The sequence below is a fragment of the Dermacentor variabilis genome, chromosome 5 (assembly GCF_050947875.1).
Source record: "Dermacentor variabilis isolate Ectoservices chromosome 5, ASM5094787v1, whole genome shotgun sequence".
Lineage (NCBI taxonomy): Eukaryota > Metazoa > Arthropoda > Arachnida > Ixodida > Ixodidae > Dermacentor > Dermacentor variabilis.
The window spans coordinates 150,217,177-150,289,265 of record NC_134572.1 but is presented as its reverse complement, the minus strand read 5'-3'; the positions used below and the strand labels follow the sequence as shown (position 1 = coordinate 150,289,265).

Below are 72,089 nucleotides of genomic sequence, written 5' to 3'. Positions count from 1 at the left end.
GTAGTATTAAGAGAAGGCAGTGAAGCATCTAAGCACAATGAAACAGGGGGCAATCAATATAACCTTACCGCTGCACTTTATACTTTCCCTTGTAAATTGTCTTTTCATATGTGATTAGTCATACCTAGGATGGCGATAAAAATGAGTCAAGGGTATGGCATGCACTCTCTTTTGAGGGAAGCACTGGTACGTTTCCTATAAAACGTTTAAAACGCCTAAATACCCCTGTTGGTTGTCTTCGTAGCATAAATTTGCTTACAGTCTAAACAGCGTGCTCCAGCAAAACCCAGAAATATAGCCTCGATGAACGGAAAAATAATTTTAACCATTATGGTTCATTATAACGATTCATTATAGCTAATCTATATATGATCTTGACCATTCCGCTGACACTTCATCAACAAATTCTACTCTTAAGCCTGTTAGAAATACATGAAGCTTCGGTATAATTCTAATAAGAAGGAAAATATTTGTATTCCTGATTTTAGCGCCAGCCGAATCGCAGACGTCCTTAACGCGTTTGCAGAACCATTTTGTTTAGTTTATGACTGGTCCTGGTGATCCGCGTATTGCATTACGATGTCATCTTACCGAAGAGATGGCTCCATCCTCGGTCATCGCTTGTTCGACCAATACTGGTCACTTTTTTGAAAGTGTGTCAGATGAGCTTATCGTTAAAAGGCGAATTAAGGCATCGTCAATATTAGCTTAAAGAAATGCGGCGGATTTAGCTGTTGCAGACGGAAAATATTTGATCTCTGTTCCATGGCTCTATCAGCATCATTATTTCGCAGCTTCCTTAAAAGACGGACATTGCGTATTGTAGGCGAGAATATTTAGTGGTGCTATCTATCGAAAGCACCCAGTAGACGATGACATAATACGTCGCGCTCCGCTTCGCTTGTCTGCCGACGCTCAATCGAAAAATTGCGCAGGCGCCCTCCTGGTCTTGAAAGTACTTTCAAAGTGAGGGGAGTTGTTCACTACCAAATTGCTGGTCCTGCGCAAACTGAAAGCACCAACCGCTTTGCAGACTATGTTTTTCATAAAGTACAACGAGCAGTCACTTTATCCGTATGTCGCGGCGTGGTCCACCATACCGGCTTCTTGCGCAAAAGAAGCATTCGTTGGGAGAATAATATATAAAATATGTTTGTGTTGGGACGCTGTCTGTAAAACCGAAGCCCATGATGAATTTACGCAGTGATCGCGTGTTCTCGCAGCTAATGATTGCGCATGTGTTTATGCACGTCAGTGTGTGATGTTTCTCTTTCACTGTGCTCGGTACTGTGTTTGTGTCTGTTTGCTCCTTACCTTTTGCTTATTTTTCTTGTTTCGAGAGAATTTTCTTTTAATCGTAGGTGCGAAAGATAAAGTAGGTCGGCCTGCACAGGGGCAGTAGATGAAGTGGTACAGATTACTTTCACGACGACTTGTAATTTCTGTGTCGCTAAATAAAAAAATGTTCACTACTAAACTTTTAAAAGTATTCATTTCTTGAAATTAAGAAGTTTTAGCCGCATAGTGTTGCAGTAATATTTGCTTAACAGAAATCGTCAAGCTTGCATAACTTTCGACATATTCATTACCAAAATGGGCTAAAATATGTGTTAGCGTTTGAGTACTTAAGATTATGTGCTAGAGCTTGAGTAAACGCCTTTCGTACATTTTGGAGATAGATATGACAGAAGTGGCGCTAGTTTTGTGATTTGTGCTAAGCAAGCGTGATTTAACTGCTGAATTTAACGATTACAGCGGGTAACATATGTTGAATAATTTAGAAGTGAATTAGAAAATATGTTTAATTAACTACCAATACATTGTCATTGATGGTGGAAGTAATGTCCACGTCTTCAGATAATCAGCTTGCAGACGGTCAATTGCACTTCCACAGCCAATGCCTATAGGAAAAAGAAAGAAAAAGATGTGCTCTCTTCAAGAAGATACATCAAACATGGTCTATATCAAAGACATGTGAATTGGATATCATTGGTACAAGATAATTGGAAAATAAGCGAGAAAAGCCACAAAATAAAGAGGTTACGGGACAAAGCTCACTTCTTTCCCCTCGCGTCCCGTAATGTGCGCAGATTTTTTTCTCTCTCTCTTCGTCTTATACACGTTGTATTATGTGCGCATTTAGGCGACAGCATATGAGCGCTTTACAGGACAGAAATCATAGTTAATCGATAGCTTCCTGGAGCTGTTGGGACGTACTTTCAGTGTGCATCTATAGAAGATTAGTCATGCTCGGGGACATGTCGTTGGACTGGATTGGATTATGGGGTTTAACGTGCCAAAACCACGATTTGATTGGGAGGCACGCCGTGGTTGGGGACTCCGGATTACTTTTGACTACGGGGGTATCTTTAACGTGCCCCCATTGCACGGGACACGGGCGTTCTTGCTTTTCGTCCCCATCGAAATGCGGCGGTCGCGGCCGGGATTCGCTCCCGCGACCTTGTAGCAGCGCAACACCACAGCAGCTAAGCCACCGCGGCGGGTACGTGTCATAGCCCTTCGCAGCAACCCAACGTTTCTGCAAATCCTTCAATGTCTCATTATTTATCATAGCTGGGCTACGAACCGCAGCGCGGCAGAGACTCACATGGCGTGGTTCAAATCGGAGGACATCTAAGCACTTCTTATCAGCAGTGAACGCGAAAGCATTACTGTCCAATCGAACGCCGCTCAGCGGTCATTCGAGCTTTGCGCTGCGTGTAATATACCACAGGGGTACGTGCTGCCCGAGCCAGCAAGCAGCAGCAAGCAGTACGTCCCCCTTACGTGCGCGGCCTCCCATTACTCGGATGCGGCGTTGCGAAGGCGACAGCCTTCGCCGATGACATCACATTGTATCTCAGGAATAAAGATACCTAATCCCGTAGCCTTGGAATTTTCACTGATGACGGAAATAATTTAGGTGCTGCGTAGAATTTTTTGAAAATGGCGTTATTTGTTCATTGGTTCCCCCACATACACGCCTAAATCCTCTGTTCCGTCTTCAAAAGAGCGATTCTATTCGCCTTTTAGGCCTCGATTACACCTATGCTGGCATATCAAACTCTGTGTGGCTCTTAATTCTTTATTGGATTGGAAAAAACTTTAATAAAAGTCCTGCAGGACGCACGTCAGCGCGCAATGGGCTTCTCCCACGCAGGGACCGACAGGGACTACGTGGCGGCCGCTGCTCGAGCCTGCTGGACGGCCCATTGCTGGTCCTGTAGGAGCGGGCTTCGTATGGTCTTGTCCCACTTGTCGGAGGTAGAGTCGGGCGGAGCGTTTCTGCACTCCCAGAGCACGTGTGCGAGTGTCGCCGTGACCCCGCACGGGGGGCACGCATTGCCTGGGTAGACGTTCGGGTAGATGATGTGTAAGGTGGCGGGGTTTGGATAGGTATCTGTCTGTAATAAGCGTAGCGTTAGCGCCTGCGGCCTGTTTAGTTTGGGATGCGGGGGCGGAAAGAGACGTCGTCCCAAGTAAAAGTGTTTGCTTATTTCACTGTAGGTTACTGGGGCGTCCCTGTTCGCCTCCAACTCATCGAGACGTGGTTGCCCAGGGGTGACGGCGCGGTCGGTAAGCGCGAGCGCAGCGTCGTGGGCTGTCTCGTTGAGGTTGGGCGCGGCGCCCGGGATCCGACCCAGGTGGGCGGGAAACCAGATGACGGCGTGGTGTTTGAGGGTGCTTGGATCAGCGCCGCGGAGGACGCGTAACGCCTTGACGGAGACTACTCCTCTCTCGAACGCTTTGATGGCCGGTCTCGAGTCGCTGAATATTGTCGTTCGCTTATCGTCGAGCATTGCCAGGGCTATGGCCACTTGCTCGGCCACCTCGGGATCACGTGTGCGTACCGTGGCGGCATTTAAGGTTCGTTGCGAGGACGAGACCGCTACCGCGGTGAAGGCTCGGTTGCGGTCTCGGTTGCGGAAGGCTCGGTTGCGAAAGCGACGTCGTCCGCTTTCTTGTTTATTCGTTTGAGGAACGCGGTGGCCCGGGCTAGGCGCCTGCCTCGACCGGAGCTCGCGGGGAACTGGCGTAAGCTCCGGTGGATCCTGGGTGTTCGGTGGGAAGTACCCGAGCTCGCGCAAGATGTGACGGCCGGTCTTCGTCATCGTCAGTCGTATCATCTGCGCTCTCTTCTGAGCCTCAGCGATCTCTTCGAGGGTATTGTGCAGCCCGAGCTCGAGGAGTCGATACGTCGGCGTCGTGATCGGGAGTCCAAGGGCCCGCTTCACTACCTTTCGGATTAGTGTATTGAGCTTGTCACGCTCCGATTGTTTCCACTTATGCATTGCTGCGACGTAGATGAAGTGACATAGGACGAACGCATGTACGAGACGCAGCAGATTGTCTTCTTTGAGGCTGTGGTGACGGTTGGCCACCCTGCGTACAAGTCGTATTGCGTTTTCCGTCTTTGTCGTCAGCTTGTGGACCGTTTGGATGTTTGATCCGCCCGCCTCGATAATCATTTCCAGTACTCGGATGGAGTCGACCCTGGGGATTGGGCGACCGTCTCTGGTGCGGACAGTGATGTTGCGCTCGGTCGGTGGTTTCCATCCCTTAGGCCTTTTGCCTTGTCGTTTTGGGCTGTACAACAGCAGCTCCGATTTGGCGGAGGAGCTTTTGAGGCCCGTGTGGTCGAGGTAGGATTCGGCAGTTTCGACTGCCTCCTGCAGAGCGGATTCGATAAAGCCGTCCGACCCCGCGGTGCACCAGATGGTGATGTCGTCCGCGTATACCGTATGGTTGAGGCCTTGTATCTTCGACAGGCGTTTGGAGAGCCCAATCATCACCAGGTTGAACAGCGTCGGCGAGAGGACGGAGCCTTGGGGGGTGCCATGCTGTCCGAGCTCGACTTCTTCCGACGTGAGGTCTCCGGCACGGAGCACGGCCTTGCGACGGGTTAGGAAGGAGCGGACGAACTCGTAGAACCTGCGCCCGAGCCCTAAGGCCATGATGGCCTTTAGTATTGCCGAGTGCTGGATGTTATCGAAAGCCTTCTCCAGGTCAAGGCCGAGTATGGCGCGGGTGCCCCAAGTAGCCCCGGCGTCTATGATCTGGTGTTTCAGGAGAAGCATCGTATCCTGAGTCGAGAGCCCGGGTCGGAAGCCGATCATGTGGTGTGTGTAACAGCCCTGGTCTTCGAGATACTGGCCGACTCTGTTGAGTACGACATGCTCCACCACCTTACCCACGCACGACGTGAGCGAAATGGGGCGAAGATTATCGACGCCAGGCGCCTTGCCCGGTTTCGGAATGGGGATCGTCTGGGCGAGTTTCCAGGCATCAGGTAACTCGCCCCACCCCCACACGTCATTGATGGCGCCCGTGACGTACACGACCGAGGGGTCGTCTAAGTTCCGCAGGAGCTTGTTGGTTATGCCATCGGAGCCCAGGGCGGAACGGTCGTTTAGTTCGTGGAGAGCCCGGCGTACCTCTTCGACGGGAAATTCGGCGTCTAGGAGGCTGTTGTCGGTACCTGTGTAATCGGGATGTAGGGTCGGCGGGCCTGTGGGTACCGGCAGGTACTTATGCGCAAGCGTCTTGACGATGTCATTCGGCGAAGCGGTGCCTTTGGCCTGGTGAAGGACTTTGGTGAGCGAGTGGCGCTGGTTCGTGCGGATGTTGGTCTCGTCGAGCAGGTGTTTGAGGAGGTTCCACGTCTTCCCGTTGCGCACCTGTACGTCGACGGAGTTACACACCTCGTCCCATTGCTGTTTGGATAGGGTGCTGCAGTGTTCCATTATGGTCTGATTCAGTTCTGCAATGCGTTTGCGGAGCCTTCGGTTGAGACGCTGGCTCTTCCATCGTGTCAGTAAAGACTGTTTGGCTTCGAGCAAGTGGGCGAGGCGGCTGTCCATCTTCTCGGTTGGCATATCCGTGCTAAATGTTTTCGTGGCTTTAACGACGAAATATTGAGGATGTTCAAGGGTATGATGCACCCTTATTAAAAAGGCGGTCCTTAGCACAGTCTGTATTTTGCGGCCGTGTGTGGTACGTTTGTCACGTTGTACAGTCACCATTACAGGTTACTAGGTCATTGCAGTCACTTCTTGGTTCCTTCTTCTGGTCGGGCAGTACAGAATTGGTCAGTCGGGCGGCGCTTGGGCAACCACACTCTCGCGGTGGGTTCGTGTAGCTATTGTCGCTTCTGTCAGAGTAGTTGTTCTTTCTTGGGGAAGACGAGTTCTTTCGACAGCGGTCATGCCGTTTCCTGTCAGCGGATGATGGACGCGTATGGCTTATATTTCGACAAGCCTGGTTCTTGTAGCCAGGCCATCAAAAGCATTCACTGAATATACATGTAGGCAGGTGCCTGTGATTTTTGTGTGCTCTCGTATGCATGATCTTTGTATATACAGCTCTCATAGCATCGCTACAAAACTATATAAAGTCACATGATCATTGTACATAGCCATTCTGTGCACTGTATATATTGAACATCATTTTGTGTAATGTGATAATTAGTTTATGTGTAACTGTGCGTTTCCTTGGGTCTATGTAGGTATATGTTAGTGAGTGCAGACTCGGACACTTCTTTCAAAACGTGCCATGTATAGAGTGCTTCGTACTTTGTATATGCTATCGTCCTTGTGGAATTGTACCGTGATTGTGACTCAGTGGTCGTATCTTCTCTTGTTGAAATAAACTTTTACTAAACACATTTAAATAACATAGAAAGGAATCGTGCAGTTGCCGCAACTTCTTCGTTGGTGTCAGTCAAGGAGGTTTAAAAGGTTTTGCAGCTTCCTTCGTCAGTACTCTGGTGAGAGCAGGAATTTAATTATAAAAACTGCGTTCTCATCAGAGACATCACAGAGGACACGTAGTGGTGCGTTCAACGTCCTCAGACGGTGTTAAAACTATACCCGGTAGGGACACGTTGGCATGACGTAGCACGCTCTGTTTGGTGAAATGATCAGTGCCCGTGGCAGCTACGAAGGACACGATAAGAAGCGCCGGCGGTGGCACTGTAGCCATCGCATCTCGATAGTGTACGAGATGAGACCAACGCAACTTAACTGTCGGTATTCCCAGCGAAATTTTAGATAACACTTGCTTGACGTTCACTGTGCGTTCCGCTCAGGACAGCGTACATTCGCAGCAGCTCACTGAGGCTGCTACAGTGTGGCCATAGGGCGTCTGTGGCGCACCACGGGCGGACCAGCAGCGGAAGGCAGAACGCTGCTCTGGCTCGACCATTTTCCCGCGGTCGACGGCGTATGCGCCGGTTAGAGAGTCTCCCATAGACGCGGTACGCGTTTGGCAGTTAAGACTACGAAGCGAAGTGGACGCACCATCCGTTGATGGTGCTCGAGCTCTTATTTTTCTTCGAGGTGCTTACGCTCTTCCTCCTTATCCACAATGCTCGGGGGCCAAGTTCGGGGGCCAAAGAAGAGCCGACGTCTCGGATGCATGTTCAGCCACCAGAAGAAGGGGGGCGGTGTCACGCTTAAGATGAACGACCTTGTTTCGGCGACTGTAAACCGAGGCACGCGCAGGCGACAGCGAGACAGCACGATGACGGCGACGGCGAGAGTGCGCCTCAGGCCTCCATATAATTGATGTAGCAATAAAAGAAGGCAAAAAAAAAATCGCAGCCATTCCAGTATATGAATCTGGGCTACCAGCGGAGCTGTAAAATAGCCAAAGCACACCCCTGAGTGTAAAAGTTTGATTATTCTGAAGCTTTTTCCTTCCGCCTTTGTAGAATATGCTCTGCGAACACGCACAATCGCTACTAATAGAGGCTCAACCTGTCGAGGTGTCGAAATTGAATCGCGCCAAGCGTCTCAAGACGCTGGCTTGCCCTCAAGAAATTCGTAAGGGCGTTATGCCGCTTGTTGGTTTACCTCGGTTTTTTTTTTCTTAATAATTGGCTTTACTTCAAATTACATTTTGGGTTTCTACCCCTCTTCATTTATTTTTGATTGGCTTAAAGCTGCTATACCTTGGTGGTGCGGCTTTCCCTCATTTTTATTTAGGTTATTTTTGTTTTACGAGGGGCTCAAAGATACGCCGCTTGTCGATGCACGCTTCCTTGGCGTAATGGTTTCAATGTCGGGCTTCTGTGCTTGAGCTCCTGTGTTCCAATCCTGCCAGCGGATGATTTCAATAGTTACTCAAATGATATTGCGCAAAAAAAAAAAAAAACGACACGGACGTAAGACAAGACGACACACCAAGCCCTTGGTGTGTGGTCTTCTCTTACGTCCGTGTCGTGTTTTGTTGCGCAATATCATTTTAGTAATGGATTACCAACTTGCCCGGAATGCTGCTCTCATTTTAACAGTGTTTCTTTAGTTAGTTATTGCACAGTACTTTGTTGAAAGTGAAGAATTCATAAAGTCGAAGAGACGTTTAAAGCCAGAAGGACGAAGTTTGGGCAAATCCATATACTTAGCATAATTCCCTTGCTGGATGTACCACCCCGATCGCAGCCCCCGTAGATACTAGCGCCAGAGTTCCCTCTAGTAATTATTAAGGCGAAAGCTTTACATGTCGATGTTTCAAGGTCGCGTTGTAAGATACATAAAATGTCACGTGACCCAAGGAAGGCAAGAAGCGAACCAAAGCATGTCCAGCCGTGTATAGAGGTTGATTAATCATTAGCAAAGTTAATTATTGATTGATTAATGCTTGTATTAGGGTGGATTAAAGCAAATGAAGGTGCATTAGGGCGAATAAACATGCAATAAGGCGGAATAACCTCGATTAAGGTGGATTATAGCATGCTTTACAAGGCCTTCGCCTTTGCGTCATTTAGGCGATAGCTAAGGACGCTTCTGAATTTTTCTATGAAGCTATGCATTGTGTAGTTCTTTAGCTGTCCTCTTGTTACGCCAGCTGTCCGCACATGCCTTACTGGTTTGCTTTGCCTCCTCATAGAGGGCGCGGGAGCCTTGAGGCACGGACATTGAAGAATGTGTGGGAGGGTAGACAGTTCCGATGCAAGAGGTTGGTCTCCAATCCACGCTGCGAAGGTACGTAGTTGGACAGCGAAGCTGTAAACGACAACTAGAACGATTACCCATTGCGACGTAGCTTGAAATTATTCACATGGTGACATTCACATGCGCTTTACCTAATTATTAGCCTAAGACATTGCAACGGCCTGCGACTTCGCTTGCACCGCCATTTCGTGCACCTACAAGTAGTGTCCCAGAGTAAAGAGAAATGCCGTCAACCACGCTCTCTCTGCGTCTATTACGCACGCTACTCTTCAGGGGGCGAGGGGGGGGGGCTATTCTGTAAGAGTTCACCCAGTGGACTGTCCATTTCAACCACCGCTGATTGGCTGCGGCCGCTCATCTCCTCGCTCGCACAGCTCTGTCCAATCAGCACATCAAAAGCTGCCGAAATGAACAGTCCACTGGGTGGACTTTTACAGAACACCCCTACAGGAGTCCGCACTACACGTGACCTTCCCATAGGACTGCCACAGCCCAACTCAGTTGCTAGGCAGGTTCTTCTTTTACATTTACGTACGAAAGTGTAGTTACGTCACTCCTTGCTTCGTATGCTACAGTTGCCGCTTCCCGGCAACTGACGGTTATGCAACCGTAATCTCTACCTGGAAACGCTTGCGGCGAACGCTATGCGCCAAGGCGAGCTTTCTGGTTCTTTTTTTTTTCTGTCTGCCGCATGGACGGCGCCACCGCTGCCGCATATTTGCGGAGGTGAGCGCCATCTGCTGGTCACGACCGGGATACAGGAGTAGAGGCCTGACTGACTGCCCTCACACCCCATATTGCACGTGCTTGATCACGTGAGCTCCAAGATTCAATGCGGTAGAAGACGGCAGGCATCAAGCGACTATTCTCGGCTCACCCTCGCACAGCTTCCGTCGCACCCTCAGGATATAGCGTTGAGGGCACGATCTTATTGCACTTGGACTTTATCCAGTATATCACGGCTACATCATCGCCGACGACAAAAATTCGCCTGTTGTGTCAATGTACTTGCTCTAGCAATAAAAGTATAGGCGCACTCCGGTGAATGTTATCGCGCGGCGCTTTCAATGTGCTCGCTTCTGCAATGCACCGCCACAGTGGGGAGCTTTCGAATTGTCAACTTTGAACTTAATTTTCACACTTCGAGTTGGATTATAAGGTTAGAGCGTACTTCTTCCCTGAACAAAAGTATGTAGGGTACGTATACCGCGTTAAAGACGACTTTAATGCGTAAGCATTCTTCGGCGAGTGCCTGAGCAAAATCTACCTGTCACGCGAAAAGTTCAGTGCCTTGTATCTGCGAAATATAAAGCATTTAATCGTCATAATAGGGCAAATGTAGATGATTGGCAGCTTTATAAGCGATAAGTAACGATTTAAAGAATACTGTTCAGATAGAATACCCATATCATATTATCAGATATATATATATATATATATATATATATATATATATATATACCAGAAGAAAAGCAATTCTTGGTCCGGGTAAATATTCACAGTGAAGTAGACGCACGTATGAAGCGGCTTATTGACGTTTCGGCCGGGGTCCGGCCTTCATCAGCATGATCTGGTGAAGGCCGGACCCCGGCCGAAACGCCAATAAACCGCTTCGTACGCGCGTCTACTTCACCATATATATATATATATATATATATATATATATATATATATATATATATATATATATATCTATATATATATATAGAAAATGCATGGGGAAGCCTGTAGTAGGGGTGGACCAAATGAAATTGGGGGGTGGGCTAAAGGAATTTTGGGGTGGGCCAACTTGAAATTTGGGGTGGGCCAACTTCTAATTTCGCGGTGGGCCGAATTGAAATTTGGGGGTATGCTTACGAATACTTAGACAACTGCAGTAGAGTCCCTGCACACTTTCTTTTTCTCCACTGATGAAGTCACTTATGTGTAACAAATAAGTTTGTTCGATGGCTTGTATCAAGTTTTGTGCCTCTGCGCGCTTATAGCGAGTGAATTAAATCCGCCTTAAATTTGCGTAGCAGCTCTTTCGAGCTAAATCAGGTTATTTGATCTTGGAACACCGCAGCTAGTGCCTTGGACGCAACGAGGGTGCTATCAGCCTTCCTCCGAGACACTGGCTTAAACCAGACGTTTGTTGCCGGTTAAGGTTTGTGCTTGTTGCTTATGTATGTTGTGATCGCGTGTATTTTTTTAGAGGGCGTACTTTCATGCATCGCCTTTGGCGTCCAGGGTGGCATGGGGGGCGTATGTCCAGGCAATGGTCTCCAGCACACATTAAATCATATCTCACTTTCTCTCTCCTGTGTCTTTAAACAAGCCCATAAATGATAAGCTCATTGTGTACCTTATTCTTCTCTTAATCGTGATTCTCTGATTAAGTCATACACTTATTAAATGATGTACTTTGTAAGAAAAGTACGGATCATCTAGTGACGAGGAGCTCTTCTCTCCTAATAATAAAGGAAACTTATTTGTGTATACTTACTACACGTTATTGTTCTCCAAAGACATAACTGTAGGCAAGTTGTCGGTAGTGGCTGACGAGTCGACTTAGTGACTGTGGTCAAAATGTGCCTGATCTGACTGAAACAAGCAATTACAATTTTTCTTCTTGTTGCTTTTTTTTCAGTGCTATGAGAGGATGACAGAAGTGGCCAGGTATGGATAGACGTCGCAAATGTCGTGAGTATACCTTACCATCTCATTTGCGGAAAGCGTAGAGACCAAGGCGTTGTTTCATTTACCAGCGCCGTATTGAGTATTGCGCTGCAGAAACTCCTCTCCTACGAGCCACTCCATTTAAGCTAGTCAAAGAAAGGAAAAGAAAATATGTAGCGGTCGAGTCCCTTTCGCGAGACGGTACTTTCTGCCTTTCTTGCTGTTTCTTGCCGTGTAATCACCTACTGTATTCAGGCAAAATTTTCACTGGCGTCATGACTGAATATCCCTTTCCCTCACTGAACCAGGGCGACTTTGTTAGCTCGTGTACTGGTCAACCTAAAGAGCCACTGCTTTCTTCACCACATAAAAACGAGATATGTTCCAGAAAAAAAAAAAGAGAAAACTATGAAGCGCGTAACGCACGGATCTAGAGCAGCGAACGCAGCGTCTCGAAGGCGCCCCTTCCAGGCATTTCTACGCGGCAGCATGCGGTTAGCTCACGCGATCACCGAAATAGAAGCCACGCGAAGCCACAGTAGGCAAATGGCAAGAACAAATCGCCATGAGGTAACAATGCGCGCGCTTAAGCGGCGAAGAGCCGGGAAAGGAAAGCCAACGTGTGCCGGTGCCGTGCTTTTCCGAGGTCCCGCGCCGGCCAGCCGGTCGGTCGGGCCGGAGAAAACAGAGCGAATGTTACGCGCTGTTATGAAGCATGTCTTCTCGTTCCGACCGCCCGCCCACGTGCGAGCGCGCGCGCGTGTAGTTCGGGGGCCAAAGAAGAGCCGACGTTTCGGATGCATGTTCAGCCACCAGAAGAAGGGGGGCGGTGTCACGCTTGAGATGAACGACCTTGTTTCGGCGACAGAAGGAGCACGCCCCCTCCCCCCTCCCTTCCCTTCCCGTGCTCGCAGATGCACGTTTCCGTCTTTCTGCATCACAGACCACAATGGCTTGCTTAACGTCGCGTGCGCACCAGAACGCAAGAATAGCAAAACGAGAGCCAAGTTTTCGGGAGCGCTCCTTTACAGAACGTCCTTTACAAGCTCTCCTAACGCTGCGCACGCGCAGCGCGCACGGGCATACGAAGGAACCATCTGTGGTTACGAAGCGTACACATTGCGGTTGGTGGTTTGCGCGAGGCTCTAATTTTTTCGCAGCGGTTTAGATTGGCGATATGCGCCATAAACAGGAGCAGCAGTGGCCTTGATCTGATCGGTGCGAGGCCCGAAATGACTTGTGCGTATCTGCTCTGGTTACTCGGGTGATCAGATCAGTTCGAGAAAAAGAACAAAGGCGGGTATCGCATATAGCCCGGACTGGATCGTACGAGCATGTGCTCTTCGTAGGAGATGAGTTACCAACAAGCCGAGATCTTATCGCTTTAAGACAATCATATCATTCACGAATCTGTAGCTACAGTCAGACAATACCCCGAATCCAGTTTTCTTTCATCAATTCTAAAAATTTCCCCAGTCCTGTTCCCTTTGCTTTCTGACGCGAAGATAGCCGCGTAACCACTGCTTAACCGAAGTTTCCATCAACCGACTTGCAGGATAATTAACCTGCTAAAATTGCTTCTACTTGCTCATATGTGTATTCGGTCATGCTGGATCATATAATGAAGTGTCGCACACTGTGTGTCGCTGTAAGAGTGAAAAACGGGACAGGGTGCTCGGGAATTGTAGGCTCATTTTATTAATCAACGGACACTCTCAAAGCTGCACTAGCTACACCGTAGTCAATCGACGTATATTAACCCCACAACTGTTAAAAACCTAAGTGGCTCAACTAAACGCATTGCATTCATTGGCACAGACAGCTTTATTAGAGCTTTTGTCAACCTACATACCACCGATAAACGAACAGCGCTCGTTTTACTCAGCGCCGGATTTATAACGAGTCGCTGCTAAGAAAAAAATTATGGAGTTTTACGTGCCAAAACCACTTTCTCATGATGAGGCACGCCGTAGTGGAGGGCTCCGAAAATTTCGGCCACCTGGGGTTCTTTAACGTGCACCCAAATCTAAGTACAGGGGTATTTTCGCATTTCGCCCCCATCGAAATGCGGCCGCCGTGGCCGGGATTCCATCCCGCGACCTTGTGCTCAGCAGCCCAACACCATAGCCACTGCGCAACCACGGCGGATACGAATCGCTGCTAACCACCTCTAATTTACCAGACGGTTGCTTCAGCACCACCTTTCATGCCCCCCTCCCTTCAAACCTGAACCTGGGGGTCAAGTGAATCTTTAACTAGAAAGAACTACGGCCACACATTTCCTTATTTCATCCCCCCACCTAATCTTCTGCCATCTTTGAGTGCACTTCCATCCCTTGGCAACCTTTCTGTAACTCTACTGGCCCACCGGTTATCTGCCCTACGCATTACATGGCCTGACCAGGTCCATTTCTTTCTCCTAATGTCAACTAGAATATCGGCTATCCCCATTTGCCCTCCGATCCACACCGCTCTCTTCCGGTCTCTTAACGTTACGCCTAACATTTTTCGTTCCATCGCTCTTTTCGTCACCCATAAATTATTCTCGAGCTTTTTTCTTAACCTCCAAGTTTCTGCCTTATATGTTAGCACCGGTAGGATGTAATGATGATACATTCTTCTTTTCAACGACAGTGGTAAACTCCCAGTCAGATTTTTGTAATGCCTGCCGTATGCACTCCAACGCATTTTTGTTCTTTAGTAAATTTCGTTCACATGATCGGGGTCCCTTGTGAGTAATTGACCTAGATAAATGGATTCCTCTACAAATTGTAGAGGCTCGCTGGCGAACCTGATTTCTTCTTCTCTTGCCAGGCGATAGAAAATTGTCTTTGTCTTCCGCATATAATCTTCAACCCCACTTTTACACTTTCTCGATTAATGTCATTCATCATTTTGAGCAATTCATTCCCAGTGTCGCTGAACAGGGCAATGTCATCTGCTAACCGAAAGTTGCTGAGAGATTCGCAGTTTATCCTCACTCCTTAACCTTCCCAGTCTCATAGTTTGAATATTTCTTCTAAGCATGCAGTGAATAGCATTGGAGACAGATCGTGACTCCTTTCCTGATCACTTTCTTGAGAATTAACTTTATGCTTTTCTTGTGGAGAACCAAAGTTGATGTAGAATTTATAGATATTTCCCAAGATATGCATGTATTCCTCCTGTTCTTCATTACTCAAAGTCTCTATGACTGCTGGTATCTCTACTGAATGACCTCTTCACAATTTATGAAAGCCATATAGAGAGGTGTGTACTCCGCAGATTTCTCAATTTTCTGATTGATTACATGGCTGGGATCCATCGCATACAGAGTATTCCTTCCTTAAGCCTGAATATCCCTTCCTGAAGAACTTAGGACATTTGCAGGCGCAACAATAAGCTAGCGCAATACAGAGCTAATTGGTGATCGGAGAGAGAGAGAGGCCTTCGTCCTGCAGCAGAAATAAAAATAGGCTGCAGCAGCTGCTGCTACTTATGATTTTGCTGATGATGAGGATCATGACGACGGGCACACATTGAACGGCGTGGACTGACGAATGACAATACGAGCAAAACTGCACGCGCGAGTGATGTTGTGCTTGCACTCCAGTCCTGTATTTAGTCTGTTTGCACTGTTGAGCATTCACCATAATTTATAACTAAACAAACCCACCAACAAGCTACTGGCTACACGCTAAGCAATAAGAATCGTGCCCTAGCTGTATGAAGACTTCATTTGTATCGGGCCGGTCGCGTTCCATTTCCTTTAGGCTGTCAGCAACGTTTTGACCGTCCATTGTAAACTGAAACAAAACAGAGCAGCTTATCATGCAAAGGCCCATTAGTTTCCTGCAGTTAAATTCCAAATTACTGTATCGTGAAAATGAGACAATGAAAAGCTCACGAAGCACAGAGTGCAACAAATCTAAAACTTTGTGGCAAGCATGAAAACGGAAGCCCGACCGTGAGCTCGCGAAGTCTCTATCTGACCAGTAGACCGTAAAAGAGCGCTTTTCGAAGCTGCGCGTAGAATAAATATACAGAAACGAATACAGAATTCTCAGTGCAACAAAGATGCAGAGTGAAACGCAGGGTACAGATGGGAGTGAAATGTGTTTTTTTTTTCTTTCTTTTTTTTTTGGATGGCCAGAGCGAAAAGAAACGATCGCAAAGTTCTCGCAAATAAAGTCGAGAAATGGTGTCTAACGAGTTCCTCTCGTCTGTAGTCAGGCGTCGAAACAGGCGACAAAAACGCAAAGGACAAAAAAAAAGTGTAACTTTGTTCAAACACAAGGTGCGAAGTGAAGGAGAGTCGTTCGTTCCGCTTGGAAGAAGGCCTGGCGCAGGCGCGTGTGCCGGACAGAGGGAGCTTCGAAGGGATAATACTACGCAGCGTGCACCGTTAGCGGAGCCAGAAACTTGCAAGTGGTGTTCGTTGTGCCACAAATGATCACGTGCTTTGATAGTCAGCGGTGACAGTGACCGGCTGTGGTTGTGCGTCTGTACCTCCCTGTGTGTAAATATATATATATATATATATATATATATATATATATATATATATATATATATATATATATATATATATATATATATCCTTTCTTGTCTCTCTACCTCGCCCTCACTTGTTACCCAGCGTCGGGTAGAAAACCGGATCTTCACTTCTGGTTAACCTCCTTGCCCTCCACCTTTCTTCTACCTTTCTCTCTTGCTCCAATATAGAAACTCACCGAAATTTCTGATTGTGCCCGTAGTATACCGTAACCCCGTTCAGCCATTTCTCAATTGCATGCAACTTCAGAGAGAAGGAAAATTTCCCTTGTCATTGTTGCCAGTCGTAAAAATATTCTACTGTGATTCGGTAGTTTTGGCTTGCTGCTGCAAAACGCGAGGTCGCAGGATCGATACCTGGTCGAGGCAGCCGTATTACAATTAATCGGGATGCAAAAAAAAAAACTTTAGTGTGCCAGGTTTTGGGCGTGCACTTAAAGGAGTTATGCAGTCAAAATTATTAAGGAAGTCTCCACTATGGCGCCTTCCAATAACCCTCTGTCGCTCCTCAATGTTAAACTCTACAAATCAAGCCAACAGCGTTACACAGAGAGTCGTCCGTTCACATACGGCCGTATTCAAATCACCTTAATTTGGCAGCCATCCCGCCTGCCTGATATGCAGATAATGAACACGGATTATCTGTAAGCCAGAAGTGGACTATCAAGAATTATCATAGACTGGTTTTTATGATTATAGAAATAATACAGACGGTGTGTATATGGAAGTCGTGAGCAAGTCTATTCAGTGCGGTCTTTTATGGTTCACGTGCCTGCAAGTTGAATTTCGCTGGAAGTATTCTTGCCGTAGTCGTAAGAAAGTGCAACTCAATATGCCCGTAGGCAGTTTAAAGCATTGCATAAGATTCAGAGTAAATCCGTTATAAAAGTTTAGCAGACAGTAGAAACTTCACTCCTATTGACAGGAATACTCTTGAGTGCATTGGCATGGCTGCGCTCGCTCTAAGATTACGTATATTGTTTGAAGAGGCATAGGATGCTGAACATACAAAGCGAGCAAGCGCGCTCAGCGTTTCTTTCTAGTTTACTAAGGTAGTGTAGTTGTATATAAATGGTGGACTTCGGTGAATTCGACCTATCGCTTGATTCTAATGCCCTCGAAAGTCCCGAGGCGAAACCATATATTACTATAGAGGCAAAACTCGCTAAGTTGGATTCCGAAAGTGCGTCGCTTTGCGTGATCTTCCCCCCCTTCCGCCTCCCCCCCCCCCACCGGCGCCCCGTCATGCGCACAGTAGTTACTAAAAGCTTAATCAAGAAATTCAGCAGACAGTTTTACTTGATCTACAGTTATGGCTGCAACCTGTCATGTACTGAAGATAACGACATTCGCTGTGCCCTAGGCGATGTCTCTTTTGAAGGTTTTGTCCCTGCCAACGACATATGAGGTACGTGGGCCAGTTACGAACGACGACGTGCTTTTGATACTGTATTTTAAAGAAGTGTGTTGGTAACGACAGACTACTTCAAGCAACGAAAAAGATTGCTTGAATTCGTTCCTTTTGCTGCTGTCTTGTTAATTCGACATTTCGGATAATTCGACCAAAACTTCAGTTCCCGCAAAAGTTGAATTAACGGGAGTCGACCGTACTCTGCATGGCTATATTTGGTAAACATACGAATGTAGCAAATCATCTATAGGGTCAACGTATTCCACTTTATCACAGGTAAAATAAGAAATATATAATCGATTGTGCTCGCACTCACCGACGCCTTCATAAACCCACCTTCATAAGCGGCCAACCTTCCGCAAACTAAAGCAGTTCATAGCATTAGAGATTTTTTTTTTTTTTTTGAAAAGGAAAGGTGGATATATAGGTCTGCCGAACGGGCTTGTCTCTGGTCTGCTACTCAACGACTGGGAAATAGGTTCTTGGATAGAGAGAAAGAGAGGGTGGGGAAATGGCGTGAGCACGCAAAATTGCAGTGAGTGCTAGTAGTCAGCCTAGCACACGTTATAAACACGGTGTAGAGTTTTTACACCTGCACGCCACGCACTGTCGTCAGCTTATTAGGATCTGCTACAAAAGACATAGGCGCCCTTTTGTCGATACACTAATATGTCCTACATTCAAAGTACACTGATCTCGTACATGAGCACATTACAGATGTTATACCGCGTACCACAATCGAGTAAGCGCGAGAGAAATAGAGACACTGAGACAAAAATAGAAATGGTGTAATGAAAAACGAAGGAGTCAGCCCACCTGTGTGCAGGGCTTGCTACTTCAGATGGAGTTATTCAAGCAATACGAATAGCAAAAAAAAAAAAAAAAAGGGATGCACAAAGAAATAAATCAATAGGGATTACAGATGACACAACATCCAAGAATGTCTGTAAGTCTTGAGTGACGCAAGCATTACAGCCGTGCTTTCGTGGCTTGTATTGCATCCCCACTTCTAGGGCTGTAGCAAATCACTGGTATTAGCCCTCGTGTATCAAGGTAAGTCCCTGCTGCTAACGCTCGTGGTGCACGAGTGAGTTACAAATAAGCAATAGGCATGTGTTGCACACGTAACATGAAAGTCACGTTTGCTCGCTTTTAAGTAGCGGCGAGTGCTTGAATGACAGCCGACCCTATTAACCATGTTTACTATCATATTGATTGCTAAAAAAGACTAGGACAGGGGAAGCGAACACAAAACGACGACAGTAACTTTCCCTTGATTTATTCACGGCAACGCGTGGCAATATATGGACAAATATAATATGCGCAGAACGCACAAACAAGACCACTCACCAGCCTAGCGGGGCAACCCCTTATCAAAAAAAAAAAAATCTATGATGCGCAGTAAGCAGTTCTGAAACGCTTACTGACACCTGCGCGCGTCGTAGCAGTTACAAGTTCGCGCAGGCAAGCGCGCAAAATCAAGATTACTGGACACGTGATGTCGGACGAGCTGGTCGAGAAATTGACGCATTCACGCACTTCCATTCAGTAGACTGGCGGTAGCCTGTATAGGTGCAACGATGTCGGTGCGGTGAGGAGGCTAACGAGGCTTCTTTCTTTTTTGGGGGGCGGTGCAACGTGGGAACGAATGCCCGGCACGATTTCATTTACCAGCGCTCAAGGTAAGGCCATTTAATGCTTTGGTGGGCAGCCCAACAGTGCGCTAAGACGTTATGGTGCTTGCTTTATAATTGCCGGCAGCGAAGTGTGTCAAGCGCAGGCGAGTAAAGGGCTTCGGGCTCGAGCAGTTTGGGCGCTATATGGAGAGAATCATATACGTGATCTTCGTGTTTTTCCGTTTCGTACCTTCCCCGAGCGCATTCTTCGTATACTTTTGCGTGAAGTGCTTCGAACGCGGACAGCGTCGCATCTAGCACGGAGAGGCTTGCGCGTTTTTTTTTTTTGCAACGTACGCCCGTCTGTGGACATTACAGCATGTAGATAAGTGGAACACTCGTTTCCGCGTATTAGAACGCACTGTGAAACTTTTTATATGAACGGAGCCCGCTTCGTAACGTCGAATTCCAAGCGTCGAGGCGCAAGCATTCCAAGGGAGCGCGCAACTACCGTATTCACTCTAATTCTGGCACTTACGCCTGCATCCCCCCACCCACCCCCTTTTTTTTGTATTCGTAGAACCTTGAATTATAAGGTTCGCACTCGAACGCTGCTTTCTAATTATTGGTAGGCAACTCAGTTTGTGTGACATGTTACTTATAAGAGCAGCGGCCTGTAGTCATGACGCGCTTAAAATATTTGCGCGAATGCCGCACATCAGTCGAACTTTGCTTCTGACCGCATATGCTAATCTGGCAAGCTACGTAACGAAACCTTTATTCACATGAAAGGAAAAAAAAGGAAGAGGAGCGAGGGTGTCCATGCTTTCATTTACATACGTTCTGCTACATGCAGCTACTTAAGCTGGATGTCGCATTACGAACCGAATCGGTGATTCATTCGGTGAAATGGACGCGGGTGCTTCTGCGGGCCCGAATAAGCGCTCAGGGAACCTGGTCATAGGAGTCACGTGTTGACTCGGGTGGTGTGGCGTTATGCTACAGAGTACGAAGTCGCGGGTCCAACTCTCCGGCTGTGGCGGCCGCGTCACGTTGGGGGTGGAATGCGGAGCACTTCTGTACGCCCTTGCAATTGTTTAACCAGACCACAGGGCATGTCACAGCGCCTTTCCACGGCAAGTTGGTCATCTTTTACCCGAAGTGAATTATGCGCTGCCGGAGAGCTATTATACTGCTGCATGCACGGATTGAATCGGCAATTTACTACGCGGTGCGAATTATTCCACTCTATTGTGTGCTATAAAAAAAATTGGTTCGCCTATCACCTAGCCGTGTTAAGCACTTTCCCTGCCTTATACATATTACCTCTATCGATGTTGTAAGCGTTATCCGTTCTTTATTCATTCTACCCGCAATTAGCACCACGTCCGGCTGAGTCCAGTATCAGCCTTAATTAGAATTCTAGGGGGGGGGGGCACTTCGGGAACACCTGTAATTTTTCAGCGCCGAGACTAATAAGCGACTCTGCGACGGTGGTGAAAGTAATGAGCCGGTCCCGGTCCCCACGCCGGCCTTTGTTCTGCACCGGCATGATGGAAGAGGCGCCCGTAGCCCATCCGACGGCGGGACCGTTTCATTTGTCTCGCCGTCTCTTTAATCGCGGGCCGCTCGGTGCGGCTTTCTCGATAAAGGAACGGCGCCGAGCACGCGTCAGGACGTCCACTTCCTCATCTGCATGAGCGGCGCGTGCGGCCGCGTCCGCGTTGATCTCTACGACAAAAATACGCGCGCAGATGTAATGGGAGGGAGGGAGGGAGAAGGTGAGGTGTAGCTCAAATATTTATCGCGCCCTGCCAAGCATAGCGCACGCCTGTCGAACACGCACGCAACACTGTCGAACGCGGTGGAGAAGGAAGTGTAGTACCACCAGCGCTCGCGGGGTCCGAGAACAGCGTTTCGGAGGAGCCTTCCGAGTTCGGGACTCAACCGCGCTCTTCAGGAAGACCGACGTGCCGGTGGCTCGGAAGTTAACCTTGTCTAAAAACGGCATCATGAGCGCAACCTTCGCGACCTTCTTTCCAGGCAGCGCGATAGGAAAGCCCTCTGCGATGAGTTAAAGCAGGCTTTCCCGACCGATGACGCCGCGTTCCCGATCCGATGCCTCGATCGGGTGGGAGGGGGTTCATGTCCGCCTGTACAGAGAAAAACTACCTCTTATTTCCTCACTTTTCTTTATTTTCGTTTTTTTTTAACCGCGCGCAGTCAAACGCATAGGAAATCCTCTTTTCACAACTGCGGAAGACATTGCCAACTTCCATTTCTACTTTTTTTTCGTCTATGCTCACGGGGCCAGAAGAGGCGCGTCACCGCGCATGATGGGACCGATTCGCGAGTGCGGAACCGATTCCGCCTGTCGTTTCGCGAACATCGCTGCGGTTGTCCCCGCTCGGCTCGGTCAAAACCGGGTTGCGTCGCGTTGGCACTGCCTGCGAGCGGCTGCGCCGCGCTGCCGTATGTGTTCCGCGTACCCGCCTGAAAGTGACAGTCAACGACCCGGCGTCCGACGCGCGTGCAAAGAAGCACCCGCCCCTCAACGAGCGTACCCCCCTCCCGCCGCTGCCGGCGCGTCCTTAGGCAACGCAAAACAACCGTTCAACGGTTCACCGGCTATGTGGATCGCGTGCAGCCCCACGGATATGTCTCTATTGAAAGCGACTGCCTTTCAAATTTGCCCCTTTCCTATAGGAGTAATTGGTTGCGTTTAGAGGTTGTCTGGGTGGTTGGGATGGAGGACAGCGGCATGAGCTTGCTGCCTGCCTCGCCACGTGCGAGGCGAGAACGATGAAAAACGAAATGGGAGGAAGCTGAGCGCACGCTTGGGTGGAGCGCGCGGGCGGTGGGGTGGTCGCATCGCGGGTTGCATGGATGTCCGCGTGCGGGGGCGCGTACTGTCGCGTGTCGTCGCTGCTGCACGTGACGGTGTGGATTGATACGCGATGACAGCGGAGTCGCCGTGTCCGCCGCGAGCGTGTCGCTGCTGTTGTCCCCACCCCTCATGACGATCGTCGCAGGACTGCTGTCGCCCGGCAACTGGTTGCACGATGAACCTCCGAGCATTATGCCTGACCACGATTGTCCACGCTGCCTCCCTAGCCCGGGGTTACACCATCAACATCACCATCAACGCAGTTGACAGCACGCCACGTGAGTAAAAGTTGCTTTGACAAGTTGCTGAGTGGCTAAAGAGTCTCATTTGTATAGTATTGGCACCACATTGTCTATAGAAAGCAAGAGCCACTCACGTTGCTCTCCTCAATGCCCTGTCGTGTTAATACTAACCGTCGTAACCAACTCATTTTTCTTGATTGTACCTATTCGCAGGGCTGTGCTTCCTTCGAATGACGTTATCATAAGCTTTCGTCTGATAACTAGGGTCAAAGTCACTGCCAGCAATAATCGGGAAACTTGGGCGAAGTCGTGGCATTTAATATTTGACAAGTAGCTAGGCTTGAAAGATGAGGACGAATAACAGAATCACACGGCAAGCACTGTGTCGCGATTCTCTTCGTCCTAGTCTTTTTAGCGCTGCTGCCTGTCAAATATGCTCTTCCACTACTAGCATCTAGCAATCTTTCAATGGCCGGACATGCTCGGGAGTGCACAATAATGCTCTGATCACTCCACTATGTACTACGGTATTCCTTACCAAATCTTAGACATAAACACCACCTCGATCTCCATCAACAAGCCCCCTACCAGAGATCAAATCCGCCAGCTTCCCAATAAATCTGTTATCACAGTACTCTACCGTGTAGTCCATACCCACAGGTCATGTTGGCTGTTTTAATATCGTACCGAAGTGGTCCTCGATAGTCACTTTTCTGAAGTTGGGTATCATGCGCTCCGGCGGCAGTTTTAGTTGGTTTTGGCGAATCTTACCCACGGATAGTTCGTCGTCATCAGCTGCAGCTTATTTCATGTCCAGTACGGGACGAACGCTTCTCCCTGCGGTCTCCAATTACCCCCGTCCTGCGCCAACTGATTCCAACTTGCCTCGGCGAATTTCCTAATCCTATCGGCACACCTAGTTTTCTGCCGTCCTCGACTGCGCTTACTTTCTCTTGGTACCCATTCTGTAACTCTAATGGTCCACCGGTTATCTATCCTACGCTTTACATGGCCTGCCCAGCTCCATTTCTTTCTGCTGATGTGAATTGGAAAATCTGCTATTCCCGTTTGCTCTCTGATACAAACCGCTCTTTCCCCGTCTCAACTTCACGCCTAACATTCTTCGTTCCATCGTTCTTTGCGCGGTCCTTAACTTGTTCTCAAGCTGCTCGCCAATCTTCAAGTTTCAGCCCAATATGTTAGCACCGGTAGAATGCATCGATTTTACGCCTTTCATTTCAATGATAATTGTAAGCTTCCAGTTAGGATCTGAAAATGTCTGCCGTATGCACTTCAACCAATTTTTATTATGTGAATTTCCTTCTCGTGGTCAGGGTCCCCTGTGAGTAATTGACCTATGTAAACGTACTCCTTCAGACTCTAGAGGCTGTCTGGCGATCCTTAACTCTTGTTCCCTTGCCCGGCTATTGATCATTATCTTTGTCTTCTGCATATTAATCTTCAGCCCCACTCTTACAATCTCTCTATTTAGGCCCTCAATCATGTTGTAACTCGTCCCCAGTATTGCTGAATAGGATAATGTCATCTGCGAATCAAAGGTTCTTGAGATATTCGCCGTTGATCCTCACTTCTAAGCCTTCCCAGCTTAATAGATGGAATACTTCCAAGTACGCAATATATAGCATTGCAAATATTGTCTCCTTGTCTGACCCCTTTCTTTATAGGTATGTTCCTACTTTTCTTTTGTATAATTCAGGTAGCTGTGGAATTCAGATATTTTCCAAGACATTTACGTAAGCCCCCTGTACTCCTTGATTACGTAATGCCTCTGACTGCTCGTATTTATACTGAATCACATGGCTTTTGGTAATCTATGAAAGCCACATAGATAGGCTGATTGTACTCCGCTGATTTCTCGATTACCTGATTGATAACATGGATGTGATACATTGTAGAGTGTCCTTCCTGAAGCCAGCCGATTCTTTTGGTTGACGGAAGTCAAGCGTTGTCCTTATCATATTAGAAATTATCTTGCTTAATATTTTTACAATACTGAAAGTAAGCTAATCAGCCTATAATTTTTCATTTCTTTAACATCTCCCGTCTTTTTGATTACTATGCTGGCGCTCTTCTAGTCCTCTGAAACCTTTGCAGTCGTGAGACATTGCGTATAAAGGGCTGCAAGCTTTTTAAGCATGATATCTCCTCAATCTATTATTAAATCGACTATTATTTAATCTGCTCTCGACGCTTTTCCCCGGTTTATGTCCTGCGAGGCCCTTCTAACGTCACCGCTAGTTATAGGAGCCTCTGTATCCTGTACATTACTACTTCGAATGGCAGTAACGTGGCTGCCATGGCTACTGTACAGGTCAGTATAGAAATCTATCCCTTATTTTACTATATCTTGGAAATAACTATTACCCTGCTTATCTTTCAGTGCATACATCTTCGCTTGTCCCATTAGCTTTCTGCTCACTTATTTCATACTGCGTCCATTTTTCACTGGTTCCTCATTCTTTCTCACGTTATCTTAATAAGAACGAGTACAATGCAGTTGAGGACAAAAAGCAAGCTTCAAAAATTTGCGTGCTCTCCTGCGCAGAAAGCTCCTAGATACCTTAAAATAGAGAAACAAGTTGCGTCAAGATGACTACTATCGGCAGCGCGGTTTGGAAGCGAAATTAAAAAGGGAACGTGCGGCTTTCATTTTGCTAATAAGTGTACATTATTGACCCAAAAAATACGAAGGTCAAATGTGGTTGAAATCTATGGCCGTAGATTGGTTCACTGTTTCGCTATATGGGGCCACACGTATATTTCTGACGCACAAAGCTGACGCTCGTCCTACGCCGCCGTTTTTGTTTCTCTCCCTTTCCAGGGTACGTAAACTCTTATTACTCAGCGCCATTCGCCTATCGCCCCATGCACCCCATCTGGCGGCCAAAGCCTCCAACGCGGCCATACTACCACCATCGATCGTACCATCGGCCCCGAGCCCCTTACTATTACAATTCGTACCGGCCTCGGCCAAAGACTCGTTACTACTACAAGCCTCGTTACCCTCAGCCACCTCTTCGGACGATACCTCGGCCCCCTCTGAGACCGTATGGACCACCAGCGTACAGGTAAGGTTACTAAGCGCGCTGCAGGAGGAGTTCGTGCATTTTTGTTATCCAAAAATGAAAACGTACTAACGGGTATGAGCAAAGTGTAGGTATTCTCGCAGTATATCGTTTCTGAGATTACGGTCGGCCACAAAAATTCGTGAGACACTGAATTTGCGAAAAGATGTAGCTTCGGGAAGCCTCAAGACACGGTCTCCAATGAACACTTTCAATCAACAGTACTCCTTGCGACCCACCCAGTGATCCATTAAATTAGAAGCGCCACGCCTCAACCAAGCAGCTCAGATTTGTCGTGGAACCAGTGTCCCGTGCACGTTTGTGGCCGAATGTGCATATACTACGTTGTCTTGGATCGGAGCGAAGGCGTGTCAGACAATCAGTTACGAGAACGGGCTACATGTTCAATCAGAAGGCAATTCACCCATTTTGTGCTACTAATCTTTCCGTGAAGCTTTCGTTGATTTCTCATTTTGCAGTTACCTGTTTTCTTCAATGTATCGTTTTTTTTCGCTTGAACAGTTGTGCGCTCATCGCACCAAATGTATTGTCTTGCGCACTGCTTTTTGCACGCATTTAAGCAACGATAAGTTCTCAGCATAGTGCCTATGCATGCTCTTGTCATGTCTGTGCATTCACTACGTAATGAAATGTGCAAAAGCCGATGAAGAAAGTTGCCAACCATCCCAATATAAACCTATGCATCAGTCAATAATGGGGACGACGTCACTCGGTGTCCAGAGGACAGTCAAGCAGCCCTTATACTTCTCCTTTTCCGTTGGCTGATGCTTCCCGCGTACCTTACGCTGTAGTGCGCGTACTTATTGTGCTAAGAGCCTAGGGAGCCCCTGTATAGTGTGTACTGCCTCGAAACCGCGAATTTGTTATCGATTTAACTTTCATGTTTGTTCAGATTGGCGTCGTAAAGCGAGAGGATCCCTTGAGCTTGGGAGTTCAAAATAGAAATTCAGAAGAGAGGCCACGAATGTCTTGGGGGGGCCCCTATGGTGATACAGTCTTCACCAATGCGCATGCGTCATGCGCGTAAGGCGCTTGCGGTTAGCGTTGAACGCACTATTTCTCAGATGTAGCGCGCCACCCCAAACGTGCCCCAAAAGCTTTGTGTCAACGAACATGGCGGCACCCGTCGAAGCGACGGCTACCCCCTTATAACAACTTCAATTCGATTCTTTGCAACTCGTGAAGCTTCTATGCTACAAGTTGGGATTTAGGCTAGCTATCGGTTTGTCTTAACTGTCAATCTCATCTGTCAATGTCTCGTCAATGACAGATGGATCGATGAAACACAGCAACTAGTACTAGTACTATCATGCTTTGCAATTTAAGGTTTTTCTAACGTTGTATAAATTGGAATATTCGCGGAATCTCCTTTGATTAGGCCCTGAAAACTATGCTAAAAGAAGCACGTAATTTGCAGTAGTGATACTCCTGGAATATATTGCGAGACATTTAAACCGTAAACAGAGACATTAAATGGTCGACATCATTTAAATTACGCAGTCACCGGTCTTTAGCCAGCATTCGTAGTGAAATAGCACTATTGCACATGCTGTAGCTGTGCAATTGATTTTTTTCGCTGTTTGTTTTCTATTCTTTTCTCACTTGTGTACTCTGACGTGCGCCAGTTGGCCAAGGTACGGTGGTCAACGTCCCGAGCACGAAAGTAACAGCACCTTGTTTTTGTCGTAGACTTCTTTTTACGGCCTTAGATTATTTACGCTGTTCAGCTAGCCCCAACTTACCCGGTTCTATTCCATCAAATGTTCACCGCGGCAGCTTAGTAGATATGGCATTGCACTGCAGAGCTTGAGGTCGTGGTGCAATTTCGGACACAGCGGCCGCATTTCGTTCGGCGCGACTCGTTATTACACACCAGTAGGGACGGGTCTCCCCACTTCGAGTTTCGTTTAACACACTAGAGGACAGAGTTTATCAAGCGGGCAACATGCAGTAAACGCTCGTTTACTAAGATTTACGTTGCACGTTGAAGAGCCACAGGTGGTGAAAGTTAACCTCGAGTCCCCTGCTACGGCGTGCCCCATAACCAGATCGTGATTAAGCACGCAAACTCCTAAAGTCTCGTATTTTGCTGTTGGTTGAAATGCCAAAGCACGATAGCATCGTTACACACACGCGAAGATAAGCAAATAAACGTAAGCCAATGTCCCGGAATTCCATCGTTATATCAAGGTTCTCCCTTGGAATGCGTTTGGAATCTACAGACTACTCAGTAGGGCTGCAATGCATTCCTCGGCAACGCGCGAAACACCCACGACGCGCCTTCGCACAACCCACATGGCCGCTTCCGCGCGCCACCACTTCCGCGAAGTCTGTCCCGTGCGCGCGTGATTGAGGGCTGCCGGAGTGCGAAGTCCAGCGCTGCGTGCCGTGTTTGGCGAGCGCGCACTCACGACTCGCCTTCCGCAGGCCACCGTACGAGACGGCGCCCTTCGTGGCGAAGCCCGTTCAGCACCTGGAAGCGGCTGCGCAGCTGAGGCCCCCCGCGGCGCCAGCGCCGTCTTCCGCGAGGCCCCTGGTGGAGACCGGCGACGTGACCGAGGTGAGCGGCGCGGAGGCGGCCCCGAAGCCCTCCTCGTCGGCCTACCAGCCGGCGGCGTCGTCGGGCGGCCTCACCAAGTTCCTTCGGCGGCCTCCCTTCGCACGCCCGGGAAGGACGGGCAGCGGCTCGGACGCCTGCTTCGGCGGCTCCCGGTGCACGTTCTTCCTGCACTGCTGGATGGCCGGCGGGTCGCTGGGCTCCTCGTGCGGGCCGCTCCTCTCGTGCTGCATAACGCCCTCGGACGCGGTGATCAAGCCGCGCTACTACGGACCCGTCAAGAACGACCCCTGTAAGCAGCTCGGGATTTGTCGACTTCCACAGTCTGTGTGGCTAACTTGAGCTCAGTACAAAGACCTCTGAGAGTTCGATAGTTACACTTGTCCTTGCGTGAATCCTACCCTACACCATCCACAGCAACTCAGCGGCTGTTGCTTTAACCTGCTGAGCAAAAGGTCGCGGATTCAATGCACCGATTCAAGCTGAGCGGTCGCCTTCCGAAGGAGGCGGATCTGGAAAGCTCTCGCATACTGCGCCTTAAGTGTACAGGAACTGACAAAACACGGGATCCGCGAGCGCGTGCCAAGCTGCATTCTTGAGCCCTTTAACAAAGCAAGGGCCTTCTGTCAAGACATGACACTGCCCATGTGCGCCCTTTTATGCTCGTACGCCTGTCTCTACGCTCATTTCTTGCCAGCGTGCTGTGGTAATTGCGAATGTTGCGCAATATTACGCTAGGAGAGCGGGGTCTGAATCTGCCGTTGTGACGTGCAACAATGCACTGCACACTCCCCTTACAAAAATTTTTATAGAAAGTCCATAGACAGTCTATAGACATTTGTCTATGAAGTCTATAGACTGTCTATAGACATTTCTTTAGACTAGTCTATAGACAGTCTATAGACTTATGGCCATACACTTTTTATAGACTAGTCTATAAAAAGTCTGAGTCTATAGACTGTCTATACACTGTCTATAGACAGTCTATAGACTTATGGCCATACTTTTTATAGACTAGTCTATAAGAAGTCTGAGTCTATAGACTGTCTATAGACTTATGGCCATACACTTTTTATAGACTAGTCTATAAGAAGTCTGAGTCTATAGACTGTCTATAGACGGTCTATAGACTTATGGCCATACACTTTTTATAGACTAGTCTATAAAAAGTCTGAGTCTATAGACTGTCTATACACTGCCTATAGACAGTCTAGAGACTTATGGCCATACTTTTTATAGACTAGTCTATAAGAAGTCTGAGTCTATAGACTGTCTATAGACTGTCTATGGACAAGTGTATAGGCTTACAGTTCTACTTTTGTAGACTGAAGTCTATAGAATGTCTACAGATGAGATTTGTCCGTAGACATTTTATACACTTCAGTCTACAAAAGTAGAACTATATATACAGTTCTACTTTTGTAGACTGAAGTCTATGGAATGTCTATATACAAATGTATATATAGTCTACTGACATTCTATAGACTTCAGTCTACAAAAACAGAACTTTATAGTCCGATACACTTTTTTTCTATGACATTCTGCAGACATTTGTTAACAAATATGATTTTTTTTTTTAATCTATAGGCACTCTATATACACAGACATCTTATAGACAAGTCTACAAAGAGTGTATAAGGCCATAACTCCATAGCGGCTATCTACAAGTTAGTTTACATTTTTGTTTACATGCGGTAGCAAAAAGTTTTGAATGTATTTATGCATGTGCACCTGTTCCTTTTCATCTGCACTTATGCATTACCGTTAGTAGATTAATAATGCTTCTGAACCAGCTGTACTTTCATGTATGTTGCACAAACAGAAAGAATTTATATAGTGCTGAATCATGCAGTGCGAAAAATAAAACAAATGCGCCAGCAATGCATTCACCGTTTTTATTGCTCGATATAATAGATGAATTCCTTAAATTCATGTCGTATGCTATTATGGAAACAGATTAAATATTTACACTACTCCTTGGCAAGCATGGTCGCCAGGCTGGCCTTGACCTTTGTGTCATTAGTCCCAAAGGTGCTGCAGGTGTATGCTGCAAATAAGTAGATGCAGCAATATGAGGCAAAAATAACAAGTGTATATTCTTTGTGTGTTCATTAAGCAGCTTAATATATTTGCTCAAACCATCGAAGTCAATACTTAATGCGGTTTAACTATGACTAATGGCTGCTTGTCAATACAAATCAGCACCTTTATAGAATGTTTTATTGCATGGTATGGTGAACAATTAAACAGTCACAACTGCTGCTCGTGCCAGCAACAGTATGTTCCCTTTTATGACACGTTCATATATGATGCATTATTGTACTTATCCCAAATGGTCTCTATATTCATTGCTGAAACGTTACCCAGTTGGGCTGTCTGTACATGTTTTTTGGCTGGTAGTTAAGTATGCCCGTGCAGAGGGATATTTTCAGAAGACGTGACTGGAATATTCACAGTATCATGCCTAAGATTGTAATTTATTTTGCTTAATGCACATTTAAATGTCTTTCTCATACTTTTAAATGAATGGGTGATTGGCCATAACTTCAACGGAAGGCAGATGGGCTGATTGTATCGATATGGTCACTTAATTTGTTACAGGTAATGAGGCCTCTTGGGCTTGCTAACACGTTTCCAAGTTAGGTATACCACATGAGCACCCGAAATACCACACGAGCACTTTGTGTCATGGCACGACAGATATGCACCTCCTAGGAAACAGAACTGATAGTATAGTTCGAATGAATTCTATTACAGTAAATTATTTAAGGTGCTTTGAAAGATGAAAATTTTTTCTAGGCTATCGAGGTTCAGGACGTTTAGTTAACGCAAAAAAAAAACACATATTGAGTAAGAAATGCCTTGTCAGTAAGCTTGACTTTCTTTTATTTTTCAATAAATGGAACCAACTTCCTTCAATTTTTATCAGGTGAAACGTTTTAAAAATATATTTAACTCAGAGATTCTCTGGAATTTTTGTATGACATATAACAAGACAGCATACCTATGTGGCCATTTTAAAATTTCCCGATCTTTTTCCAAGCCTTCCCTGGCTGTTCTCATGAAAATTTTCTGGCAATCTATGACGCCTGCAGCTTAAGTGCAATAAAAAAAATATTGTGGTTTAATGCTTGCCAAGTACTGCCAGCCCATAATATTTAGATAAAACGAATAACACGTCAGTCACTTGACATGCAGTGTTAGATTCAACTGACTTGAATCCCTTGATTAATAAAGCTGACAAGGGCTTCGGCAAGTTCGTAATTGATGGCCACACGAGTACAGCACGGAAGACAGAGACACACGTAAAGCAAATGCAACAATGTGAGGAAAAACTATACAATGAGTTATACAATTAGTTATTTTTACGCTTCAGTAGTAGTTTTCAATATAATTTGCTCTCATCACTTATGCCTCTAGTTAACTTTGTTTACCTCTGACTAAAGACTACATGGGAATATTAATCAGTACCATTATGATGTTTCGTTATACTACAGTATGATAAGCAGTTAGACAACCGTAATGGTCGCCGGTGCCAGCAACGGTACGTTTCGTTTTAGGACAGGTTCATGTGACACACAGTGTACTTATAAAAATAAAAGAAATGCGAGAATCTCAAACGATTCCTATAATAATACTTGTTGAAACAAAGATACCCGGCTGGACTGTGCACATTTTTCAGGTGTTAATACAATATGCCCGTGCCGAACGAACATGCTCAGCATACTGACTGCAGTTTTGAACGATCACGTTAAGATTTGCAATTTACTTCCGCTTAGAACAGTCTGCAATGTCTCTTTTCTCATACTTCGAGATGAATACATTTGCCACACTTTCAGTAGAATGCACATGAATGGGGGCGTACTGATCAGGTTACTTATCAACTAAAACATGTTACGATCTCTTAGGTGTGTTGATAAGGGTAGAACAAATGCAATGCCCACTGAATTATTTGAATAATCTGTGCGTTATCTACTTAGAAAAGACCACCAAATTGATAATCTGGCTCTTTTTTTCTTTTGTACAGCGCATATCGTATGCAGTCTGTCCAAGACGACGGCGCTACATGCAACAGTAATGAAAACCGGAACACTTATTACGCACGACAATGGCTTCATACCATGCACGATTAGCACAATGCGAATCTGCGCCAGCAGCTGCCTTGTGATTAAGAGCACGTAAACTACAGAACGCCGAAGCATCGGAAACCGCTTAACGCTTTTCATATAGCTCGAAAGATAACTTCTGCTGCTAAATTGTTTAAAAAAGAGACAAAAAACAAATCTTCCAACTACCGTCAAACGCAATGCCTTCAGTTTGAAACGTGTAAAGGTGTTCCCGGAGCGACTAATTTATTGTTCTCTAATTTTTTCGGCTAAGTTGCGGAGCTGCAAGTGACTAAGCTTATCGCAGGTTTCATGCTCCAAAAGCGTTTGTGGTTGCATATAAATAGATTGGGTGAATCTAGAGATTTCTACTAGATATTTCTTCAAGTCTCGTGTTTTGCTTGCTGTAACTTCCCAAAATTATTTAGATTGGTTGCCAGGAACCATAAAGATACTGCTACTTTTAAACTATGCGAAAACGGCAGCGCACACACTGCTGATGCAAGCCCATCAAACACGGCCTTTCATCCTAGTACGCTAGCAGTTATTCAACTATGCCTGTCTGTTTGAAAATTCTTGATGCTAACACAATTTCGAGATATATGCGTAAAGCGTGTCACGAGAATTTCGCTACACATACGGTGCAGCATTCATCGCGGCCGGATCAAGCGCCACTAAATGAGATCTACCACACTGGCTGCCCAACACACACAATCCGCTTAGTGGTAGCTCAGTATCAAGTTAAAACATGGTGTACTTCCTTTTTTACGCACCTAAGCTATAATGATAAAATCAACAAGCACGAGCGATCGCTCGCCGTAAAACATTCCGTATAGTAGAAGCGAGAACAGGAGCGCGTTATCAAACCATGTCAACGACAAACCGACACTATACCCGAGTCGCCTGCGCTACGTGCAGCCGGTTCGCGCCACGAAATGCGCTCACATAATCATGAGGTATTGACGCAAAACGTCTTTGATAAAGCTTACCATTCAATGTAGTTGACTTGTGATGCCACAAAGAAGACACGCATACACAGACACCAACGTTCAGGGAGACACCGCACACCGGCACAACCGTTTACGTGCCTGGCGCGCTCGTTGAGACGGCGCACCGCCGCGCATGCGCAAGAACTCCGAGCATGCGCAGGAGCTCCGCGCGGAGGGCGTGCGCGCTCGGAGGAGTGTGAGCGCCTTTTCCTCCTTCATTTTTTTCTTTGTCTCTTTCTCTCTCTCTGCGCGCCATGCGCGCCGGAACGGGTGGCTTTTCTTTTCCGTTATGCATTTTTTCCGTGGACGAAGGATATGCGCTGGCAGGTTCTATAACAAACGCTGTGGGCTGTCGTATGAGACTGGAACGCTAACATGAATGCGCTGTTTGTAAAAGCCGTTACGGTGCCCTTCAGCCGTTTTAGACGCATTATTGCCAGCGTCGATGAGTAATACAGCGTATTTGTAGCATATCTTCCAGCGTACCGCCAAATGTGATGCCCGCACGTATGTTAGTGCTAATTTTCTGTTCCGATGATAGGTCAAAGCAATCAGTACAGCATTGAGGTACTCATATGCGTGGCTGCGCAGGCATACCGCCGGCGAAATACTGGGTGGGCTCAGAGAATTTGGCACCTATTTTAAGTGAATGAGAAACGTTGATGAGTTTATAGTGCAGGATATTAGGCAACAAAAGTCGCCCGATGTTAGTGACGCAGCCGAGATATGAAGACAATGTGAAAAGTATCCGAGAATCGGACGACACACAACGCGAACACCACATGCGCGACATCGGTTCATGGCACATTCACAAAGTCCGCGTTGTCAGCTACAAACATTACGAGTGTCTTTGCTGTTAGCTTGATGCCTGTTTCGAATCCACTTGTATCTGAAGCTGGCGTTCATAACATATATTTTAACAATTGGATCGGCGTTTTGCTTCCGTTATTCTACTGCCGCAAAAGTGATGCGACAACTGTGAAGACTGTCTTGGGATTGCCGAGAGTGACTACGTAGATCATATGTGGTCAACAAATGCGGAGGTATACACTATGTGTATACTAAAGTCTACAAATAGGCTCTATAGCAATCTCAGCAGTATACAACTTTAGTGGCTTATATCAAATGCAGCTATGTATTATCCACCGGTACCTGCGCTTGGTTACAGCGTACACGGGTTGGGCCCAGATTAACGATGTTTGTCTATTGTTAATCTATAGACATGCAAGACCACGACAACTCAGAGGTGGTGAATTCAAAACCTGGTCTGCGGGCTTTCGCCACTTATTCACCCCCTTTGCCACATCTTCACCATCTGATCTTCACCACCTGGTCTTCGCGAAGTGTACGTCCGGGAAGCAGCCAGGTTTAGGACCTTCGGGTGCCTGGAAGACCTTGGTGACTCGGACGGTGCCTGCTCCGCCGCGATCCTCGTTCGCTGCAGCTGCACCGAACGCAGACTAGCAGTCTGCACGGTTTGCCCGCCGCGCCAGGGTTGCGGTGCCGTCGTGCATGAACCAGTGCCATATCATCGCGTTCGCAGAGGGCGGGGGGTTGGGAACTCGGAATTACATATTATCGACTTTCTTCTATAGACATTCAATACACCAGGAGTAGAGAAAAAAATAGAAACCTTGTCGACTATTGTCCATAATATAGAGAGTCAACAGACAAAGTATGGACAAAAATAAATAGAAACTGTATCGGCTTTCGTCTACAGGTAGCCCATATAGAGGGGAAGTAGACAAAGAAGAAACAAACTCCCTATCGAATTTTTTCTATAGACCGTCTATAGACGGCGAGTAGACAAAAAGAAATAGAAATCTTATCGACTATCGTCTACAGAAAGTCTATATACAAAGTATATGGACAAAAATAAATAGACACTGTATCGACGTTCGTCTAAAAGTAGTCCATAGAGGGGAAATAGACAAAAAGAAACAAACACCTTATCGACTTTTTCTATAGACCGTCTATAGACAGCGAGTAGACAAAAAGAAATAGAAACCTTATCGACTTTCGTCTATAGAAAGTCTATAGACAAAGTATGGACAAAAATAGATAGAGACTGTATCCACTTTCGTCTATAGGTAGTCCATAAAGGGGAAGTAGGCAAAAAAGACACAAACACCTTATCGACTTTTTTCTATAGACCGTCTATAGACTGAGAGTAGACAAAAAGAAATAGAAACCCTATCGACTTTCGTCTATAGAAAGTCTATAGACAAAGTATGGACAAAAATAGATAGAGACTGTATCCACTTTCGTCTGCAGGTATTCTATAGAGGGGAAGCAGATAAAAAGGAAACAAACACCTTATCGACTTTTTTCTATAGACCGTCTATAGACTGCGAATAGACAAAAATAAATAGAAACCCTATCGACTTTCTTCTATAGAAAGTCTATAGACAAAGTATGGACAAAGATAGATAGAGACTGTGTCTACTTTCGTCTGTAGGTATTCTATAGAGGGGAAGCAGACAAAAAAGAAACAAACACCTTATCGACTTTTTTCTATAGACCATCTATAGATTGCGATTAGACAAAAAGAAATAGAAACCCTATCGACTTTCGTCTATAGAAAGTCTATAGACAAAGTATGGACAAACATAGATAGAGACTGTATCCACTTTCGTCTGTAGGTATTCTATAGAGGGGAAGCAGATAAAAAGGAAACAAACACCTTATCGACTTTTTTCTATAGACCGTCTATAGACTGGGAATAGACAAAAAGAAATAGAAACCCTATCGACTTTCGTCTATAGAAAGTCTAAAGACAAAGTATGGACAAAAATAGAGACTGTGTCGACTTTCGTCTGTAGGCATTCTATAGAGGGGAAGCAGACAAAAAGGAAACAAACACCTTATCGACTTTTTTCTATAGACCGTCTATAGACTGCGAATAGACAAAAAGAAATAGAAACCCTATCGACTTTCGTCTATAGAAAGTCTAAAGACAAAGTATGGACAAAAATAGATAGAGACTGTGTCGACTTTCGTCTGTAGGCATTCTATAGAGGGGAAGCAGACAAAAAGGAAACAAACACCTTATCGACTTTTTTCTATAGACCGTCTATAGACTGCGAATAGACAAAAAGAAATAGAAACTTTATCGACTTTCGTCTATAGACAGTCTATAGACTTTATATCAACAAAAGTCCAAATCTATAGAAAGGAAAGGTCGTCTATGAAAAGTCTATAGACTTTCTATAGACAGTCTAAAGTCATTTTTGTAAGGGTCCCCCGGCTGAAAAGGAGGGCAGGCTCTTCAAGCGTGATGTTTCTGCAATCACGATTCCTACGGCACGCTAGCAAGAAATGGGCGTAGGGACATGCGCACGTGCATTGCAGGGCGCGCATGCGCATTGTCATGTCTTGACAGAAGGCACTTCGTTAAAAGGCGCAAGAATGCAGTTTGGCACGCGCTTGCAGATCCTGCTGTTTTGGCCCAGTTGCCTGTACGTTACTCAGCGGCCCAACTGCGGCAGCTCTCCGGGATAGTCGTACTTAGACGTAAATTCAGGTAATTTAATTTTTGCTGAATCCGAACTGCACATTTTCTGACCTGACGTGATCTAATTATCTACCTCCCGCGCTTTCCTTTATTTTTTTACATTGGCACCCACTATATTACCCCCCCCAATACATGCGGCCAGTCAAGATAGGCTTCCATTAATCTAATCTTCCTTCAGATTTCGACCCATAATTCATAGTGTTGTATTTCCATTTCGTAATCCTCATGGACTCGCTCTCCACTGCTCGCTTTGCAGTCCTTAGGTTCACTTAGAATTTCTTTGTATGGTTCTGCGGTATAACTGCGTTATTCGAGCTCCACCTAAGATTTGATAACGGGAATAGCCTCCAGAAAGTACCTCCTTACTTGTCTGCACCCGTACATTGCGCTTTCAAGCAAGAACATAAAAATCTAAACCAACAAATTCGAATTACGTCCATCTGTTGCTATTTATCTATTTATTTATTTATTTATTTATTTATTCAAATACCCTAAAGGCCCTCTTGGAGAGGGTATTACATAGGGGGGGCACACGAAACATACTAATAAGAATATGCGAAAAAAATAGTAAGAATAAACAATTCAGCAAACATAGTAGGAACACCACAAAATACGCATACACCAATATTGGAAGTGGATTAAAGTTCGGATAAAGATAAGAATAAAGTGTGAAAATTGATACACCGGGGGTTCAAGGATAACACAAAAAGAGAAAAAACTGCAATACGATGTCAAACAAGATACAAAGGTATTAAATTAGCCCCGAAAAAGAAATAGCTAACACCAAGGACGCGTAGAGACGTCAAATTCTGATATGATTCCACAGCATTTGATGAAATTGATCGGTGTTAACTTCAGTGGCAATATCAGATGGTAGGTTATTCCAGTCAGCTATGGTTTTGGGGATGAATGATTGTGCGTAATGGGCCGAGTGGCAAGCTGGGCGTTTGACTTTGCAGGGGTGATCACGGCGAGGAAAAATGACAGGGGGTGACTGAAAGAAGTCGTCGCGCAAACGATCATGATGATAAAGTTTGTGAAAGAGAGATAGGCGGGCGTGTTTCCGTCGTAGTGATAGCGGAGGCAGTTCGGCACGAATTTTTAAAGATGTAACACTGGAGTACGGAGAAAAATCTGAAAAAATGAAGCGAGCAGCACGGCTTTGCAGGGATTCAATGTTACGTATAATGTACTCTTGGCTCGGGTCCCAGATGGCACATGCATATTCAATTTTAGGCCTGATTAACGTGGTGTACGCGAGTTTCTTTAGGTGTGAAGGCGCTTGCTTTAGTCTGTGTTTCATGATTCCGAAAGTACGGTTAGCAGATGCAAGAGTAACGTTGATGTGATGATGCCATGTTAGATCCGATTGCAAGTTGATTCCTAAGTATTTGTACGTGGTAGTAAGTTCGACAACATTGTTACCTATAAAGTATGAAGTTGGAATACGGGAAGAGGAGTGCGTAAATGACATGCACTTAGTTTTAGTGTGATTTAGGGTCATTTGCCAGTCTGAACACAATCTGTTTATTGCGTTGAGGTCTGACTGCAAAGCTTGATGGTCAGTGTCAGTAGAAATGGTACGGTAAATTACGCAATCATCGGCGAACAGTCTTACTCTGGACGACATGCAGTTAGGCAAGTCATTAATGTAAATTAGAAAAAGCAAAGGGCCAAGCACGCTCCCTTGTGGAACGCCGGACGTGACAGGAATAAAAGGGGAGTTGCAATGATTAATATTTGTGAATTGAGTTCGAAAAGACAAGAAATCTTTTATCCATGCAATGACTTGTGCGTCAATGTTAAAATGTTTAAGTTTCAGTAGTAGCCTGTGGTGAAGAACGCGGTCAAAAGCTTTGGAAAAATCTAAGAATATCGCGTCGACTTGGTTGCCAGCGTCAATACATGAAAGCAAGTCATTAGTAAACCCTGCAAGTTGCCCATCGCATGAATATCCCTTGCGAAAGCCGTGCTGGTATTTGAAGATTATGTTATGTTCTTCTAAGTGTTTTATGATTTGAGAATGTATGATATGTTCGAGTAGTTTGCAAACGGTGCTAGTTAACGAAATAGGCCGGTAGTTAAGCGGTGATGAGCGATCGCCAGATTTAAAAATTGGTATGACCTTGGCTGTACGCCAGTCATTAGGAATTTGGCCGGATGATAATGACTGTGAAAAAAGAGCGCACAAGATTCCCGAAATGCTTTGCGATGTACTTTTGAGCAACTTGTTGTTGAACCCAACGTGGTCAGATGCAGATGATACCTTACGATTATTAACTAGTGACATGATACCGGACTCGGTAATATTTATCTGCGGCATGATGATATCGGAAAGTGTACCTATGTTTGGGCATGAAGTGACGTCCTCGCGGGTGAACACGGACGAGAATGCATTGTTTAATATTTGTGCACACTTTGACTCGGGAACAGTGGCGCCTGTGGGATCGGTAAGCACAACATCGGGGTGATTGCTTGGATTTATTACTTGCCAAAATTTACGAGGATTGTTAGTCAGCATAGATGACAGGTCGTGGTTGAAAAAGTGACGGCGACTGGATTTAAGTAACTCTTGGTATTCGTCGCACTGTTTGTATTTAAGCCACGATGGTGCAAGACTGGATTTCTGGGCTTGCCTGTACAATCGCTTTTTTTTGCTGTTTAGACGCCGAAGTTGCTTGTTGAACCATGGCGTAGAACTCCTACTCCTAATTGTTATGGACGGTATATATTTGTTAACGACGTCAGTAAACATATTTTTGAACGCCACCCAGTTTTCAACTGTACGGGACAAGAAGTCATTAAGAAACTGGTCGGCAAAAAGAGATAATTGTGCATTCATTCCATCAAAGTTAGCTCTGCTATAGCATTTAATTTTTTTTTTCAATGATCTTCCTACTGTTATGCCGACAAACAATGTCCCCAGTAATGACGTCATGATCGGAGAGCCCATCTAGGTGACCAATGTTGGCGCAAATGTCAGGGATATTAGTAAGGATTAGGTCAAGAATACTGGAGCATGTGGCAGTGCGCCGTGTGGGTTGCATGATAAGTTGGGATAATGAAAAATCTAGACATGACTGAAGAAATGCATTCGATTCTCTTTCACTCTCCGTGACAGATAGAGTTGCCCAATTGATGCGTGGATAATTAAAAACCCCAAATATTAGTAACACACATTTTAGAAATCGGTTACACACTTCACTCAAAATGCGATAGAACTCTTCAACAAAAGTACCGGCCATATCAGGGGGGCGATAAAAAACACCAACAAGTATGTCAGTACTGCTACCGTTTAACAACACCCATACACATTCAAGAAACGTAGAAATTATGATGGGTACACATGATAATTCTTTTTTTATTGCCAACAGAACACCACCACCTCTCCGATTTGACCTGTCGCAGCGAAATATGTTAAACGTCGCCTCGGTAACAAAAATGCTGTCGTCGGGAACATTGTCCGTAAGCCACGTTTCCGTGAACGCGATTAAGGATGCAGAGCATGAATCGATAAGCGAGGAAATGGGAACAGCTTTAGAGAGGATACTTCTGGTATTTGTATAGAGGAAAGTTAATGCAGCATTATGGCAAGGCTTATGAACTGACGGCAAAGAAGGGTTCATTACTTGAGCTGAGGCAGGAGAATGATTGTGTCATTCATCAGCACTTCCGTGGGCGCCGTCCTCTGCCTCTGGCGCATCATTTCCAGATGTTTGTAAACGGACTGCGCAGTTGGCATCCGTGTCCCAGACGTAAGCGTCATTTAGAATGAGCTTGGTGAAAGCAAGGCGGGGACGATCACCCTCCTTTTTTATTGACTTCGAGAACTGCCAAAGCTTCCGGCGCTTATCGCGCACGGCAACAGAGTAGTCCCGTGCTATCCTGAAATGTTTCCTTCAGCTTGCTGCCATTGCTGAGCAGCGTCTCGATTTCTTTTTCATTGTAGAATTTAGCTATTATTGGCCGATTTTTCTCGGCTGAGAACCGACCCAGGCGGTGGGCCCTGGCAATAGACTGTACTGAAACCCCCAGTTTATTTTTACAAAATTCTCGAACTATAGCCTCGGTACTGTCCCACGTTTCTGAATGGTCGGTGTCTGCAATGCCAAAAAACAGTGCATTCGATCGTCGTGAATGGTTTTCGAGGTCATCAATTTTCTCTTGGAGTTTGCGAACGTTGCTGTCACAGGTTTCTGGAAGTTGCGTTGGAGGCATAGGTACACGTTTAGATTCAAGGTCATCGACGCGTTTAGTTAGCGCGTCTAAGTCATTCTTAAGGCTGCTATGCATTTCTAGAACTTTATTTACAGATTCTAGAAGGCTCGCGTTATTTGTCTCGAGACGCCTAATTGCATTGCACACTAAGTCAAGCTTCTCCTCCTGCGCCTTTGTCATCGGACCAGGGTTCGACTCAATATCACCACCTAAGAGCAAACGACGCCACAGGTACAAAGCCGCGGAACGAAAACGCTTGCAACAATCGGGTGGCCACGACACCGCAACAAGACAGACATTGTTATCACGAAAGGCGTAGGAATCGTGGTAGCTAACCTGTACAAATGCAAACGGTGAGAGCAACATCGCAACTGCGGTGGCGTGGCCCGATGTGTCGAAGATGTTGGCGCCCTTTTCACACTGCGGATCAGCTGACAATGTTCCATGTTGCCAAACGAAGGGTGCTCCCGTGTCCAGAAGTGGCGGTGTAGGTAGCGGCCGGCTCGAGGATAGGACGCACTGTTCCATTCCAAGGGCGGCGGTCCTAGTTGATGCGTCAGCACACCATCAGTCCTTTATCTTGAAGAGCCGAGTCGAAGCAATAGGCGTCAGACCAAGCCCAGTCACCAGCACCTGTACAAATGCAAACGGTGAGAGCAACATCGCAACTGCGGTGGCGTGGCCCCTGTTATAGTCCCGGTTGGCTATATTTTGTAAAGAGGTAATGAAACGTGATTGTCAGCGTACATTGCGCTTTCAAGCAAGGACATAAAAATCTAAACCAACAAATTAGAATTACGTGCATCTGTTGCAATATTTTGTAAAGAGGTAATAAAACGTGATTGTCAGCGAGGAAGGGAAGTCACGGTAAAACTGCTGAGAACGTTTTTTGGAAAACATTCGGATCATAAGTAATAATATTGAGTTGCTCACTCCAATGAGTGAGATCTGATGGCGTGTGATAAGGTGTTCAGCATTTTAATTGTGCGCCATTTCTGTTCAATATTTTTATAACATACTCGAATATATATAGTACCTCGTCATTCCATGTGTGAGAGTCCTTCGGCCACATAAAAGCAGACGTGAACGTTCCTGTCTTCCATGTGCATCGGCTGCACGATAAAGAACCCCATGTGATCGAAATGTTTCCGGAGCCCCCCCATTATGGCGTGCCTCATAATCAGATCAATGGTTTTGCACGTAGAATTCCAGGGTTATTTTTTAAAAATTAGTTTGTCTTGCATACATTTACCATCCTTGTGCGGTTGTCTGTAGATAAATCTCGCCTCTCAAATCGCGCACTGCTACAGTTCATAACATCGCTGCTGCCTAACACACGTATCTTGCTATATGAACATTATCGATAAGTGAAATAAGCTATCATAGTCCATTAACCGCGTACTTTCCTGAAAACCTCAGGGCTACAGTAAAGAAACTTGGAGCGCAGCAAAAGTCTAAAAAAGAACACAACAGCTCGTCTTTTGCTGCGCTCAAAGTTTCGTTACTGCAATGCATAACGAACCAGCCCACCTATCCTTCCCTAGTTCAGCATTATGCTTGGCTCCAGTCTCCACGCGCAAAGCCTGATGCGAGTATTTTTGTGGAACATAATCCGAAGCCAGCTTTTATTGACGGGGCCGAAAAAGCGAGCGTTCTTTTGGAATTGTGGTACGGGATTATAACACGAGAAAATTTCGTATAGAAGACGGGCAGTTTCGGCCCCAAGTACTCGCAAAACAGGAACGGTAAATATTCAACTAATCTTAAGGCAGCATAAAACGGGCCCTGAGCACCAATAGCTGCACAAAACGTTACTGAACACTAAGCAACGTAGTTAAGCCACTAAGATGGCTGCTGGTTGACGCCATGTTGCACGGGCTCTGGCACTGACCCACGCACCTTTGAGCGTGGTACTTGACAGATGCAGGTGACGGTCTCGCGTTGTGTTTAGGGAGCGTTAGGTGTCTGCGCCGCGCACTCTTTTTCCGTGTGGAGAGCTGTGTCGGAAGGGAATCGGAGAGAGAGAGAGAGAGAGAAATAGCGCTCTTGCTCTCCCCAAACACCTTGCATCGGGAATTGTGAAACTGCGTGTCGTTCTTTACGTGACAGTGAATGGAAGAAGTGTATATAGTCTCATAGTGTCGCGTGCATCTGATTAGCGTTCTGGTTAGTTGAGTAGCGTTGCAAATACTAGCACTCCCATGTAGTTAAGTGGCGTCGATCGGCGACATCGATGCAAATGATTCGCGAGTGGTATGAACAAAAACGCATTTTTTTTTCTTAAGGGTATATAATCTGAAAAAAATATTCGCCGAAAGAGCAGTCGATATGCAACTGCCAGAAGTTGCCGTCACGTGACGATGGATCCGCCACTCCTTCTTCCGCACAGTATGAATGTTTCATCTTGGAGTGCTTTAAAGGGACACTAAAGTGAAAAATGGTTTCTTCTACATCAGTAAATTACCGTTCCACAACACCAAAAACATCACTCTTAGAACGAGAAGACGTTTGGTAAGCCAGAAAAAGCGCAAGAATGAAATACCGGTAGCGACGCCTACTTAAGTTCCCGCATCTGGGGGCTGTGACGTCTTGGATTTTGATGGCATCTTCTAGGGCCTACTAATTATATATAGCGGTACATTGACTACATTGTGTTCTAAAGGAACCAGATATTAAGCATGGCAAGTTTCGGGAACCTTTATTCAGCCAACGCTGCCCAAATGCGAAAAGATACTTTGGTATCCTTGACATCACGCTGACGTACAGGCGCTGGGGTTTCGGCACGAAATTCAAATACTGATACTTGGACCTTCATTTTTCATCTAATGATCAAACTATTTTTTTAAATGACTGCCTGCAGGTTTCTCAAACAATGCTTCATTAGTCTAAACTGATTTATTGTTTCGCTTTAGTGTCCCTTTAAATTAATTTAACTTGGTGTCGTATCAATTCCACACTTTCGGAGTCCGGCCGTGGTTGCTTAGTGGCTGTGGTGTTGAGCTGCCAAGCACGAGGTCACAGGATCAAACCCCGGCCACGGCGGCTGCATTTCGATGGGGGAGAAATGCGAAAACACCCGTGTACTTAGATTTACGTGCACGTTAAAGAACCCCAGGTGCTCCGAATTTCCGGAGTCCCCCACTGCGGCGTGCCTCATAATCATGTCGTGGTTTTGGCACGTGAAACCACATGTATGGTATGACGAACTTTATTGAGTTCCTGAAGATCAACCCTTACGTTGACGCAGGCGGCTCCCACGTCGGGACAGTAAGGTTTAATCTTACCGCCGTATCGTGGGCCTTCGGACGTAAAACCCCATAATTTAATTTTTTTTTCACTTTCGTACACTACCACTTTGAAGGAACAATGATCGGCTGAAGCGAGCCGGAAAGGACGTGACAAAAGCAATGACGCACTCCCCACGTTTCCGCGCCACATAGATGTCGCATGCATCGTCGCATCCGCAGTGGACGTCACGCCACCGAGTACTGAACGTATAACCTCTAGTATGAAAGACGGTTATCGATCTAGAATGCGGTTTCCGGTGTCAACGCGTGGGTTGTGCAGTGTGCTTGCCGCGTCTTACTGCGTCTTCTTGCAGACTGCGGCCGCAGTGGCGGTCGTATCAGCCGTATCGTGGGAGGCAAGGAGGCAGAGTTCGGCCAGTTTCCCTGGCAGGCGTTCATCCAAGTTGCCGGCAGCCGGTGCGGCGGAACGCTCGTCTCCCGGCAGCACGTGGTCACCGCCGGACACTGCGTTGCCAAGTGAGTCGGCGCCGCCTTCTTTCTCGCCTGTTTGCGGCTCTGTTGGATTGTAACGAAAAGCGTTGCAGTGTCAAGAACACACACACACACACACGCGCGCGGAAGGAAGAGCGTGGCAACGGCCAAAACACGCGCGCTCAACGCGTCCCACCGGTGCTCTTTGCTTCTGAGCCAGGACTGCCCACGTGCACAAGAGCCATAAAGTTCATGCAGACGGCGATTTACTCGTCCATTTGTCATTCAGTATTGCCATATCCTAATACGTAAAGTAATGAGTTAATAAAACGACAGAAAGCTGAGCTAGTTGGCAAGGATTCATAATGCAGAAAAGGGGGTTAGGCTTGCAGACACGGACACAACAGAAGAGGGGTGGAAAACACGAACGATAATGAGATGAGATCTCTTGGAACATAATCCGAAGCGCAAGCTTGCCACCGAATCGCAAAGCATGTGTAGTACAGTGAAGGCAACACAAAGGGGAGTCATTAATTAACCAAAATATATTTCCAGGTAAACATTATAGAACCAGGAAGAAATGACTCTTCACAGATGAGACACCAAACAGGTGTAATCACTACTAAAGAGGACTCAAAAAAGCGTCTCTCAATTAAACCCCGTCGACCGTTCACCCTCGTACGATTGCTCGGCTTTTGGCCACCAAAAACAGCACACTGAAAAGCGTTTCACGCACTGGAACATCTATTTCGAGAAAAATGCACAGTAATCGCGCACTAAGCACCACATTTGGCGTAGTTACGCAAGCTCAACCAACTTTCAGCATATGTATTCATGTGCAATTGTTGTCTAATATGTGTATCATACTCGTCTTTAATACGTATGCCATGTGGGATGAAGCAGATTTTTTCCTGTTTTCTGTGCGTGACTGTCATCTATGGATTTTCATCTGTACGCCTTCGTGATCTTGAACCACATCGCGGCTTTGTGTACAGTGTAGTCCACTGCTGTGTGTAGAGCGCGCGAATGGCCTGTGATAATTTATTGGCATCCCCTTTAAATCGGAGTGGGGGTAGTCACCTAGCCTGCTTGAATTAATCAAGTACACTGTACACGTTTTTCGTCCTAGCCTTTTTTCTTACACACCTCCATAACCTTTTTTTAATCAAAACTTCTATATTTCTTGTATCGCTACCTGTGCCTGTAACAATTTCTTTCCTCTGTGGCGAAGTCTGGCCACGGGTCGCGTGGTTTCGGCGAAAGAACAGGAGGCAGGAGGGGCGTGGGCTCTTCGTCCGAAACAATAATCAGTATGAAGGGTTAACTTTGCAAGAAGGTCGCGCCTTAGGTCTTCCCGTCTCCGCGACAATGGTGACCTCGGACCACGGACACAGCCGCACCTTCCGACGACGCCTCGACGGCTCAGCTGGGCATCGCTGCTCGTCTTTCTATCCCTGTGGTAGACTACGCTGTCAAGATGCCGCCGTGCAGCCACCGGCATTCTGACAACGGGTTCCTTCAAGTGGAGGCAAGCTTACAAGTCGCACACGTAACCTCTCAGCAGACCCACTACGCCCAATTACTAGCTTGCCTTACCTGGTGACGTCGCCTTACGACACCCTCAAGACCGCTATCCTGGAGCGCACGGTGCTTTCTCAGAGACGCTGCCTGCAAAAGTTCCAATCCCCCACAGAGCTCGGCGATCATCAGCCATCCTAGCTTTTTCGACATGTGCAGCATCTACTTGGTTCACAAGCCGCCACCTTCGATGAGTCGCTTCTCAAGCGCCTCCCACTTGCTCTCCAAATGGTGCTACTAGGCGCATCAGACTGTAGCCTTTCTGCTCTGGCGTCTTTGGCAGACAAACTCTGCAAGGTGTCATCTGCAAACCTCGTCGCTTCCCCAAGTTACCGCGGCCGAAACCGACAACGCCAAGGTTCACCCACCTACTTCGCGATCGTTTCCAAATCAGCATACCACTGCCGATTCTTCGGTCCTACAGCACGGTGGATTTTCGGCGCTTCACAAGGATATTGATCACCCCTCGAATCTCGTCGCTACTGCACTTATGTCCACCAACCGACGTGTTCGCCCTACGTAGGTCACCGTCGCCGACTCACCGCTGCTCTCACGAGCAATCTCCTAACCAGGTCTCATCCCTATGCTGGTACCATCGACGTTTTGGCCTTTCGGCATGGTGGTGCAGACGACCTTGTTCTTGGACGGGAAACTATCTTCAGTAGCACTAGCGATGGCAAGTGAACCCCGGAAAACTGCAGCCGCCTTTTGTTCGTCTCTGGCTCTGACTGGAATTTCTCGTTGACACAGATGCTGAGGTGAACGTGTTGCCGGCAAAAGCGGAGGACAAACGCTGCACATCCATTATGCAATTGAGTCGTGAATAGTTCGAGCACTCCCGTTTCCCGTCGTAAATCGCTCACCCTCGGCCTCGTTAACCTTTCCGGCGGCTATTCTGTTTCTTCTGTTAGCCATGTGCCGACTTCTCACATTTCGGCCTCCTCGTTGAAATGGCCGGCAAGAGGATTCTAGATTACACTACCGCATCCAGCATAGCTGGCAAACCTTCTCCGGTCGCTCCATTAGCCTTGACGGTGCAACGTGCGGTAGTGTAGCCATTTGTCGCCCTCCTTCATGAGCCCACGTCTTTAACTGCGTTCCTCGACTGGACTAAACTAGTGCTTCAGTGTTCAGCATCATATATTTATCGAAAGCCCACCATGCCAAGCATCGCTACGCCGGCTCGCACCAGAGGCTACGCATCGCCAGGAACGAGTTCGAGCTTGTTAGAATCGGCTTTGCTCGTCCCTCCAGCAGCTCCTGGTGCTCCCTTCACATGGTGCCCAAAAAGACCGGAGGTTGGCGCCCTTGCGGACATTGTCGCACGTTGAACTCTGCTACAATTCCTGATCGGTACCGTCTAACAAACATCCAGGGCTTAACTGTCAGTCTCCACAGCGCCCAGATTTCTTTCCAAGATCCACCTAGCCAAAGCGTACCAGCAAATTCCTATGGCTCCAAAGGACATCGCAGAGACGGCGATCACAACGTCGTTCGGCCTCCGAGTTCCTGCGGTTGCCTTTCGGCCTGAAGAATGCCACGCAGACATTTCAGCGCTTCACTGATGACGGTTCGCGGGCTGCCGTTTGTTTGCGCCTCAGTCGATGACATCTTCGTGGCTAGTATACTTCATTAAATAAGCTTGTTAAGCACCTACGACTTCGCTTCCATCGCCTTCATTCTCACGGTCTAGTCATAGACAACCAAGCGCGACTGTGGTGCTTCTCCTATCAAATACTCGGTGATCTCCTGGCCGACGAAGGCATCAGACCGCTTCCTTCCATAGTCGAGGCTATCACCAACTTTCCTCGCCCCACTTCAATGCGGCAGTTACGTTTCCTTGGTTTGGTGAGCTTTTAGGGACGTTTTATTCCATCTTGCGCTGCTATAATCAAACCTTCCGACTCTCCTCAACACCCCCAAGCCCACATCTTAAGTGGTCAGAGCCATCAGACAAAGCCTTCACTTAGATTAAAGCGCAACTGGCGAACGCGACTTTGCTTGTACACCCACCTACGGAGGCCCCCACTGCCGTCATGATGGATGCTTTTGACATTGCCGTCGGTGCAGTGCCTCAGCAGTACATGGCTGGCGCTTGACATCCACTCGGTTTCTTCTAAAAAAAATTGTCAGAAGCAAAGACAATGTACAGCGCTTCCAGACGCGAACTTTTACCAGCTTACCTATCCGTCAAGCACTTCCGCTGCTTCCTCGAAGGCCGCCGTTTCACCTTGTTTACAGACCACAAGTCCCTCATCCGTGTTTTCGGCTCTGCAAGAGTGACATATTCCCTTAGCGAAATAAGGCAACTAGCTTATCTCGCCGAGTTCTCTGTGAAATTTCAACCCGTCAAAGGAGCATTAAAAATTTTAGCAGACGCGCTCAGCCGAGTCGAAGCCATCGCAACAACGGGTGTTTCGCAAGTATTGGCCATCGCGCAGCAAAACGAACTTCAGCACCTAAGATCAACAAGCAGCTTGGACCTGCGACATTTTCAGTGCAAGGACGATGCGCTCCTCACTTGTTACGTATTCACTCTCGCCCCCTTCGTTCCACATCTCAGACGCCGCATCTTTGAACATTTACATTCTCTCGCTCAACCTGGAATTAGGGCTTCCCAAAGGCTCGTCGCTGAGCGCTACGTCTGGCCAGGTATCAATATCGACGTGCGGGCATGCCCGGGCACGCTCGTGTATGGATTGCCAATGAGCTAGGTACATCGCCACATTCAAAGTCATCTACAGTCATTCCTCCCGCCCACTGAACGTTTCCCGAATGTTCATATTGATATCTTCGGACCTTTCTCCATCAAGACAAGATCCCTACGCCTTAACCACGGTCGATCGTTTTACTCGATGGTCTGAAGTCGCGCCACTGCCAGATATCACGGCAGAAGCTGTTGCAGATGCTCTTGTAAGCACACTGATATCCCAATTCGGCTTCCCATCCGAGATTACAATTCATAAAGGTCGACATTTCGAGAGCGCACTCTTCCCAAAACTGACTAACCGCTTCGGTATTCATTACGCAAGCCAACGAACTTACCGAGCGTCTACACAGACAACTGAAGGCGACACTCATGGCCCATCATGACGACTCTGCAAAATGGGTTGATGTCCTTCCAGTAGTACTTTAGTCTCCGTGCTGCTTTTAAGGAAGACTCGCAGAGTTCCCCAGCCCAGCTCGTTTATGGTACCACCCTGCGACTTCCAGCCGAACTCGTCCATGTAGCCCATCTCTCTCTCCACGACCTGGGACGCTCCCTCATTCCTCCTGCGACTGCAACACTCGTTCACTGCGCTTTGACCTGTCCAGCCTCGCCACGTACAAGACCCCCCAGAAACACCCTTCACCTTCAAGAACATGAATGCGACATCCCATGTATTTCTGCAGACCGACGCTACTCGACCGACGCTGGGGCCTCCGTATACAGGACCGTATTTTTTTAGACCGCAAACCCAAACCCTTCACAGTTAACGTCGGTGACGAGCAAACAATTGTTTCCGTTGACACTCAAACCTGCTTTAATCGACAACACTGCAATTTAGTTTTGACATTGCCCCGTCTTATCAATTTTCCACTTCCTCACCATCGTCTTCAGCCCCTCGACGCTACAAGCGCGTTCATTGGCAAACAAAGACTATCTCTATAGGCGGGGGCCCCCTGTAGCGAAGTCTGGTCACGGAGCGCGCGGTGCCGGCAAAGGAAGAGGCAGGAGAGGCGCGAGCTCTGGTGTTCGAAAGAAAATAAACAGTCTGGAAGATTAGCCTTGCAAGAAGATCGCGTCTTAGGTCTTTCCTGTTCCCGCGACACGTGCTTTCTTGCTCAGCAGGGCGACACCTGGAAGCAGTTGCTGAGTCCGAGATATTGTGCCCAGGAGCATGCGCGGCCTAATGGACATGCAGAACTGCTTTTGACTAGTGGGGGCATTTTAAAACTCCTTTTACCTGAATCTGCCCTCGACTTGAATGCGCTTGCGGTAACGCAAATGCCGCAGAATTAAGCGTATGGGTTGATAACGTGTGCCGGTGCCCTCACGGAATATTCCTATTCACGGACCTCTGCTAAAATGCAACACGCTCAAGCTTGCATGTTTATTAGGCCGCGCACGCTCCTGGGCATACTATCTCGGAGCCAGCAACTGCTACAAGGTGCTACTCCGCACAGCGAAGCCGGCGCAAATATTCGCAAGATAAGGCATGTGTATGCTGCAGCAAAAATCCGGAGACCACTAGCATACATAATTCCATGCGAAGGTATTCACCGAGTGAGAAGCGGAGGTAACGTACACCTTGGATTTAATGTAGTCTGAAGGATCGACCGTCAAGCAGTCTAGTTAAGCAAGAGACGTTTAAAGGTGGAACAAAAGCAGGGAAGAAGTTAATGCGACTAGATCTGTTACAGGCATAGGTAGCGATATGAGGTAGATACAGAAGTTCTGAGAAAAAAAATTATGGAGATGCATGCAGAAAGGCTACAATAAAGAACAGGTACAGTAGACGTAATTAAATCAAGCAGGCTAGATGACCATTCGCCACTGCCCCGTTTCAAAAGGGTTGCCAATAAATCATCGCCAACCGTTCGCACGCTCTACACAGTAGTGGACGGCACTGTACGTGCTCGAAACTCAGTATACGAATGTGTGCCCGGACTCAGTATAGCGCGTGTGATGCAACTTACCTGCGCCTTTTGTCTGTATGTTATAGCTTACCTGTAGAAAAGAAAATACAACTGAACTTCATTACCTTCCTTTAGCCAACTCTTCTGTAGGATTTTCAAACCTGCGACACTTATTCTTTGTATTACAATATTTCTTTATATTTCTATTACGTGAAAAGCAGCAGCCGTCGCCATGTGCGTCCAAATCGCAACCACTTTACATTTCAAAAGTGATTCATTTGAATAAATGACTAAACTGCGAGAAAGAACTCGCTTGAGTAACACGTTCTGGCGATGCAGGTGACTCTAAACAGTATGTCCGAGATTCTTTTTTTTATTTACATGGAAAGTTTAGAGACGAGCCATGTTTCCGAGGAGAATGTTTAACCGGACTCCTAATAGACCTGTTCCCGCAGTGACTATATCCGGAGACCTTAAATGACGAGACTGCTGTCTTCGTCGTCGTTCTTCGTTCGATCGTCGCAGGTACCAGTACACTCCGTCCAGCATCCGCGTCACGCTAGGCGACTACGTGCTCAACTCTGACGTCGAGAGCCTGCCCAGCGAGACGTTCGGCGTGCGCCAGATTCGGGTGCACCCGGACTTCAGGTTTACGCCCCAGGCGGACCGCTACGACGTGGCCGTGCTTGTGCTGGACAGGCCGGTCACCTACCGGGCGAACGTGATGCCCATATGCTTACCGCCAAAGGACGCCCAATTCGTGGCTCGAGTCGCCGAGGCCGCCGGTTGGGGAGCCCTCGAACCTGGCACGTATATCTTTCCTATTTGTCCGCTTCTCATATATCCCGCTCTTTTGCCGTTTGCAGTGTGTCTGTGCCTCTTAATTACATTTAGAACTGCCCCAGCGAGCCACACAAGCTTTTCTATACCACCTCAAGACGAACGACTCGGGTGCCCAACTGTAGAAGTGCTGGGCCTCGTGCAGTGTATGCACGTAATTGGGCCGCCAGTCGTTTCTTTCTTTCACAGCCAAGCTGTCAGCCTCTAGTTGTTCGGGATTTTTCACGTCAGAGTGCGCGGTTCTGCTCTCACAAAAGCAAACGACAGATCATCATACTCATCATTTATTGACCCTTAGTCACCTGTTCCGGTATTACATAAGGATGGAGCATACATCAGAAAAACAATGTTGAAACAGTCATGACTAAAGAAAGAACAATAACATTCAGAATGGTAAAGGTGTAATGAAATGACAGTCACTTTGTTTGAGGCTTTGTTTGAGTTTCCGCGTAACAGAATTGTTTTTCGCATATTCGAATTGCAATTCGATGCCATGATGCATGTAAGTTGTGCGTAAGCCGTATTTTAAGAATTTTCTGGCGAATTCCCTGACGCAAAAACGCTCGTTAAGTACATTTTAGCTACGCCTTAAAGCACCGCAGGTGGTAAAAAATTTATTCCCAGCGTTCGAATACGGCGTCCCTCAGGACAGACTGTAAAGCTTTGGGAAGGTATTAAAAGTCCAGAATCATCTGCTTTTGTTATAATAAAGCAAGTTCGGGATTATAGCAGTCGCTGATTTCACTGCAATGTAAATGACAATACGCAGTGCTGGATACATACAGCCTCCTGCGCGCAGTCCTCACGCTTTCGGAAGTCAGAACGTGGAATAATTAATTATTGAACTTAATAAACGTATGACTAAGGTTGTCATTGAGGTTCAAGGATTCCGCGAGCACATTTGGGAAACAACCAAAATCAATACATGCAGTGCAAGCACAAGATTTATTGACCGCCACAACGGGCACGCTTAGCGTTGGGGTGTTCGCATTACGACCTCTAATTTATGATGGGTGCAGTTGGACCTTAATTCAGTGTTGATGTGAGGCATGCTTGGCCTAAAAGCGCAAGTAATACGGAAACAGAAAAGATAGGAGAACCAGAATACCGCTGGCTCTAACCTAAAGCTATAAGGGAAGAAAATTAAGATTCTAACGTTTGTCACAAAACATAGCAAAGCAAGTCGCAGCGCATGCATGCGTAATAAGGCACGGACAATATGAAAGTGATACCTGAAACGACTTTTCATATAACGCTAGTTCGCTGCTTAACAAGCTCATGCATGCATACCAGACGTGGCGCTATATTTTTCGGAACATGAAAAGGCCTCAACAATTTAACTTCTCTCGGCGGTAGAACACAACTGAAGTGTGCAACGATTGCGGTTTCATTCGCCACAATGTAAAGCAATGTGCAAACAAGAGGCCCCTTTAGAGATCTGTGTTGCTCCGAGAGCCTGGACCGGCTACGACTTCTTTTGCTATATTTCGCCTTTTTCACTTTTCCTTTTAAGGCGTTTATTTAGGGCTTACGTTAATTCGAATCGGAGCTCGTTTGCGTGCCGTTTCCTGTTTGCCTTACTTGCGCTGCCAGGCCAACCACGCATTTGTTCAAGCTTTGGGGGAGCACTTCCAGATTCGTGGACCCGACGCACGCGAGAACTGTACTTGCTTCACCAAGCCAACTGTAACCCGAACCACCACTTATGAATTTGCCCGCTTGAAGTGGCACATAATGGCGAGTTACTTAGCAGTGCACCGTGGCATTGAAGTGAAAATCAATTTTGCGTGTCTGACTGGGTTTTCTAGGTGCTTCTGAAGGGGTGCTTAGCAGTGGAGCTGCTTAGCGCGAGTCGCGCACCGACTCGGGGCTGACACGCCGCGTTAACTAAGTGGCTATAGCGTCGCACGCTGCTGAACACGAGATTGCCGGCTCTGTTCCGGCCGCACTAGCCGCATTTATTTGGGCGCGAAATGCAAGAAACGCTTCTGTACTTAGATCGAGGAGCACGTTAACGAGCACCAGCTTGGTCAGTTAATTCGGAGCGCCACACTACGGCGTGCATCATAATGAGATCGTTTTTTTAGCTCTTGGAACCCCATAATTTAATTTCAACCGACTCGGGGCTGCCGAGTCTCTCATCTTCTGTTCTTGTAGGTTGGAATGATTTTGAGAACGCAGATGTGAGTGCGAGAGAACTCTTGTGTAAACCTGGAAAACTAGCCCATGGAATTTGTGCCAAGCGAATGGCAAACGCTCGTTTGTTCGGTTGTGTGCGGCAGCATCTGGAAATTCAAACACAGTAAACCACTTAATATTGTGTTGAGTACCACGGCGCTATGCAGGGTGTCCCAGCTAATTTTAGCTAGATTAAAAATACGCAAATGCCACGTAGCTCGACAGAACAAAGGTAATGTTGTTTGCCGTCGCTTGGAGATACTCAAACTACTTTATTCATTCCGCTTAATTGGTTAATTAGTCTTAATTAATTAGTGCACTTCTCAAATATTATAATTCGATGAAAATTGTCAACGAGAACATTGTAGAGCGACATGAGACTCCCGGTTAATATAGCTTTCTGTTCCTTAATACGTGCTGCATATTTTTCCGAGCGTGACAGAAGCCTGCGAATACACGCAGAGCGCCTGAACAGGCCAGTCGCGCGGCAATTTTGCGTCATTTGTGGATTGCATTCACTCTCGGAAAAAAAAACTTATGTAGAACGTATTGAGCAACGGAAAGCTGTATCGAGAGTTCATGTCGCTGAACAATTTTGTCATTGACGCTTTTCATCTATATTCGAGAAGTTGATTAATTACGACTAATTATGTAATTAGGCGGAACGAAAAATATGGTTTGAGTACCTCCAAGCGACGGCAAACATTACCTCGGTTCTGTTCGACTACGTAGCATTTGCATGTTTTTGAACTCTGACAAAATTAGCTCGGACACCCGGTATAATAAATTTCACGCGCCCTCTCTCGCAGGATCAACGCAGGTGAAGCACATGGCGCTGCATCGGATTAAACTTGAAACTCGCGTTCTTTTCTGCGAAAAAATACTATAAAAAGTACTTATATACTGCTACCAGACTACATAATGCGCATTTCACCAGCCGTACGCTTCTCGAGTTATGGACGAGTTCTGCGAAATCCTGTTGATTCTGGCCGAAAGTCTCCTGCACTTTCATTTTTGCCTAACCCCCCCCCCCCCCCTAGCTGCACCATGACTGAGAACTTAGCTACATAAATGACGCGTGGCATTCGAAATGTTTCTAAACCTTCACATCCTGCGCGATTCTACCAAATCTCGTTCCCGAGAGAACCACCGCAGGTGCAACAAACGGTGCCTAAATATTACCAGCGCAGCAAAAACACGCCTTCACTCCTACAATTTCTTAATTAAAGCGGAGTTTTCTATGCCTTTGTTTCCATGGTTTGGCGCGGCTACACGGTCGCTGTGAATTTTTCAGTCTCCCTTGAGCATACTGCTGACAGATGCTCGACTGTTGGCTGTGCACTAGACATGCATACGGTGCTGTGAGCAGGTTTCCCACTTTGCTGTCAACCAATCTCTCTCTCTCTCTCTCTCTCTTGCTCTCAGAGAACTGCACTGATCTTGGGGTCGGACTGTGTAATCCGTGGTTGCCTGGGGGAGGGGGATCCGCTTCTTGCTGATTTACCGGCAAGACACATGCTCCCTATGCTGCACAACGCGTCGAATACGAGTTTTAGAGCATTTAAATAACCCCTTCACGAAAGCTTCACCTAATATATTCCAAGATATGCACTGAATCGGCATGTTTTTGTGCAGCGAAGAGATCTAGGTACCACTTGTTGCTACATTGCGTCACAGATCAGCTCACTGTCACATCTGTAGCAACAGTATGCAGATGTCTACTACATAAATGCATTCATTATTCTTGTGGTATTATATGTAGGCTATCCTGCAAGATCAATGGCAGGCACGGCAGCAGCCACTGTCAGCTAGTCCTTGAGGGTTCTCAGACGGCTTTGCTTTAAAAACCCGACTTATGATGGCGGCTCACAAATTTCGTGTTACTGCTACGAATGCCCACAGTATAGTCAGTGGGAATCGGGACGCAATCCGATATGCATGGACTATTAGTATCAATAGCCCAACAGTCGTTCCACCTTCAAATCAATAAGCGAAGTTAATTCCTTTAAACTACCTTATTTGGAAGATTCGGGAATTTTGAAACAAAGAAATTCGGCTCATCCCTTCTCTGGAAACAACCTCCACGTATAGAGCTCATGTGAAAGTAAAGGAAGTGACCAAGTGCTTCGTCAGGCTAAATATGATTAAATGGATAAATCTTCGCGACACACGAAGGCTACCTTATTCAGCATATTCAAGCCAAACTAAAGAAATGTGCGGTCGTATAGTGAACAGGGGATCTTCTTGAAGCTCTCCTGGTGCATCGTTTTTTTCGGCACGAGTTCGTGCGAGCGGGCTAAAACTGTTTCCTTCAAACTTGCGGTCACAATCCGCCCGGTAACTATACAGTACAACTTCCATGGACAAGCACAGGATCACTTTTTTTCACAAAGAGGCCGTGCACCTGGAATTTCCTAGATGCCAGCAATTTTGAACCTTTTTTTTTTTGGCAAATTCATTTTTAGGAGTAGACGCAACACTGGAACCGCATGCCGGTCCAGAGTTGTCAGTCTCGGTCAGAGCTGGCAGTCTTGCTGTCACACTGCGGCAATGTTTTTGCGAGTTTTTTTTTTTTTTGACATCCCACACAGGGCTCTGAAATAGCTTTTGGGTTTTTTAAAGATGTACTGTCTTATGGCAATCGCATTTCAGCGCCTGGCGTATACCTTGTGTGAGCATCTGTTCAGGACACCTTTTTCTCTGTCGTCTTAATTCCTATTTCATCCTTCTCCTGTGTAACGTAGCCGAGTGGACGGTTTATCGCTTGACCTCCTTGGCTTCCCTCTTTTTGTTGTCTCTCTCGAAGAACTTATTGGAGCATTTCGTGCTACGCTGTATAAAACAATGATCTGTATTGTGAGCCGGAAGGGTCGCGAGTTTGTGTTCAAGTTTTCCCAAGTTTTCGCACATTTATTGTGAGTTTTATGAGCAACTCCAATGACTGATACCGTGGGCCGACCATTGGTGGAAGCATGTGCGATAAAACTGAAGCACAGGGCGCAGTGCACGACTTATGGCAAACCGTGCGCGGTACTTTGTGTTAAACGAGGAAGTAGATGCCGTCCGTCAAGCCTCTCTACCTCTACAGCACTCTCGTTCTACATAAGTTTGCATGAGAGGGCGCGGGACGCAAACATATTTTAACTTACGGATTAAGAATGGAAAATGCGGACAATGGTATAAATCTGCTATACACTTCCACACATCAGGCCGTAGACAGACACAAGGGACCTTATGCCAATGAAAATGAACGTCACGTAAAAACAAAAGAAATCTACCTCCGATTCTTAAAGACTCTGAATGCTCATTTCATTGCATGTTTCGGTGAAAGCGATTAGTTGTTCAGAGAGCTAGTTCGTCAAGCGTTGTCTACACAGGGATGTCATCTGTGGAAAATATTTATGCTTGGAATGAAACTTGCAGAGTTTTTCGGTCGAGCTGATTTAAGAGAGGCGTTTACGCATGGGCGGTGAAGCCGTTGTAGCGCAAATAAAACCGGCAAAAGAAACCTTACAGCACGGCCGCTACGATTTTGGTTTACGGATGCAATCTAGGAAGCAAGTACCCACTTCCACGATTCCGCAGTGAGTCACTTAAGCCTTCGCTTATACGGTCTTTGCTTGTGCAAACAAATTTGTGACGAAGAATCGTTGCTAATACGCCCATGTGTACGGCAATAAGCGAATATTGAACATGAAACGTCGAATATCGTTTAATTACTAATACAGTTACTATTTCGCTATTTCTTTGTAGCCTTGTTTTTTGCGTGTCACTATGTACCGCTTCCTTGCTTAGAAGAAAACGCACACAACGCACCCCCCCCTCCCCCCGCTATAATGCTTTTAAAGCGAATAATGGTTGCTGCAATTGTAACAAGAGCCATATTTTAGGGGTATGCAAATATTCCAAAGTTTCGAATAAGAAATCGAATATTGCTCAATATGATTCTCTTGGAATTGAATAGTCACTATTGGTAAACACGAATGTTTTTCAAATACTTCAGATCGCAAACTCTGCGCTAAATCCTATCCGTGTGGCCACTGTAGACTTAAAGAGAAACGAGGCAGCAGAGCACGATATAGCGGAAGCCAGACCTTTCCGAGTAAACCAACGTCATTCGCACTCACCAATGATTCCCGAGTAAGCGAATAAACTGCCTGATTACTGTTAATGCTCCACTTGGTGCTTTGAAGAAGACCGCAACAAAATGCACATTGTATAGTGGCAGAAACTTGCTAATATTGTTGATATACCAGGGTGTGAAATTCGATGGCATTAATTACTCTTCATTTTTCAGAACTCTTCAGAAGGTATTCGATTAGATTCGCTCCTGGTGCGTTACGATTCGAATTCGATTCGGTCTCGAAAATTGCTGTTAGCACTTGCTCAATGCTTCGAACGCGACTGCTAATTGTACTGCCTTGAACCGAGGCAGTCGTGAAGTCGTTGCCCTTGATGCCGTGTACCGTGTTTACCTTGACGTTAGCCGCAGTCGATCGACTGCATGGACAACGTCAACTGCTTCAGGGCAGTCGCTATTGTTGCCGACGGCTCAGACAGGCCGGTGATGGCGCCCTTTTCTTTTTCCTTCTTCAGGCTCCAAGGTGCGACCGCGCGTCCTGCAGCACGTCCACGTTCCGGTGCTGCCCAACGAGGTCTGCGAGAACTGGCACCGGCGACAGGGCATCAACATTCGCATCCACGACGAGATGCTGTGCGCCGGCTACGAGCGAGGCGGCAAGGACTCCTGTCAGGCAAGGACTCCTAACGTGTGCCTTCGTTCTCGCCGGCACGCTGTTTATTTCCCCGCACGTGGGCATGCAGCGCGCCGCCACGCAGTAGCCACCCTTCAGCGCCGGTCGCGAACTTGCGTCACGCTCGGCCGGTCCCCCCGAAACGAGCGCCGCTCGCTATCGGTCCTACGCATCGACAGACGCGTCGCAAGCGCGGCGTGAGCTATCCTTACACGTCATCGTGTCCAGTCGGCGCCTGTCCTGTGCCTCGCCGTATATAGTCGTTACCGCTTATGGGTCGCCGCGAGGGCGTGTGGGAGGGCGACGTCTCCGAGGTGCGTATAGGGACCCTCGGTCTCTTACGGCGGAGGTTTCTCATTATGTGGCATTCAACGTGCTCGGCGAGAGAAAATTGAGTGCCTGCGGCGTGAAACGGCGCGATGAAAATAACGGCGGTGAGACGGAAAAGAAAAAGGGGTACTGCGCCCGACCCGGTTATATAAGCTCCGTGTTTTTTTCGGCGCCCCGACAAAGGCGCCTTGCGGGAGAATGGCGGTGCCTTGAAAGGGTCGTCGCTTTCGGCGGCACTCTCTCCCTCTTATCGCGTAGCGGTATGCGGCGTTCGCGTTGGGTCGTGCGATATATAGCGCCACTGACCTCGTCCCTGCATTCCTCTTTCGGTGTTTGGGGCCGTGGCCGGTTGTGACACGGCGCGCGCAGGCGTTTGGGTGGTCATCAGCACTTCGTCCGTCACTCCTCCCCCTCTTGCTTTCATATACACTGAATTTTCACTCGTAGGTATCCCGCAGCCGTTGACCGCTGCCCCCCCCCCTTTTTTTTTCTTTTTTATGGCGGCCTAGTTTCGGCGAAAAGCGCTTGCAGCTAGGCTGCGGTACTTGGGCCAATATAGCGAACTGCTCAACTGGTATTTCCCAATGACTGCCATTTTATCTTCGCTATATTTCCATTTTCTGATCTATTCTTTTTTTTTTCATCTCCAAATGTACGGTACACAACCAGGCTCGGTCTTGCTTAGCCTCATTGCATTTACTTCCTCGTCTGTCCCTCTTAACTGCACGGTGTCTCCAGGCGTCTGTCGTTCTCATTTCTTTCCAACAAATGCCTGTATAACTAGATAATCGGCTGACACTTCTCGAGTAAGAAAAGATTAACAGAATAAACGTCACCATCTTCGTTAGCTCAGTGGGGAAAATATTTATATAGGGTGTCCCAGCTATCATGCACCAATATTTAAAAGGAAACATGCCCATGCCACGTAGGTGTTACAGAACCAAGGTAATATTGCTTGCCGTCGCTTGGAGATACTAAGATTATTTCTTGTATTCCACCTAATTGCATAACTAGTATTAATGAATTGCTCAACTTCTCAAATATTATACTTGGATGAAAAGTGTCAATGAGAAAATTGTAGAGCAACATGAAAAACTCCCGATACAGCTTTCTGTTGCTCAATACGTGCTACGTAAGTGTTTTTTTATGAGCGTGCAAAAAGCCCGCAAAAGCACGCAAAATTGCCGCGCAACCGGCTGCTCGACGTACTTTACGTGTGTAGCGCGCACTGAGCAACAGGGAGCTGTATAGGGAGGTTTTCGTGTATCTGCATGTTTCTCATTGACACTTTTCATCTAACTATATTATTTGATAACCCGATTAATTAAGACTATGTAATTAGACCTAACGCAAAGAAATACTCTCCAAGCGACGGGAAACATTCCCTTGTTTCGGTGCAGCTACGTGGCATTTGCACATGTTTAAATCATACTTAAGCTGGAGAACAGGTAGCTGCTGTTTATATCGTGACGCACCGTGCGCATGCGCCAACTATCAGGCTTTTCTTTCTTACTTACTTTTCTCACTTAGTTTTCTTACTCAGGCTTTTCTTACTTAATCAAGCTTTTCTAATTGACTGACTCACGCATGGTGAGTCAGTCAGTAATGGTGGAAGTGCATGCGTGTGTCAGCCTTCGATTACTTTACATAAGGAAGATATTAAGTGCCTTCACAGTTATCTCTTACGTAGACCGGCACATGTACCCGACTGACACGTAGTGATACCACTCCTGAGCTTGCGCAGATGAGTTTTGTCTTTCTTTTTTCGCCTCAGTGCTCCCTTCAGTTGTCAAAATTCCGAGGAATAACTTTGTAAGGAAGAGAATACAAGGTATGAGCAACTTTCGTGGTAGAGAAGTGGTTGGGCATGCATGGTTCGGAATTTGGTTCGAAATTATTCTTGCCGAAGCGACGTCCAATGCCGATGCAGGACGCCGATGCGGGACAATGCCGGATTTTCTGCGACACGGACTCCTTAACGCTGTCGCGTTAAAGAAAAAAACGAACCAGGAAGCTCGTCTTCGCTCATAGCGTTCGCCGCAAGCGCTTCCGGGTTACGATTACGGTAGCATAAGCTGTAGTTGCCGGGAAGCAGAAACTGTCCGGTGAGTACGCAGCGCCGCACGTCGCGGCGCTGCCTGTGTGGACGGCGATTTCCGTCACTTCTGTCGTGCGCTCGATGGGTCAACCTTCGACTTGGACTTATCAGTCAGCAGCTGCGCCCAGCTCGTTTGGGCGTCCACACAAGTACGCGAACGAAGCCGAGATGTCGTCGGAGAGATGCCGCAATGCTTCCGCATTCATCCACTTACAGATACCTAAGTGCCCTTGAATTTTCTATCAATGTAGCAATTCAAAGTAATGGCGTGCGACTACCAACCGGGCTCTCGGAGCGGTGGCACATTTGAAAGTCAACCGTCGCGTGAAAATTCAAATTCGTAGCAAAGTTCAAGAGACTATGAAGTGCGCGCGCGAAACTGTATGCATGGCGTAGCATGCTAACAGCCAGTGCACATGCCTTGTTGTTTTTCTTTTTCTGTGGTGAAGCACAAATGAGTGAAATGAAACAACTGAATGTGCGTTGCTTGCAACCTCTTTATTTAGCACGCACAGTCACACATGTGCAACTACACAAGGTGGTGCCATTAGAGATTTAGCTGTGCGTGATTCACGATAATTTAGGCTCAGTGCACATACGCGTTTTATGCTGCTGAATACAGTAGGAGGTTACTATACTTGCGTAACACGCAAGTATAGGTCACTCGCTAGGTCACTAGCTTCGATCAGAATTTGCACTTACTACTTTCTCTCGCATGTGACATAAAAGAGATAAATAAGCAAAATCGCTACAACTTTGTCCCGTCTCAAGGCGAAGACAAAGTATTAGAGATGTTCTGTCCTTATTAGTGAGATCAACTGCTTGTTTTCACACCGATAACTTTAGAGATGGCACCAAGCCAGGAGAACGTCTTGATTTCCACGAAGCAGGTGGCGCAACAGCATTAGCGTTCGTGATGCGTTAGTGATGCGGAACGTTCTATAATCCTAGATCACTGTTCCCATTAATTTGATTCTACGCTTTAACACGGTACTCGAGCACGGCATGCTACAAACGTTGATCTCTCGGCACGTTTAACGTGGTTCCGCGGTTCGGCAGCCCACGCGAAGAGAGCCTAACGTATCACGTTGACGTATCACTTGAAGACCTCTATTGAAGACAACGAAATACGCGGTTGGTCTTGTGACGCCAACAACGGGAATAAAATGTGGCAAAAATCGACCATGCGTTGTTCCGAACGACTGCTCGGCCACATGCCTAACTACGCAATTCGTAAGCTTTGCGGGTTCATTCCACAATTGTTTTCACTTGGAACTTACGATATGACGCAGTCGTCGGATTTCGCGCTTGCCGCTTTTCCATCAGCGTGACTTGGTATAACGCTGTAATCGCTCCCGCGCAGACATAGCGATACTGGTGTCATGTCGTCAGTGTATCAAACTTTCTCAAAGCATTACCGTACGTACCGTCTTGTACATTTGTTCTAGTATTGAGCCTCGTTGTTTTAAAGCGGATGAGGCGTTATATTCCGTCACACTGGCAAATTTAGCTTACTGTGAGCAAGAGTACTTCGCTGTTAGTGTCCTTAGCAGGCTGTTACAAGGTAAATTTTAGTGACACGCGCTGGACACACTCGTCAGTGAGTGCGCTCGTCTAACTCGTTTCACTGCGTCGAAGTGTGCAGCCTCGATAGGAGTGCTTCAAAAATAAATAAAAAAATATTGCCCATTGCGATTGGTCAAATAATTCTACAACCAATCCTGCCATGTGTGCGTTTCCTAATGTTCTCTGCCGCCTCTGCCAACCGCCGCACTTGCTTTACCAACGAGAGTCGCCTCGTGCTTAGTGACAAGAAGGAAGTCTGAGCACAGTTTTTGTTAGGTTCGATGCGACAGCGTGGGCAGTGCGAGTGCGGATAATGCTCGCTATCTGGAAAAGAATGACATTTGATCGCAATACTGCCATCTTTCTTCACTGAAAGTCGTCACTCGTGGTGCCGGTCGTTCAGTGTAACCCGTAGTAGTAAGCAGTGCTGGGACTCGTTTCTCGAAAATGAAAAAAAAAAAGAAAACGGGCGCTGTGTAGCAGCTCATACCTAACGCGAGTGTGCGTTGACAGGCGTTGCTGCAGTACACTATACAGAGCGAAACGCGTCCACGAGTTTCATTTGCCACCTCCTGCGGCCCTTCAAGCTGATACGGTTTTGACAGATACGCCTATAATCCTCAAGTCTCGGGGTTCGTCGCTCTTGCGCTTACGTGATTTCATCTTGGCAGCGTTTCATTCATTCATTCAGTATCGCTTGGAAGGGTTGACAAGCGCGAATAGTCACCGGCTTCGCATTCCTGATATGTAGATTATAAGAGTTCACGTTCCTATATATTTCACCGCCACTTACCACGCGATACCACGCGAAAAATGTGACACGTTGAGACCGCTATTTCGGGACCTACCGCCTGGCCTTGCTGACAATTAGGCTTCCTAGTATACCCGATGGCAGACGGCGCTGTCGTGAACCAAAATTAGGTGCACGCGGAAACTATAGCTTTGGCACGTGATGTCAGGTTGGGTTGCGAGTAAAAAGTGCTTCAACATGCATTACGGACATTTAGGCCCTTCAGGGAAACGCACTCAGTTGACGCGTCCCTTGATATACGCTCACTACACGATGGCGCAGATCTACTAAAACACTGTTGTTTCCTTGTAACCTTTTTTTCTTTGCAGGGCGACTCGGGTGGTCCGCTGATGCTGAACGACTACGGCGTCTACTACCTGATCGGCATCGTGTCGGCGGGCTACTCCTGCGCCAAAAACTACCAGCCCGGCATTTACCACAGGGTCAGCAGCTCGTCCGATTGGATATCGTCCAACATCTACTAGACCCGATGTCGACGTTCCAGACGGCACGCGCCTCTCAAAGCGGCGCTTGCGCGGTCGTCGAAAGAAAAAAACAAATACAAGAAAAAGCGAGGCCGCTGCTGTGCGTGCGGCTTCAACGACGATGAACCCGTGCGTTGCGGACCAATCTGTGTCACGTTTCAGACGTGAAGACAGTTTCGAAGGAGCAACGACTGCCGTGGTGTGCGAGTGGTTTATCGGTTCTTTTTTTTTTCTTTATTGCGCGAAGACATTGCGGTGTGCGGCGCTGGTGAGCCGATAGGGGGCGCCACTTTACGTGGTGCGTGCGTGATCTTCGAGACCTTCCTTGTGAGCAGTCGCGGCGTTCGAGGAAAGTTGGCGTTGTTGTTTCGTTTTAACTGTTTTTTAAGTGTTTCGTCTCGATCTAATGTTGTTCGCAATTTTTATGCTTTAGAACAGTGGACTTGTCGAGAGCGGAATTTCTTTTTGATTCTGCTCTAGGTCACAACTTTTTTTTTTTGTCTTCGCCAGAACAAACCTGAGCTGCTGCTGCACAACTCAGTCGCTCGCTTTTCTTGGCACAAGGATGTAAAGGTCGCCCATTTCAGGATGTCGTACGTTTTTTTTAACCCTGAAAATTGCCGCGCAGCACTCCGGGTCCTGTTTCTATTGCTGGTCAAGCAGCGTGGTCACTCTGCTTCCGCGACCCGGTTATATAATTTCTTCACAAAAATGAACGACTTCGAGGTTTTACAAACATGGCATGCTTTTCATGCATTTCTGAAATAAAACGTGTTTAGGTAAGTGTGCTTTCTCGAATCCGTGGCATGGCCAAGTGACGGACTTCAAAGGTGAGTGCAAAATTGACACTAATGATAAATACTAAATCTAGTTACATTGGTAAAGTAAGTCGAGTCGGTTCGTTAATTCAGCTATCGATTATGTGTTATTAAAAGAGGAAGAAATGGATGTCAAAGGCCGAGCCAAAGCGCCAGCACATCAGTGTCTCTTCCCGGATTTCGAAGTATATTCTCGTTCTTGCAATGTGCCCTTGGGGTGCCGTGAATGTTCTGCGACCTCAACGAATTCCAGCCTTCGTTTCTTCAGCGTAATAGGTGGGCGGTGTTTCAATGCTCCCCGTAAGCGGCAAAGTAGATTGCTAAGTGATCAGCGGCCACCTTAAGCCTCGTTACAATTCTGACGAGGACCTCAAAAAAAACAGCGACAGCTACGCGAAGACAGCTTCGTAGTCGAAAACTATTCAGGCTACGGTGCTGTCCAAACGATATTGCCGCTCAGTAAGCTAACTAAGCTTGACGGGGAGGTCGTCTGAGCAGAAAACGCACCCAGGCTTCCCTACTCGCTTACACCCGTCGTGGTGGCGCATAGACTATACATGGTGCGCTGCTAAGCCCGACGACCCGATATCGAATTTCGGCCGTGGCGTCCGCAGTTCCATGACGGCGAAATGCAAAAACTCCCTTTTATCGTACATTGGGTGCGCTTTAAACAACCTTAGGCGATTGGAATTAATCCCGAATACCTCACTGCTGCACACTTCATAATCATCGCGGTTTGGCCACGTAAGACAAGAATATAATGCTTTCCCATGCGCTCATTGCGAGGGACGGTACGTTTTTTCATTGGTTAGCACTCGCAAAGATTTAAAAATGCAGGACTAATGTGCGCTCTTAACTTTCTCTCTAGTCGCCGAGAAGTGGCGTCGGGTAGTCGAGGAGCCTTCCCAGATACTTCCAGATGCATTCCATTACTTGGGCTCGCGGCTGTCTGCATAGCTATCTACGTAGGCTGTCTCCGATGCTCGCCATAACTGGCACACGCCAGAAGTTCACCTTTACGATAAAAAAGAAAACCATGACGAGAAGAGATGCAGTCAAGATTCTTGACGTGACTGTGAGCAGGTGTGGGTACTTCAAAGTGGCGTTGCTGGCCCGGTTCTTATTTTAGGCGTTTTCTCTACGATTGAGCTCACGGTAAATCGATTCTTCGGCATCGTCGATGGGTAAGTTAGTATTACAGCTCAAGTTATTTACCTTTAAAATAACTTTATGTGCACATAGAGCTTCAGCAGCGGTAAGCTGGCGACTTTCTTTTTTGGTTACTGCGCTGCTTTCCTCGCAGTGAAGACAAAATTATACAAGGGGCACTGTCAACACTATTGCCAGGCGAAAGACATACCAATATAGCCGGTGGCGGCCAGTTCGTGGAACACCAAGACGCCCTGTGGTTTTTGTAGGTGTACATGTTTCTCGACATATGGCCGGGCTACAAACATTGTTCACGTAAGTTAATAAAGAAGTAATGCAGAGTATGTGTTGCAGCATTACGCATAATATTGCATTCCAGTAACCATTAGTGATGTCAAAGTTGCTAAATCTGCGTACAATGCAACTGAATAAAAGAAAATAGCCAACCGCTTGCCTACACTCTTCCGAGATGCACACAGACGAAGGCACTTATGTCCAATATAGCGACGGGCGAATGTCACGCAGCAGTGCTCCACATCCGCTGCATGCGCTGTGATTTGCCGTCGTTTGCATCGTTGATTCCGCGCGAACGAATAATGCGCACAGCGTGAGCATGTTCTTGGCAAAGCGGCCCTCTCGTTCAGGCATCGAACCCGCTGCTACAGAAATACATGAGCAGACAGCGCAGCCAAACTATTTATTGTGCCTGCAACAAAAAAAAAAAGTTAAAAATGATGCGTAGAGCGCACACGTGAAAAGAAGATGCACTTATACCTTTCAAGCGGATGTCGATAGTGTGCTTGTTGAAAAAAGATTTTATATTTTTGCTTTCTTGTTGTTGGCACTTGCAAGAAGTGCTGTCTTCCATTCTGGCCGGAGTTACTGCATCTCCATGCATTGCAATACGAGTGGTATTGGATGACATTTCTCATGCATGTACATAAATGAACACTTTTGTCCCCAAACTGTTCGAGCGCTTCACTCTCGCCCGCGCGCCAGCCTGCACGCAATGTCCTGGGTTACCAGTTCCAGCTTCGTCGAAGTACGCGATCACAAAAATATGTCCACTTGAATGCTCCGTGTTGTCATTCGCGTCAACTGCTGACCGTTGCGAAAGCGTAGCACATCGAGCGGTATAAGGGCGTTTCTAATGATTTCGTTTCTGAGGACGTTTTTTTCTAATGGTTTCGCGATCTAACGATGGTTCCAGCCACGTAACATTTGAACATTGTAACACCTTCAACGCTAGGACATCTCTACCGTAGCACGACAGACGGGGCACTGACGGCAAACTCTCGCCTTGACCGGAGTCTGCCAGCGCTGTCATCCACTAGAGCGTAGTGTTTTCGTTAGACAAAATGAAGAGGCTGACATCACTTTCACAGCAATAGTAATGAGTAAGCTATAGAAGCCTAGTACCATGGTAATTATTTCAAAGAAAGCACCGAAATCGCCGAGTTAAAGCAACGGTCAGTGCCCGAGGCATGTTTAGCACTGCACAGGCCGGGATTCTCGGACTGCTCCAATGAACGAAAAGAAAGAGGGTTAACCGAGGGGCCGGATTTTTATTGAACATATGCCAACAAACAAAGACACCGAGGTCAGCACAGGGGAGATTACTTGAACTTAAAGAAATTATAAATTAATGCTATTGAAGGTGTATATAAAAACAACTTGCCGCAAGTGGGGAATGGATCCCACGTCTTCGCATTACGCGTGCGATGCTCTACCAACTGAGCTACCACCAGCGCTGTCTTCCCATCCACTTTCTGGGGTATTTGTGTGTTACTACTAGAACTAAACCTGGGCCTGTTAGCCAGAGCCACCACTGACAAAACTTGGCGGCGGATGTGGGACATCCTTTCTGCCACAGACGTCACGAGTACGTGTCCTTGGTGTCTTCGTTTGTTGGCGTCCTATGATCGGACTGGTACAGGCATATGTAAAACTATGTCCACCTGAGCCTGTCCCGCTGGCTCGAAACGAGACCTGGGCCCTGCCCAAGAATAAAAAAAGTTTAACCTACCTGTTCGACCCAACACGGCCGGTCCCGACAGCAAACGAGACCCGACCGAGGCCAGAACGTGCCCTAGAGAGCAAGGTGTTTCAAATGGCAATAATCGCTGTTTGATTGGCACGTGCTTCGTTAGCAAGTACGATAACCTCCAGTGTGGAACTATAGTAGAAACGATTGAACACAGGTCTCTGTCCCCAATACGGCATCGAGCGTGAAGCTCTCCGTACAGCATTGAACAGGCCGAACTCTGGACCATTTTCGGAAATGAACATACTTGGATCATGACCGCACGCATCGATGGCGCCGAAAGTAACGAAATGGTTATTGCAGTACCTTAAGTCGACAGGTGTTGGCGACCGTTGGTAGACTCGGTGCAACTTTCAAATGTGTGTGAAACTGTGGTCTCTCTCTCTCTTTTCATGGTTATACCCCCTTACCGCAGTGCCGCCGGGTAGCAAACCGGACGTGCGCTTCCCTGACTTTCCTCTCTTCTATCTCTCTCTACCCTTCATTAATTAATTTTACAAGAGGACCTCAGGGTGGAGAAAGATGACCACACATATAGAGTACGAGGAGCGTTTGTCAGCTGCGGTGTATATTGTACTTATTTTTCTGCAAATACAGCGCTGGGAATCTTCGTGAACATTTTTGCGCAGATGTTGTAGCAGGCAAAATGATTTGAGCATCTGTCCTCACTGAAGTAGCAGGTATATCGCCACCACAAGGGTTCCTCAGGGACAACAACCCGACGCTTTGGCAGGCTGCGTCACAATTGCACATAGTATGTGCCGCTTTTCAATTAATGTCTTTCCCGCCAACGTACTATATAGCGAGCTGCGCCATTAATACCCTGGTTATGTGCCGCTTCTAAATGGACTTCTCGCCAAATGGGATCACTGAGTATGTGCCACTTAGTGGGCGGCCAAATGAGGGAACAATTCTCAGCGTTCGCACACATCAGCGCGCCATGCTCGGAGGCCGCGCGTGGACTTCTCAGCAGCGCCACGAGATGGCGCAGCGCGTCCAGAAATAAGCGTGAGAAAGGAACCCGTTTGCCATAGTTTGCCATATGCGCGTTTCTCAGCGTTGGCACATGCGGGAGCAGCACGCATTTCGGGGGCCACGCGTTGGCTAGATGGCGCTGAGTGTTCCTAGGGAAACGCGAAACAGGAGTGCCGCTGCAGTACACGCCTTATAGATAACTCGTTTCGACGGTGGCAATAGGTTAGGTTGTGCTGCTATATTGATACAATGCTCAACGCATTACCGTCGACAGGCATCGTGAGGTGGGCTGTGCCGAAATTTTTGGGTCTGGAATAGACATGTTTATGTTATGGAACAGGCATAGTCGGGGAACCTTTATTCTATGGGCTAGGTCAGGGAGGTCAAGGGAACTTACAACGCCTGTGACAGTGTTCGGGAGAGTTGGCGACGAGAAATCTTGCAGAGCTGTTTTGAATGGTTTCGGTGGAATAAGAAAGTAATGCTAAATGAGGATTCCATATAGATGAAGGGTATTCTAGCTTGGGTCCAACGAGCGTTTTGTAAAGCACCAGTTCCAGAGGCCTAGGAGCAGAGAAAAAAATTTCGGCATATGAGACGAAGTGCGCGATTAAGATTGTTAATTATGTAGTCAATTTGTGCATGCCATGACAGATAACAGGTGATGTGAATACCATGACGCTTATAAGAACTCTCGATAGTTAAGTTAGTGCGAAAGCGGGGTGTTAGATTTACAGCCTCATGGAGAAATTCTCACATCATTACACTTGTTAATGTTCACTCGCATTAGTCAATCAGTGCACCTATATGAAACGTAGTTAAGATCAGCCTAAATAACAGCAGTGTCACAATAGTTTATTATTTCACGGAAAATAGCACAATCATCGGCAAAGCCATATAGTTGCAGAAACATGGTTAGGGAGGTGATTGACGTCAATGAGAAAGAGTAAGGGGCCCTAATACTGAGCCTCGAAGTACACCAGATGTCATTAAACGGGGGAGGGGGAGGAGTCGCAGTCATTGGCTTATACATATTATGTTCTAAAAGGCAAAAAAGCACTGCATTCATTTTAGCACATTAGGGTTAAGGTTAAGTTTACTAAGTTCGAAAAGAAGACGACGACGTGAGACAGTGTCAAAGCTTTTTGAAAGTAAAGAGAAACAGACTGAATAACAGAACCGCGGTAAATATAGTAGAAAACAAGTCATCAGTAAATAATAGAAGCTGCGTTTTACATGAGTTGTACGTTCGGAAGCCATGCGGCTGCTATGTAAAAAGGTTGTTGGATTCAAATAACAATGTTAGGTTGGAGCAAATCATGTGCTCCATAAGTTTACATGTAATGCTAGTGAGGGTAATGGGTTTGTGGATGTAAGGGTTGTGGGATCTACCTTGCTTCGGCACTGACGCCACACACCTTCCCCTCCTTCCAGTCACTGGGGAGCTCCGAGCACTGTAATGATCGAACGAAAAGGATACCATATCTGCTTCGAACAGGCCACGTCCTTCAACGTGCACAAGCATACATGCGTCTATTACCCCGTCGAAATGCGGCCGTTGCGACCGCGACTTTTTGTTTAGTTTAGTTACTTATTTTGTGCATGCATTAAAAAAATACATTCGTGACGTTACAGGAAGAGGTCCTTGAGCACAAGGCTTTATGGGGACCTCCTGTGAAGTAGCTATTTAAAATATAAGTGAAATAAGACAGCAGCTCGACATGAAGACAAATAATACGTTTCTTATATTCATCAGAGGAAAGAACAACAGAAGAAACACAACAGCAATCCAGAGAATAAAATATAAAGCAGATCACCCAGTGCAACGTGAAATGCAAAGTGAAGCGCGGGTAATGAAGACGTGTTTTTAAACTGTGATGGTAGGTTATTTAAAATTAACGGTAGAGTAAATGAAGCTGTCTGCCTTCAATGACTACTGCATTTTGGCAACACATCTTTATTACAAGAGAATCTAGTCGGCTTTGTGTTTACTGGAAAAATGTTCCCTAAAATTTTAGGTGGATTCTGATCATGTACGATTCTGAAGAAAAAAAAAGCCACAAGAATAAACTTTACAAGTATTTATATTGACAGAAAGTTGTGGGTGATGAGAAGGCATGACACATCGCAACGGTAAGGACTGAATGAAGTTATTCGGATAACTTTACTTTGAATGTGTTCTGGTGGCAATATGTGTGTTCGATAGGTGTTTCCGCATGTCGAGATGCTATAACTGAAATGACAGTGCATGAAATCAAAGTATAATATCATCAAATATAATTGGGTGAAATAATGCCGAGATTTCAGCAATATACTCATGCCATGGATGTACGTCTAAGGAAAGCAATGTGGGCCTTCAAGTCACAATCCGATTTTACTCCGAGAAATGAACATTGGGTTACTGCAGCAGTGAAATTTTTGCTACGCGTTATTTCCGGCTTGTATGGCGGAGTTTCGTGACTGGAATGGAATAGCAAGTAGGTTGTTTTAGCAAGACTGATGTTAAGGCCACTTAAACGGCACTATGCTAAGATGTTGTTGAGGTTGGAATTAGGTTTATCTGTAACAAGAGAAACTGAGTGGTCAAAAACTAGAAGGGTGGTATCATCTGCATAAAAATATAGATTCCGTGTTAGCAAGGTTGTTAGGGTGATCACTGATGCAAATTAAGAACAGAAGAGGCTCCAGGATTGATTCTTAAGGCACACCCTTGTTCAGGGGTAAATAATCGGATAACGTACGTTGAATACAAACAGCTTGTTGCCGACGAGGTAAATAACTTTTAATTAGTGATGCGGGTGCAGCAGTACTAATGGCGACACTATTGTTCATTAAAGTATTGTAAGCTAATAAGTCTGTAGCCAAGGAGAGGAACGCTATAGTGGGCCATCGTCTCTAGTGCTTTTGCCCAAGGAACGCCACTCATACTCGGAGTCCGTGCCTTGCTCTGACGGTTGGCCCAAACGCTGGTGACCAATAAACATCTTTAAAGTCGAATGCTTTTGAAGCCAAACATGGCATCGGCAAAATTATTTTTTCACTAGGGCATTCTTAATTTTGTTTGTTAAGAAGAGTAGGTCAGTCGAATATCTTGTTCTAAATTCGAATTGGTGATTTTACAGAATATTGACTTTCTTTGTGTAGCTGTAAAGAATTTTCCATACATTTTTCTATTACATTACTAAACGATGATAAAAATCAAATTGGCCGTTCGCTTAATGCAGATAATCTGTCTTCTTTTTTATTTGCTGGAATAGTTTACAATATCTTGAGTGAATGTGGAAGTTACCTTGTCTTAAACATGAGGTCAATGATACGTGAGAGAGGGTAGCCCATAATATGGGTGACCAATT

General features: G+C 46.6%; 1 protein-coding gene across 2 annotated transcripts; it reads left to right on the top strand.

Annotated features, from left to right (window-relative positions):
• The first annotated feature begins 11,582 nt into the window (after nucleotides 1-11,582).
• On the top strand, nucleotides 11,583-64,538 carry LOC142583238 (tryptase-like). 2 transcript variants are annotated; one of them, XM_075693627.1, is made up of 8 exons: nucleotides 11,583-11,636; nucleotides 22,205-22,337; nucleotides 25,144-25,390; nucleotides 27,836-28,257; nucleotides 44,394-44,556; nucleotides 51,235-51,515; nucleotides 58,324-58,481; nucleotides 63,595-64,538. In XM_075693627.1, exons 2-8 carry the CDS (start codon nucleotides 22,235-22,237, stop codon nucleotides 63,748-63,750), a joined length of 1,530 nt encoding a protein of 509 aa, XP_075549742.1. In that variant the 5' UTR covers nucleotides 11,583-11,636; nucleotides 22,205-22,234; the 3' UTR covers nucleotides 63,751-64,538. The 2 variants fall into 2 exon arrangements, with proteins under 2 accessions (XP_075549742.1, XP_075549741.1); XM_075693626.1 differs by lacking the exon at nucleotides 11,583-11,636 and adding an exon at nucleotides 19,041-19,238.
• Nucleotides 64,539-72,089: the final 7,551 nt, after the last annotated feature.

Excerpts from the sequence above, each read along its gene's own strand:
- LOC142583238 (XM_075693627.1), top strand. The coding sequence starts at position 22,235 with ATGAACCTCCGAGCATTATGCCTGACCACGATTGTCCACGCTGCCTCC. Across the intron at positions 25,391-27,835 it reads TATGGACCACCAGCGTACAG|GCCACCGTACGAGACGGCGC; the intron begins GTAAGGTTACTA and ends CGCCTTCCGCAG. Across the intron at positions 44,557-51,234 it reads GCCGGACACTGCGTTGCCAA|GTACCAGTACACTCCGTCCA; the intron begins GTGAGTCGGCGC and ends CGATCGTCGCAG.